Source organism: Talpa occidentalis, unplaced genomic scaffold (assembly GCF_014898055.3).
Source record: "Talpa occidentalis isolate TD23 unplaced genomic scaffold, MPIMG_talOcc4v2.1 talOcc4.6, whole genome shotgun sequence".
NCBI classification, from domain to species: Eukaryota; Metazoa; Chordata; class Mammalia; order Eulipotyphla; family Talpidae; genus Talpa; species Talpa occidentalis.
Genome location: NW_023604972.1, coordinates 43,122,935 through 43,195,023, shown reverse-complemented (window position 1 = coordinate 43,195,023; position 72,089 = coordinate 43,122,935). Strand labels below are relative to the sequence as shown.

The window sequence follows — 72,089 nt, the reverse complement described above, 5'->3', positions numbered from 1 at the left end:
TACTTAAATCACTACTTACTGTGCATAACCCCAGAATCCACACCCTGGGCACACTACTCTTCACCCCAAGAGGGCCATACATTTTCTTGTTTATGGAGAGGTGTTTTGGAGCATGAGTTAAGCCACCCCTATTCCTTGATCATCAAATAAAATTTCAGCTTGCTGTGTGGGTTACTGTAGGTGTGTGAAACCTTATTTAGCCTTAGAAAGTTTCCAGTGCAAGTTGTCCTTTTAGACTCTGTGGTTTTGATAGAAAAGCCAAGTGCAGGTCTCCTCACATAGTGTGGACTTCCCTAATGTTCTTTTCACTGGGCATAGACTAATGGGTAATTTACTCTTTTTCATTTTGGTTTTCCTGCTACATTGAATAATTGCAGGAGGAAAATATTCTCAACACTATTTTCTCTAAGAAAATAAGACTCATATGGGGATGTTAGATTTTAGCTATTTGAGCCCACTTATATATAGCAATGATTATATTTGTGAGAGACACAATGCAAACTAATATGCTTCTAGTATGTGCAATTATTATGTGGAAATGGAAATGAGTCACTTCTCTACATACAAAAACCTATAAAACTTATGGGTGATGAATAGGATCAAATCCACAACCCATTTTGCTGTAAGAAAATTATTCACTTGTTTTGAATGTGGTGGTAATTGCTTTTATCAGGTCTTGACTACTCATACTCAATTTTCAAGGAATTCTGGAGTGGGGCAGAGGTTTTTGTTAGCATATCTTTCAGCATTTTAAAAACTTCCATAAGGAAACATGTGGTGGCACCATTTATTATTTTAATAAAAATATAAAACTAGTCCCAGTATGGATTTGATTATCAGATGGATCAAATGTTCATATTACTTGGCCTCTGAGTGAAGCTACTCGTATTATCTCTGGAACAATTCTACAAGAGACTCAAAGTTGAAAAGAAGGAGAGGCAAGGCAGATCTTAGAGACTGAAGGCAGTCATTCTTCTGGGCATCAGGAAAAAATAGAATCCAGCACAATTATTACTTTCTTATTGAACTATGAACTGTTAGCTTGTGGTTCATCAGAACTGACATGTCCAGCAAATAGAAAATATATACCAGATTTCAAAGTGTCTATTTAAAAAGAAATTGTAAATTATCTCATTAATAAGTTTTATTTTGATTACATGTTTAATGACATCTATATGAAATTAAATAAATTTCATCATTTAAATTAATTTAACCTGCACCTTTTTACTTTTTATAATGTGGTTATTAGTAAATTAAAAATTACATATGTGACTTCCATGATTTTGATTAGACTCACTGTTTTAAAAGTGTGTCTCAAGTTAGTTAAATGATCATTCTCTTGAAGTCACCTAATTTCATGATTGTGCCCTTTCATAAGGTTTTTATCAACATTTTCATGAATTTCAATTAATTTTAATTGGCTTCTCATGAAGGCCAGGTTAACAACATGGCTGAAGAGAGTCCAATGCAATTGCTTGCCTACACACATGGCATGTGCTTTCTAAATTTCTTCTAAACCACAAATGATGAACAAGCCACAAAACACTCTGGCTTTTATGGATTACCAACTGAATGCTCTTCCTGTAGGTGTTTGTTACTCTGAGAAAAAAAAAAAGATCTCATAGAAATATTCCAGTTGTCTTTTTAGATGTCATCACTGTAAAATGTATATAAAATCCCAGAATGTATCATTTGAATTATACAGGAAGATATCATTGAAGTTAAAGAAATAAATTCAGAGAATAAAATATATAATGATTTATTTAATTGCACGCTGAAGAATACTGATAATCAGTCCTGGAAATATAAATGACATGATCTAACCTTAATTGAACTATCATTTCTCCCAAGCTTAAACTTAATCAGAACGACTGTGTATGACATCCCAGAGGAATGAAAATGTTGAAGGTTTTATAAGAGGTAGCATTCATGAAAAGTGACAGTTGGCCACTCAGTATTTGGAGCAAGAAACTGTGCATCTCTGAACCACCAAAAGACAGTGTTTGGGCCTGATGCTCAAGGGGACACAACACTGAATCTGATTCAGACCTTATAAGGAGTTAATAGTTTCAGGGAAGAGAAGACATTCATATATGGAAAAAATGCAAAGTACACTGTGTTAAATATATCAGGATAGTTTTGAACACAATATCTTGGAAGGAGATCCAGATAGAGGTGCCTGTCAGGAAATGTAGGGCTAATCCCAACAAGTGAGATATATGATGGATGTGGAGATTGAGTCACTACCCACATAGATAGGATCCTTAAAGCTACATTGAAGCAAGCAGTCGGATTAGACAGGTTTGCTACAAGTAATAGTCTAGAAGGGAAATACAGTGAGGAAAAGGGAAGGAAAGAAAGAAGAATGAATCCAAATGCTATCGAACACTTCTTTTTAGGAGAAAAAGGAGGAAGAAAATGAATGATGAGAACATATATACAGTTTTAGATAGAAAAAAGAAGACACCAACATTGAGTCCACATTTTTCGGGTCCAGCATTCAGCTCTGGTATTCTGACTCCCTGATTCCCAGTGCTGCGTCTCATAAAACGCCCCCTCGCTCCTTTTCCTCCCTCTAATCTTCAAGCAGTGCCAGGATCCTGTTCTCATGCTCTCCCAGACTTCCATACCAACACAGAACTTTGCAATGCCACTGGTATTACTCCTACGATTATGCAGCCAATGAACAGAATAAAAGAAACTTTAAGGAGAAAGTTGTTTATATCAATGTCATACAAAAATGAATGTCTCATTATTTCCTTATTTAGTGGAAAGATGCCTGGTAAGTGTTCAGGTGCACTTATCAAATAACTTGAATTTGGGGAAAAAACTATTTTAAGCCATTGTGCTTACTCAAATTTAGACAGATTTTTAGTTAGGTCTTTAGGGTAAACTATGCCTATGTATCTGTACTGGTTTTTGGATATTTGCCTATTAAGATATTAATATTGAAATGTTTTTAAAACATCATAGAGTAACAAGAAAATTTTTACATTCATGTGTAAGTTTGTAGAAGTGCAATGCACTCAAAATAAACAGAAAGTCATAAAAACATCTGAAAACAAATTCTTATATAATTACCAAATTCTGCTGTCCTCTCTTGGCTTTCCAATTTGGTTACCCATTTGTTTAAAAGGTTTCAAAAAAGCTGAAAGGGAAACCTCTGGCTGTGCTTCTGTTTATTTTTTAAAAGATTTGTTTCCTATGTGTTTTTTTTTTTTTTTCTGCTTTTAAGGAACAATTTCTGCACTTAGGTGCTATAGTGCATTTTCTCTCCTTGGGATTGCCTACAGTCATCATAGTTTCTGTTCGTTGCATAGAGCATAGAATTGATATTGGTGACTTGTGGTGATGATAACTTACAGAGAACCTAACTTAGATTTTTCCAACCTAACTTAGATTTCTCAAGGAAAAATTCTGTCTTAGTACAATTTTTGTTTTCATTGGTGTTAACCGTTTTTTGATTTTGTTCAGCTATTTTTGACACAATAGAATGAAAGAATTGACTCATAGAATGCCTGATTACTGTTGAGTTTTAAAGTCTGAATAAACTCAGTAATAGGGTTCTTTCTGGAATGTTAAACCACTAAAGTACAACAATAATGATGATCTCCTTTGCCTTGAAGCACTTCATTTTTCTAAACTTTACTGTAATTACAAACATGTTTTCACTTGTCAATTTACAAGTGATTAATGGAAAACACATTTGTGGTTCTGGGACAAACTTAGAATGAGGAAATAAGAGCTAAGCAATCAAAAATCAGAAGCAAATAAAATTTAAGCCTTGAGAGATAGATATGCTTTAAATAAATGGTTTAAAAAATATTTCATATGTCATTTACTCATTCTACTCAACAAAAATAAAAATGTATTCAATGCCTGTTATGTGCATATTTGCATTTACATTATGTTCTCCAGAGAATTTAACCACATTTCATAAATATATGTGTGTGTAATATGTATATTATGTATATACACATACATAAGTGTATATATATGTGATTTCTTGATGTATAATAATTTTTAATATCTATAACAGATATACATCTATAATATTATGTAACATATAAATACATCTTCTATATTTTAAATAAATATATATTGTATAAAAGGTGATTAATTTTGATGAGTTGACTCACAAGATTATGGAGGTTAAGGGGTCCAGTGGTCTGCTATCCACAAGCTGAAGGCCCAGGAAAGCCTGCAGTGTAGTTCATTCCAACTTCCAAGACCTGAGAATTGGAGGATTTAGTGATGTAAATCATAGTTTTAAGGCAGAAAAAAAGATGAGATAAGATTAAATAAGGGATCAGGAAAAAGAATATAAGAAAGTGAAAATCAAAATCAACAAAAAACTATGAACCAGAGACACTTTTTAGGGGGTGGGGGCCGGGAGGGGAGGGATTGGGGTCAGAATGGGGCATGTGCAGTTGTATGGGGGAATATAAAAATAAAATTTATTATTTAATAAAAAAAAAAAAAAAAGATGTCCCAGCTCAATTAGTGCAGCAGGAAAAAAAAGGGGGCAAGTTCCTTTTTCCACTTTTGTTCTGTTCAGACCCTCAATGGATTAAATGATACCGACCCAATTTGGGAAAGGCAATCTATGTTACTGAGTCCACCAATCGCAATGCTAATCTCTTCCAGAAACACTTTCATAGAGAAGTAATGTTTAATCTGGGCACTTGTGTCACGTTGACACATAGATATCATTGTACTGTCCCTATCTTCATGGACCATATAATCTAGAGGGAACAACAGATATTAAACAAGTATATTCTTAATTATATCTGTGACAGTACCTTGGAGAAACAGTATGCACCAAGAGCATGTACCAGGGATACCTAATTCTGGAGGGTTATGGTCAGGGAAGACTTCTCTGAAGAAGTGATATTTAAACTGAGGTTTTAAGAATGATAGGACCTGAACAGGAGAGGAAAGAAAGGAGAAGATGGGCCTATGTGAGGTAACTAAAGATGGAGAGACCCCAGTGCCTTTGAAGAATGGCAGTCAGGTCAGAGTGACTGAAGCACAATGAAAAGAGGTTTTATTGATTGATTATTTATTTTAATTTTCTTACATCTTTGTTCATTTTGGTATAATATCTGATTTCTCCCCTTTTGTGTAGTCCCCATAAATCTCCCACCACCACAGCATCCATGATCCATCATGATAGTATCCTGTGGGGGCGATGGATAACCAAATCCAGAAAATTTAGGAATCTGTGGAGCTTCCTCTCACTCATCCTGAATATTTTGAAGAGATGGGTATAAAGTCCCATCAGGGGCTCATTCTCTATGGTCAAGCTGGCACAGGTAAAACCTTATTAACTAAAGCAGTAGCAAACTAAACCTCTGCCACTTTCTTGAAGTGGTTGACTCAGTACTTATTCAGAAGTACCTACCTTATGGGTCCAAACTGATACAGGAAGTTTTTCAAGGAGCTGAAGAACATGCACCATCCATAATGTTTGTTGATGTAACTGATGTAATTGGGACAAAAACGGACTCTAATCCTGCTAGTGAGAGAGGATGTCAGTGAACAATCCTTTAATTATTAAACCAATTGGATACATTTGATTCAAGGGGAGACCTGAAAGTTGTAATAGCCACAAACCCAACAGGAACTTTGAATCTAGCACTTATCAGACCAGGCCACATTGACAAGAAGACGGAGTTCCCCCTGCCTGAGGAAAAAACAAAAAGCCATCTTTCAGATCCACACAAGCACAATGATGCTGACTGATGACGTCACACTTGCCCAGTCGTTCCTGGCTAAAGATGACCTCGCTTGTGCCGACATCTAGGTGCTCTATACAGATGCTGGTCTGATGACCTGGAGAGAATATAGAATGAAAGTAACAATGAAGGTTTAAAAAAATCTAAAAAAAAAAAGTCCTTTATTAAAAAACAAGAAGACACCCCTGAGGGACTCTATCTCTAGCAAATCAGAATTGCCTTTAAGGAAATGGTTGCACTTGTCCTGACCTTTTGAGAGATGAGGTTGGGGAATTCGCCAAAGGAATCCATGTTCCACTTGATCTTGATTAGTAAACATCCTGTTTACCCTTTTTTGCATGGTGTGTAGTGAGTTCACAGGGCTGCTTCTGTCTATTGGTCACATGCAATGCTCTCTTGCAATAATCCATTCTCCTCCAAAAAAAAAAAAAAAATCCAAAGTCTTATTTCCAACAATGTTTTATCTGTCTTTGAAAGCACAGCATTTATCATAATGCTTGGAAATACAAATATCTCAATAAAAATTCATGGAATGAATGGATGAGTAATGAACAAATGAATGAATGGATTCATTTGTGAGTATATCCATGAATGAGTGGCTGGATGGATGAATACAGTTTCTCATGATGAGCATGGCAAATGTAAATTCAGTGACTGTAAGATGCAAGTCTGATTCCAAATTGAATATAGCAAAGAGAAAGCAATGTGAAACTGCTTACTTAGCAGATGGTCAGAAAGCAAGGTAAAAACTAGAAATCCTATCAGGATCAGCAAGAAAAAAAGATATAGACTCCCCAATCCAATGCTTCCTAAATAGAGAGATGCTTTAAGAAAATCCTTGCTTAATTTCAGTTTAGAGGACAATAGTTATAACCCCAATGATCTTGCAGAAGGAGCAACTGTATTCATGTACACCTATGCCTACAATGCATACTTTCAGAAGTGATTTTAAAGTCTGTTCTCAGATATAAACATTTCCAAGAGATAGGATATTGGTTTATCCTTCGAGTCATATATGCCACTCAGCTGTATCCAGTTTTCCATTATGAACGCCTGCTGTTCAAGCCAGAACTTTAAAATACTGCCTTTTTCCCCTAGAAAAATGGCCGATATCATATTTTAGAGAGAAAATAAATAATATATAAATACTTGTCTATTTAGGGAATAGACAAGTGTTACAGAAAACTGAACTAATGTAAATAAAGATTGACAAATGTGGCAATTAGTATGCATATGATTTATGATGTAAGCAGAACTTGAATATCTAAGAAAATAGTCACACATTTAAGTTCACAATGCTATTTACATGCTTTTCTTCCCATGGATACATACATATATATATAAATATCCATACACACATATACACATATGTATCACATACTTACATATATCCACACATACATACACACATATATGTATACATATAGAATTGTATACTTAAGATACTAAAAATTTGTGTAAATTGAAGAATTTAGGCAACAATTTAATTTATTATATCAGCAAAGGGCTAGAGTCAAGGTTAGACTAAAGTTCAGAAGAGTTGTTTTTCCATGGCTCAATATTATTCCATTCTGTCTTTGTTAACAAAGTCATGAAAAGCAATCCACAAAATTGGCTTAATGCAATACAATAAGAATAAACAATAGAGAAACTTGGCTGCGTGAATTTACAATGAACACAACAGGGATTTTGGCCTTCTTCACACAATCCCTTGTCGGTTTAGGTACAGTAGTTGACATTATCAACAAAAATGTTAACAATGAAATTTTTTTTGTTTGTTTACATCAGTGAGGAATGTAAAGACCAAGGAAAGCAACTCAATCAGTGTGTTCATAAAGTACACACACACACACAAACACATACACACAGGAAGAGTAGAGATGATTAAGTTATATCAAAGAATGTTTATGACAATACAAACAATTTACTAGTGTACTCGTGGGCATTTATCTTTTGATGTTGTAATTCTGTGTTCATCACCTTGATACCTCTGTCCAACATGAGAAGTGTGAACTTTTAAGTAGCTCTTACTGCAAAGATAATATTACTATTAAACAACAATAAAAAAATCAATCTGTCAACATAACTTTTTTCTGTATTCCTTAAAAATTATGAGTATTTTCCCCCTCTTGCTTTATCTGTCTATATGTGATTATCTGTCTATATGTTTAAATAGACTCCATGTAATCATCCTGGGCAACAGTGTCTTCTATTCTTTTTGCACTAAATAATTTTCTTCTCTTTTAATCCTTTATATTTCAGCTGTTTCATAGTAGATAAACTTTAATTATTTTTGGATGGGAAAAATAAAAAATAAATAATCAAATCAGTGAATGTGCAAATATGTTTTAGACAGCTAGAATATACACCCCTAGAAAGTAGGACTCTTATTTCAACTTTGCTTATTATAGCATGACAATGGTGGTCCCCCAATAAAGAGGGAAAAAAAAAAACCTAAGACGCTTCCCCAAACAAAAAAACAATTTTAGAAAATACCCTGGTGTTACTCCCTCCAAAGCCCAAACTAATGAGTCTAAAATAAATGTCTCTGTCCTTCTCAGTCTCAAGCCACTAAAGACCTTTCCCTATATATTATAGATGGACCTATATTTGAGTCAATCCTGACACATAGTAGGTCCTAAGTGAGTGTTTGTCAAATTGTGGATGTCATCTAGCATCCATTTAAAAAGAGACCAAATCTCACTCATAGCAGGAATCTAGAAAACTTTAATAAGGGACCAGGAAAATGAATAACTATAAGAAAGTGAAAATCAAAATCAACAAAAAACTATGAACCAGAGACACTTTATGGGGGGTAGGGGGTGGGAGGGGAGGGATTGGGGTCAAAATAATGGGGTTGCAATTGTATGGGGAATATAAAAATAAAATTTATTATAAAAAAATAAAATAAATAAATAAATAAAAAGAGACCAAAGGCAGAGACAAAGCGAGAGAGATATAGGAATGTAATATTTGGTTTTAATTAAAAACTTTAAACCATTTAAAAAAAATTCTATTGCTTTAAGTGGAGATACTATAAGGGTCTTCACCTCATTTGTTATTTTGTTTCCAAAAGTGTTTAGGGTGATGTGCATGTATTTTATTTATTTTTTTAAAGATTTATTTATTTATACAAGTATGGGGGTACAGGCCAGAGGTATGGGAGGGTGACAGAATTCTCCAGAGACAGAGCCAGGAGCAGACGGACCAAAGACACTGCTGAGGGGAGTGCATATATTTTAATATGTATTCATGTTAACAACTACTGAACAGCTCTGTGGACGTATTTACCCAGATTGCCCTATAGCCAGCACTGCCACTGGAGAGCCAGGACAGAAGACATTTCCAGCTACAGTACTTGTCAAGGCTTTATATAAAAAGAAAGCAGAACTTCTGGTTGAAATAAGTACTACTATTAACGCAACTAACTCTTCCATAGGAGGAATAGAGTAGTGTTCTCTGGGACATGCACTGGAAATAACTTTTTGTTGCATATTTGTGGCTAATGCTGCCCAAATTCCAGTCAATCATGACACCCTGGTTGTTGACTTTGCCGAGGATTTCATTGGAAATGCGGTTATGTTTCAACCTTATGTCCTTGAATTTTATTATAATTAGTGTGTGTCTATAATGATCAGAATTTATTATGAAAATGATTTGATTTGAAAACAAGAAAGCAGTACATGCAAAAATGTTGTTCTGCTTGCATAAACCATGAATGCTAGGGTCTCTATTTTTAGAAAAGGGAAAGCAAGAACTTTTCCCAGTACACACTGGTTTTTATTTTTAATGTGGGCGTTCATAAACATTTGTATTAACTAACACTTATTTCTATTACACCTTACTCTGTAATTATTTAAATCTTTGTTTAGTCTGGTAGACCTTCTATAACAAGAAATGTATTTAAGCATTCAGGGTTATGCCTGAAACATCTCAGAGCTCATTGAATCTTCCCTGAGACTGTGAATATATTTACATTTTTCCAAGCTTTATTCTCCATGCATTAGAAATTCATTGTCCATGAGTGAGATATAGTTACGCATAAGTTGAGGAGTTCCTGGTGCAACAGGTTATAATTGCAGACAGGTATGGGTGGAGGATTAAGAATGTTTTGTTTTGATTTGATTTTCAGATACCTTTGCAAGATATAGAAATTAGTTGGATTCATTTGAATATTTCTTTCAGTTGCTTTTGAAAGTCAAAGAGTTCATAAGCCTATGAAACCCTGCCTAGAAGAAGATGGAACTTTACCATGCTTGGGAGAAAAGCAAGGTTCTTTCACTGGTGATGCTGACTTAGAATCATACATGTGCAAACTAGAATAGAGCTTAGTCTTCACTCTCTAGGTGCTTAGTGACTCCAAACCAGGGAAATGTAAGATACTACAAGAGAAACAATGTGTGTTTATCATTGCAGAATGCTTTAGGATTGGATGAAATCTCTGTTCGGGCTCCATTTCTTTTTTGGGCTGTCCCTATGTTTTTGTTGTTGACTTGCTAGATCTTAGCAAAGTTTCAGCTTTTTCTGGTTGTCTGACACCTGAGGCTGGGGCAGAACCTGCTATTCATCTCAATCAAGATGCTTATCCCAACTCTTTATTTCTTATTTGTGCTCGGCCACAGTTGACTTCAAAGGGGACTTTGGATGCAAAAGAGATACAAGCTGGTGGGAAAGGAGAGGATAATTGGATGCCTTGTGCTCTAAGGAAAAGTTCCTGAAACTTTTCCTAAAAACAGGAAATTCTCTTTGTGTTTTTATACAAATCTGGCCAAAGTCAGGTTGTAAAATATCAATATAATATTCTTTTATGTCATCTCTTAAAAAAATAAATTTAATTTCTCCAACCAGAATGAAAACATCCTTTACTTTTAAATGATATACTCTTATCTCTTATTATTATTGCCAGTGAACATAGAAGTAATAAATAGTGAACTTTCTTATATGCCTATGAATGTAAAGGTTTTTATTCTATTTTTTTAAAGATTTATTTTTATTAATTTATGCATACAAGAACTGGGCTGTAGGCCAGAGGTGCGTGGGGTGTGAGGATTCACCAGAGACAGAGTGGGGAGCAGAACAGGCAGATCTGCTGAAATACACTGCTGAGCGGAGCAGTAGGCAAGACAGGAGAGGTCTGCTGTGGCATGTGGGTTAGCTTCTGGTTGGATATTGAACTCATGCTGCAAGCTGGTAATAGCTTGATAGCACCGAGCCTTTAATCCTTGCACCGCCAAGGAGGCCTGTTAAGGGTTTTTAATAGACATTGAATCCAATTATTAATTTGAAGGAAATGTGGGAACAAAAGGATCAATCATCTCCTTTTTTGTTTTCTGGAAGGTGTAAAATGAAAAATTACTGGGCCTCCCCTGGTGGCGCAGCGGCTGAGTGCTGGGCTGCGAGGCTGCCCGCAGCCTCTGCAGGGCCGGTTCATTCCCCGGACGCAGGGGAGGGTCCCACAAAAAAAAAGAAAAAAAAAAAAAAGAAAAAAGAAAAATTACCCTGATTATATGTTCTCATGTCATCAGTCTCTTACATTGGCCATTGGTGTAAAAGCACAGCCTGGATTTGTTATCTAACTAGTTCTTCAAAATTACAGATAATCTAAGCCCAAAAGAAAATACAATATATTTTTGTCCAAAGCTATTTTGTGCTGATTGTCCACATTAATTTGGGACAATTACAAAATCTCCACTTCAATTACAGCTGGAATTAAGTTTCTTTGCATGTATACCTTTGTTCAGATCACTCCTATTCTATCCCAAACAGCATAAGTAACTAGGTGAACTGGTGATGCTTCCGGTAAAACATCTCACTTTATTTGACCAGTTGTCCAAAATTTTAATCTCTCCCTCTCTATTTTATGACTATTACAACTGATTCTTAGGTGTGTCATTCTGAATTTTAGTTTGGTGATTTCTGATTTATAAGTTAAATTTCTATGACATCCAGAATGGGATTACCACATTCGTACAGGAATGGAGTTCATACTGTTTGGCAAAGGATAACATATTGCAAACAATACCTTGATGTAAACAGAGCGTGGCTTCCATTCTTGGGTGATACTGATCTTGCAAAAAGCATTCAAATGCACCACTACCTCATGGGATTAAGTTTATACTGTTTGAGGCAGATGCTGGGAAATACAGTTCTTTTTCTCCTCCGGTACTTCAACTACCACTTGACACAACAGAATTGACACAACAGAATTGTGGGAGGAGTGATGAGTGACACTGATAACCTCGCCAACCTGCCTTGGCAAAGAGGCTGGGAGAATATTATCTGCTCTTTGGGAAGGGAGGCGATGCCGCCGTACTCCTGTCTGGCAGCGTGCTATGTTATGGCCCTGTCTGCATGTATCTGACACAGATGTGCTGGCAAAACCACCCCCCACTAGTGACTTTCATCTGCCTCTGGAAAAGCCACATAGATTCTCAACAAGTTATAGAATGGAGGAAAGAAGTTTTCTTTCCAGAAAATATCCCCTGGAGAAATAGTAAATGCAGGAACAGCAGTATTAAAGATCTGATCTCCGACCCCAGATGGGGTGGGGGAGAATGGGGGATGTCTTATATCCAGTTCCCCTGACTCTTTCTTCAACATTCTTTTCAGTACTCTTAGCTCCTGGAGAACTGTTCTTTGGAAGAATCAACTTCATTATATATATTATGACAAACTGGCAACATTTTTTGAAAAGATTTATTTATTTATGCATACAAGAACTTGGGTACAGGCCAGAGGTGCAGGGGGTGAGAGGATTCACCCGAGGCAAAGTGAGGAGCAGAACAGGCAGATCTACGGAAATACACTGCTGAGGAGAACAGTGGGTGAGACAGGAGAGGTCTGCTGCACCATATGAGTTAGCTCCCTGATCTCGATTGAACTCATGCTGTAGTGGCTGCCAATAGCTTCATAGTGCTGCACTTAACCCTTTGCACCCCCAAACTGGTAACATTGTGGGGGAGGGAGAGTGATCATAAGAGGGGAGGGAATCTGTTCTTACACAAGGGACTGTGGTGATAGTGCATGGGTGAATTGGTGATGGGAATTTTGGAGGGACTATACCTGAAAGGAGAAAGCATGCATTATACAGAAAGAAGAATGATGTAAAATATATATATGTATATATATATATACACACACACATATACATATGTGTGTGTGTATATATATATACATTATATACACACATATACTTGTGTGTGTGTATATATATATATATATATATATATAAAAGATTGATAATATCTAATGTTGGCAAGGGGCACACTTGACATAGTTGTTTTAATTCAAAATGGTACAACCAGAGGGTGGGGACAGTTTGACACTATTTATCAAAACATAAGTGTGTAGACTTTAGGTTGTGCCCCAGGAATGACCTCAGACAGTGGAGAGCTGAAGTTAGCCAGAAGCTTTCCAGAGCTGATTGTTTGCATTTTGACTAACTTCTAGGCATCTAGAAAAATGATAAACTATTCTGAGTCTACAAAGATACAATAATAGGAGCTAACATTTATTGAGTACCTTTTGTTTCCCAGGTATTCTTTTAAGCATGTATGTCAATGTATTAATCCTTACAACATTTGGTATTATTATCAATCTCAAATTGCAGATTATGAAATTTGTGTGCTTAAAATCACACAGCTAATAGGTTGCAGGCCAGGATTGGAACTGAAACTATGGGTCTCTAAATAAATCACCACGCTTACCCTCTTACCTCCTCCTGACTGAGTTATTAACTTCAGCATGTTTTTAAAAAGAGGGAAGAGGGAGGAGCCATCTAAACAACACAACTCCCAAAATACTACTTAGATTTTTAAGCATCCATTCAAATGAAATATAGCGAGCTTAATGTGCTAATTAAAATATGTCCATTATGTGTTTTATTGATTGAAAAAAGCAAGTTTTAAACTCTATAGGTATATATATATATATATATATATATATATATATATACAATTTTGTATACTAGAAAAACAAACACATTAAAAGAAGATATAAAAGCCCCATAACTGTGTTTGAATAAGAATAATGTGTGGAATGGTACATCCCAATTTGCTAAGAGAGGCTAATTCTGAGGTGTGTAATTAAAGGTGGGAAAGAAGGCCTGATGTTTTTACATTATAGTTATTATTATAGTAAATATAGTTCTTATATTCTTAAGTTTTATTTCCATGCACATTTATTATTTTATGCCTTGAAATTAAAAATGAAAACATGTGCAGAGATAATCAACACACATCATTGTCTAAACACTACACATCCTGATGGCAAATCTGTACAAGGACAAATGGGGTTTCTATCTCAAAACCACTTTGGAGTCCATCCTGAAGAACCTCTACTGTGTTGATGATTGCTCAAGAGTCCACTAAATGCTATTAACTTCACAATGCAGATTCAACATGCTGACAGCACCCTCTCCATCCAACCGCATGATGCAATTCAGTTCTCCTGAATAATTTGAAGAGGGATAAGAACAGCAATTTCTCACAACAGCTGTCACCAGAACCAAGAGAAATGAGATTTCTGAGGAAGAACTCTTGTGACTGGTGGCTGCACTGCCCTGTGATCTTTGACTTCAACCAAGTTGTGCTTCATTCACCGTAACAGATTCAGCATTGACAATGCCAGTATTTAAGAGGCTGGTGGGTACCTAGAGGTAATTCTGGCTTGTTCTTTCTCACAAACTCAACCTTTCAACTAAGTAGTCAATCTTGTTTTGTACAGCAAAAGAATTTAGAAGTATCTTCCAGCAGCCATCTGCTAGTGTTCACGGGACCAGCTTGCTTAAGCTGGTGTACGCATCTCTTCCCAGCTGTGAATGTGGTGACCTCATTTCACTGAAATCTGCCATGAAGGGAATATTTACACCAGGGAAATCAGTCAGTGCTACAAACCAAGGCTCCCCCGCCAGCTGTTAAACATTTATCTGCACACTTTTACCCTCAAGGCATTCTAAATCATAAATACAAAATCTCTTCAAGTTGTTCAAAGGCTTCAAGATTGCACTATCTACCCTTAGAAACTCAAAAAACTTGATTTCTACCCTCTCCTCTAATAAAGGAGCAGATACATGGGACTTGACAAAACACTCAGGTATTGCTTGTACAGAAAAACAACAGTGATACTCCACAAGACCAGAGGTGGCACTAGAAGAATCTGTTAGCCTAATGCTTATCTAACAAATTCTGCCACCATGGCCTACAATCTCCATTTCCAAAGGGACAAGAGGAAAAAAAGTATTTGTCACCATGATCTGAGTGGTGAATGACCTCGGGGAAAAACAAACTGCTGTGGTAACCCCCAAACTCATCTTGGCAAACGAGCTTTGTTCCCACTGAGGTCCACTTACATTCAGGACAAAGTCCCACTCAGGAAATTTCTTCCTCACCTCTTTATTCTTTGTACTTCAAATTAGTCAACTGACCTTTCTTGTGTGTGTATCTGCTATTTCTACAAGAACAAAACATGAGGCCACATTGTGGCTTTTTCCCTTACCATGAATATTTAACAAGAAAATAAACAACTTTAAACCAGCAGGGACGAACACTCCACAAGCCACACTTCTCCTTCCCACCAAACCTGTCTGGGAGCCCAGCCTAAGGGGTGCTGGCTACAGCAAACCTCCCACCTGGCACACAACTCTTATTGCCTACAACATTCCATATTTCATGGTCTTTATCCAGTCGGTCTGAAAATCCACAGTACATATTCCTAGATCATTGAGGCAGATAAAACCAGACTAATACAGCTTCTGAGTAAAAAGCTGGGAACCATCTTGTCGGTAACCTAATTTTACGAGTGGAAAACTAATATGTTCGGTGACTTGCCCAAGAAGACAGAGTGAGGTAGTAGAGCCACAACCAGGATCCAGGCCTTTCTTACTTCAAAATCTGCGACTCTGATCATTAGGCTGTAATTCTTTGAAGTCTTCATCATCACTTAAAAGCCAACTGGATAGGTTGCCCTGTTCATACCCAAATGAATAATATCAGACATGGTGACACTGAACTGTCACTATACTCTGCATATCATTATCATGCTCTGTCTTGTGTTAAAGTTATCTCTCTGCTTGTTGTCCTTTACACTCCTACTGGATTTCTTGAGCTAGAAACTGGGTCTTCTTTTTCCCTGTCTCTTTAGCAGCATCTGGTTCAGTGCCTTACACTTTATAAGTGCTTAATGAATATGTGCTGAATAGAACTGAGTTGACCTGAAATTTTTGTTGATTTTTCTGTAGTAGTTCTCAATTGCATGTTGGATAAGAAGCAACTAGAAAGTTTATTAACAGCTCTAGAGAGGGTTCCAGGTGACTATATTTTCATGTAAATCAAGCATTTCTGAAGCCTGGTGGCATCTGTGCTCTTTCCTCATCTCTCATGTCAGCATATGTTTGTGAAATGGTTGGCCAAGATTAGGGGTGCTGTTAATTTACATGCCAAAGAGTACTGGTCCACACAGGATGGATCTTATAGTCTTAGTTTCATTAACATAGATCTCTAACTCAAACTTCTGAAATTGGCTGTCAGGGATGGAACCTCGTGCTTCCAGTCATGTCATTATCATCAAATCTTCCCCTCCCCAGCCTGAGATAAAGTTCTCTAGGAGTGGAGAAGGAGGGACAAATAAAGACTTTCTCTCCATTGAAGTCAATGTGGAATTCATCCTTGCAAGAGTAGTCAGACATTTTAGAAAGAATAAAGAGCTTAAACAGGGACTCATTACAACTCTGACATTCTGCAACATGATATGCCCAATTAGTTAATGTTTGTAAAGTGCTTTGATCTCAAAAAGCAGTGAGATAATCCCAGACCTTGTTTACTGAGTGCTTCTCTTCCCAAGGGCTCAAAGTGATTTACAGGCAATGAGCCCAATTCTTTGCTTGCCAGTTCGGAAGAGCACTCAAATTAGCTAAGGAGTGTTGGTTACCTTGGACCCCTACTGAAGAAAGTACTGGGTTGTTGTGATGGTCCGTGTGGGGAAAGGTCACAGATCATGTCAAGTTCCACAAGGTATAGCTGATCTTTTTGCTCATTGATCACCTGTAGGTTGTTATTAGAGCATTTATCACACTGTCGTGTAAACATTTGTTTATGAGTCTACCTCCTGCACTAGACTGAGTTACTTGGGCAGAGAAATTGGGCCTTTTAGCTTTGCATGATCTGGCTGTCATCCAAATCTCCAAGCTTAATTCATATGGCTTTCTCTATCTCTCACCAACCTCCAGTTAAACTGGTCTTTATGTTTCTCAATCATACCAAGCTCATTCCATCCTTTGGTCTTTTTGCACCAAAGTTATTCACTATTAGGATCACCTTCTCATCACTCAAATTTCAGCTCAGCTGTCAACTCCTCAGGTGATCCTGGCCATTCTTCTCTCAATGTGTACTCCCTAGTCATGCTTAATGATATTACTCCATTCTGTTACTGATTTTCATGATAGCATCTATATTTTCTAATGTCATCTTCTTTATATTTTATATTACTTATTTTTTCTTACATTTTGACATTATCATTAATGGGGATTAGTGCCTATCTTCATTTTAATTCTGCTTAATTTTTTCTACCCTGTTCCATATATTTCTTTTTTTTTAAAGATTTATTTATTTATGCATACAAGAACTGGGGTACAGGCTAGAGGTGCAGGGGGGTAGAGGATTCACCAGAGAGGAGAGTGGAGCAGGCAGATCTACTGAAATACACCTCTGAGGGGTGAAGCAGGCGAGAGAGGAGAGGTCTGTTGCGCCATGTGGGTTGTTCCCTGGCCGGCCAGGGATCGAACTCATGCTACAGAGGCTGCAGATAGCTTCATTGTGCTGTGCTTAACCCCTTGTGCCACCAGGGAGGACCTGTTCCATATATTTCTGCAAAGTAGGGACATTAGCTATCTTATTCACCACTGTAACCCCAATATCTAGTCAATTTTAAATGGCCAATTAAGAAGACATAAAGCTGGCCAACAGAGACATGAAAAATGTTCATCATCACTTATCATTGGGGAATGCAAATCAAAACCACACTGAGGCACCACCTCACTGTAAGAATAGCCCATTATCAAAATCACCAGAAACAAGTGTTGGCAAGGATGTGGGGAAAAAAGGAAACCTCTTACACTATTGGGAATGTAAATAGTTCCAGTCCGTATGGGAAAAAACATGGAGATTTCTCAAAATACCAAAAATATATCGACCATATGAGCCAGTAATTCCATTAATAGATATCTGCACAAAAGCATGCAAAAACACTATTTCAAGGTGATGAATGCACTCCTATATTCATTGCAGCACTAATTATAATAGCTAAATGGTGGAAACAACTGAAGTGCCCAAGGACAGATAAGTAGATTATGAAGATGTGGTATATTCACGCAGTGGAATACTACGCAGTGGAAAACTACTCAGCTATTGCCATTTACAATAACATGACTGGAACTGGAAGGGATTACCATTAGTGAAATAAAACAAACACTGGATGGTTTTTTTCATATGTGAATACAGAGAAACAAAACAAAGGTCAGAAAAAACCACACCAGTAGAAAAAGACAAGACTAAAAATCAAAAAATAGAATCGAGCCTACCAGGAGAGGAGGGGTAAGGAAGTAAGCAAAGGGGTAAAGGACATGAGGGACTATGGTAGAGGACTATGTGTGCCTTGGTGGGTTGCATGGAGATGTTCATTTGAGGAAGTTTGCTTCTATGCCTCTGAATAACATACAGTCTTGTAAACCAATGTAACAATATAAAATTCTGAAGTTTTCTTTATTGAAGAACAATCAAAAAACACCATGATAGGTCAAAAGAAAGACAGCAGAAGAAATAAAAAAGTAAGCTTTAGGTTTCAGTGCCTCCAATAGGACTTTCTGCTGTGGCTTGGAACAAGCAGTCTTCATTTTATACTTTCTACTGGGCTCTGCAAATTTTGTAGCTGCTCCTGATAAGTATTAAAATTAATGCAGCTTCATTTGGGACTTGAGAATATTTGGAGTATACATGTACCTTGTAATCTTTCATATATATATTACATGTTTACATATTTTACTTATATATAATATATATTTATATATTATTGAAGTAACATTGAAGTATTAACATTATGTAATATTATATAAAGTTAACATTATGTAACTTTCAGTTGTAATCATTAAAAACCAATATGTTTAGGGCCTCCCCTGGTGGTGCAGGCAGTTGAGTGCAGCTCTGTGAAGCTGTCCGCAGCCTCTGCAGCATCAGTTCGATGATCCTGGCAGGCCGTCAAGGGTCCCACACGGTGCGGCAGACCTCTCCTGTCTTGCCCACTGCTCCCCTCAGCAGTGTATTTCGTCAGTCTGCCTGTTCTGTTCCCCGCTCTGTCTTTGGTGAATCCTCTCACTCTCCAGCGCATCTGGCCTGTACCACTGTTCTTGTATAAATAAATAAATAAATCTTAAAAAAAAATGTATATATACTACCTTAAATTCACCAGTATAAGTTCAATTCCACTTTTCACCATACAATTTTACTTTTATGAAATTACGTAATTTGGCTATATAAGGGTTTGGGGGAAATCTTTATAAAAGGTGTTTGTTTGCATGCTTTTGGTTTCAGCAGAAAATAAGCAATATAATCATTGCTTATTTTCCTCTACCTTGCTGCTGTGTTTATGTTCAAAAGATTATCACTTATTGCAGCAAGCCTATCCTTTCACCCACAAAGCTTATCAAGTCAGGATGATGTTCTCTGCACATGAAATGATGCTGTAGCACACTTGGATATCTCCTGGCCCAGAGTGTCCTTCACTATGCAAACATCAGTGAATGCCCCAAAATAAAGAAATGAAAGTTTTCAGAGCCTCTGCCCAGCTTTTTGTCCCTCTCCAGCACCCTTCTTTTGCAGCCTGTTCATAGGTGGCGCAAGCCGTGTGTAGCATGCCATGCACAGGGACACCACCCTTGAGATGTCCTGTATTCAGTGACTGCAAGACTGTGAACTTGGTGCACTCTCAAGACTATGAACTTGGTGCCAAGCACTCAAGGCCATAAGAGAAGATTTGAGCTAAGGCAGGTTAAATGAGGGCATGTTGCCCTGTTTTAATAATCTGTCAACAACTAAAGGAGAATCACAAAACATTTTTAGTTGGCAAGGTAAAGAGACCAGCCTAAGCTGTCAGCTTGCCCAGACTTAAGGGAGTCTTAATTGCGTGTAGGCAAATGTAAAGCTCATAGGATCTCTTTTCTCTCCCTTTCTCTGTTGTTTGCCTCCCTGCTTCACAAATGCATTTCCTCCTGAAGCTAATAATTTCCCATGTTGATATGTCTAAGTGTTAAAAATACATTAGTAGGCTTGGGTATATGGTCAAAGTCCCAGCTGGAGTATGGTCAAAAAAAAAAAAATGGTTCTTTTCATGATTCATTGCCTGTCAATGTGGGAACTCTCCATGGGGATGGTAAGTACCTACGATGACAGTACTTCCTGGAGGGGTAGGGAAGCTTGTAGTTGCTCAGAACATTTCTAGATCTCTTATTAAAATTGCAATCCTGGTAAGACACCTTGGAAAGTTGCTGAATAGACCATCTAAAGCTAATTTCTCACCTTGAATCACTACTACTGTTCCAGCCCACACTTGTCTAGGAAAACCATCATGGAAAAGAGGAACTTCCAGGCATGCCTGAGCACTGAGTAAGGAGCAGTGTTGTGATTCCAGGAGCCAGATGATCCTGACCACACAGAGGGAGCTGAGGATGGGAAAGTTGGCCTCCACTTTACAGTATAATAATCTCCTGCTGTGTGCAAGTTGCTGTGCTACATGGTGGTGGTGGAGGTGGGTGGATTGGGTAGGAATTCATGGAGACTTCACCTATTGGAAAATAAGAGGTCCCAGAGGTGATACTGAAATTACTCCTAGGGTTATATCTGTTTCTTCTTTAGGTTTCCCGGCACACATGGATCATAATTTAAGAAATATCAGAGAATAATGACATTAGAAATTTGAACAGAAAAATTATATGTTCAGTGATTTCTTCCTAACCATGTTATTTTGTGACTCATCTACTGAACTGATCTTTTGTGCAGTTACCAGCTTCCCCTACTCTATGAAAAGTGGTGCTCAGTTGGAACCCAAATCTCTGTTCTGATGCTCTCACTGTCATCTCAAACTGACACCTTCTGCATAATTGGAAAATTTCAACTAATACTGAGAACAATAAAATAACCCAAAGTTCCTAGGCTTGCCGGTCTTTTTCTACTAGAGCCATGAATAGGAATGACAAGGGTAATGAGTTCAGACCTTAAGTGAGATGATGAGCTGCTCCCAGAACCTGCTTCCCACTGTCAATATTTACCTTGTTCAGCCCCTCAGGGCAGCTTAGTTTCAGCTGATTCCCTTGTCCCTGTCTGAATTCCAGCTTGCCTCTGTCAGCATAGCTGTATGCAAGAAAGAGCTGAGAGATCTATGAGCAGAGCAACTTGGTCCAGGGAGCAGAGGGGTGCAACTGCGGAGAGCCTAGGAACATAAAAGACCCATGAACCAAAAAGAAGTGGTGCATCCCTGGTTAAACACAGCATTATCAAGCTATCGCCAGCCATTGCAGCAAGAGTTTGATCCCCAGCCAGGGAGGTGACCCACATGGTGCAGCAGACCTCTCCTGACTCGCCTGCTGCTCCCCCTCAGCAGTGTATTTCAGTGGATCTGCCTGTTCTGCTCCCACTCTCTCTGGTGAATCCCCTCACCCACCCCACCCTTGTACCTCTGGTCTACACCCCAGCTCTTGTATGCATGAAATAAATAAATCTTAAAAAAAAAAAACCAAAAAGTGTTCCAAACATGGGTGATATGGGAGGGGCTATGCTAGAAGGGGTGTTAAAAGTGTGCTTTGGAAAAGATGAATTTTAAATTTGTTCAACTAATTGTGTAACATGACATTATGTTGCATAAGAATTTTGTGCCCTGAGATCCCATCAGCATTGGGCATTAACCAGTGGGGTATGTTTGGACTGTTACACTATTATAACAACACATGAAAGGGGGACAACTGCTATTCCCAAAATACAAATGATGATATAAACCAGTGCTACTTGATTTAAAAAAAAATTAATTGAAAGAGGAAGAAAGAGATGGGGGAAGAGTTATAGGTTGAAATATACTTAAAACACATGTTTTTCATTCATAATACATGGCCTTTATTTGCAATCTGTTTAAAACAAACATGATACAAAAATAAGATGTTTGTGAGATAAACAGAAACTGAATAATACTTGGATATTTGATATGACTAAGGTGCTATCAAATTTCTAAATAATGAGAAATGGTAATGAGTTTATTTATATTAAAATGAAGAACTTTTCTATTTTAGAAAAAAAAAATTGAGAAAAAGCCACCAAACCTTGCCAGCAGCAGTCCTTTAAGGAGAAATGTCCCAGCCCAAACCATTAATTGCTCCAAAGCTGCCTTGTCAATACCACCAAGAAGAAGCTGTGATGAGAACTTCATGGGGGAGCCAAGGATGACCATTTCAACATATGCACCCATGTCCCCACATAATTTGGTAAGTTCAAAAATTTACACCTTTAAGAAAACCAACTAGAGGGCCTCCCTAGGTGAAACAGCGGTTGAACGCTGGGCTGCAAAGCTACCTGTAGCTTCTGCAGCGCCGGTTCAATCCCTGGCCGCCGGGCAAGGGTCCTATATGGCTCGCAGACCTCTCCTGTCAGGCCCACAGCTCCCCTCATCAGTGTATTTCGTCGGTCTGATTGTTCTGTTCCCCGCTCTGGCTCTGGTGAATTCTCTCACCCTCCTGTGCTTCTAACTGTACTCAGTGCTTATATAAATAAATAAATAAATCTTTTAAAAAAAAAAGAAAGAAAGAAAACTGACTAAAATATAGTTGCCACATTAACCAAATTCCTTTCCAACTAGGTGCCCAAACCTGACACTTGGATTTATTTCTCCCGTGTGGAAATATGTTGTTGCTAAAGGCAGTTCTGGAATTTGGTTGCCAGCTTAAATCATTTTAGCCTTTCATGGCTGAATGTTCCTCTTATGGGGAAGGGGAATAATAATACCTACTCACAGAATTGTGATGGTCATTAAATAATATTAAAAGCTCTTTAAGAAATGCCTCGCAAATACTTTATTCTCCATCAGAGTAGCTATTTTTATTATTCTAAGTTGTAGGCAAAAAAGAAAATTGACATACCTGACTTAGGAGCCATTTTATGAACGCAATTCGATTTCATAATTAGATATCATTGCTTATTTGCATCAGATCACTAATAATATCAATAATCCCTCATATTGTGATGTTTTTTCATGCTCTCTCCCAGAATTTTCAACAAGTCTTAATTGATATATTACTATGCAAATTCCAACATGGCAAAGTATAGTAGTAGGGTATATGTTCAGTGTGAGATAACACTTTGATCTGAATGCTCTCAAACATTTAAGATGCTCTCAGAAGCATTTTATTTTTCTTTCTTCTTGGCACTCTTTTCAGTTTAACTCAGAGTATAGATTCAAGTTTCAATTCTGAGTAATCTTGATGAACTTTCTAGGTCTTTCTGGATCTTATTTTCCTTAGCTTACTAAAATCACACTCTTTATTGCATAGCTTCACTATAGCTTATAGAAGGAGCTTAACACCCATTCGTATTATTCTTCTATTAAGTTAGAATTTGAGTGCACTAGCCTGTAACTCGGGTGTAGAGGAAAAAAAAAAATCACTGTTTTCCCTAAACTGACAAACTACTCTTACAACATCCCACACCTTACATGCAAGAGTGGGAAGGTATTTTTGTCTTGTGCATCAAAACATGTGAGAATTGCTATCACTAGATAGAGAATGCTAAGTGTTAGAATTATGCTATTTGAGTTAAGATATAGACAAATAGCATCATTACAGGTCACACAAAAAGTGGATTATATTTGAGGGAGGGTTGAGTCTGGAATCAACACCTGAGCTCTTTTATAAGTAACAGTATAGATTTTTATGTCTTGCCCATAATAGATCCATATATCTTTGGAGGTCTGGTTATGCTAAATCATGCAATAGCTAATACCTATACAGGAAAGAGAAAACTATGTTCCTTCCACTTTTTTCAATTTATGTATTATTTAAATCATTAGTTTCTAAAATATTGAGTTAAATGATAATCAGGAAATCCTGGACATCAAAGATACAGTTGCAGAAGTATTCTGTGAAAGTCTAAATTACACAGATGTTCATCAATATCAATAATTTCACAGAATAAAAATGAGCAATGAATACCAACAAGTTCATGGGCAAATTATCTCAAAATATATCTGATTGTCATTGCTTTCACTAATGAATGTGTGCAATTAAATAGACCTGTCAATTATGCACTTCTAAATAAAATACCTACTCACTCCTTATCAAGTGAAGTAACTACCTATTTGAAGAGGTAAACTGCTTGTCTTCTACAAGCTGCCTTATAGGCTCTGATGCAGCTTCCAGCAACTGTCTTCTTGAAGATGGCAGTTCCTTTCTAGGAGCTTCCTACCCCTTGGCTCACACATCTGTCACAGCAGGGCTTCTCAAAGGTAAAGTGAGGTAGGTACCACTCCCCTGTGATTCTTATTCAAATGCAGATTTGGAGTCTGTAGATCTGGATTGGGGCCCTTGCTTCCAAGTTCCCAACAAGCTGTCCCAACAGCTGACCAATAAGCATTTACTTAGTTTATAGTTAGTTGTATGAAGTTTTTCTCTCTTGTAGGCAAAATGTGTGACCCATAGCAGAGAACAAGAAATGTTTATTATTGCCTACTGTGACTCTAAGCTTGGAGCTTTCACCTTTCATTTTATTTATTTATTTATTCCTATATTGTGTGTGTGTGTATATATATATATATATATATATACACACACACACACATATATATATATATACACACACACACACACATATATATATATTCTACATCATGTTCATTTTTAAACAGAGTTGGCTTTTCTTCCCCACCTCAGGTGTAGTCCCCATAGAGTTTCCTTCATCAGTGCACCCATGCACCATCACCTCAGTCCCCTGTGCTCCTCCCTCTCACCCTCTGATCCCTCTCCCTCCTCCTCCCCTGCAGGATGTCTCTGGTTTATAATTGTCTGTTTGTTTTTGTTTTGTTTTGTTGTGCTTTGTATTGTTACTATTTTTTCCCCTGATGTGTTATTTGGCTCATTTATATTCCTCCTATAAGTGAAACCATCTGATATTTTTCTTTTTCCTTCTGACTTATTTCACTGAGCATAATTCCTTCTAGCTCCATCTATATTGCTGTGAATTTACCCTTCATTTTATTATTGAGAATTCATCATCATGAGGTTACTGTTTTTAAGTTTAATTTTGGTAGAAAAATACATAGCTTTTTAATACTTGGTGTGTATTTATCACTTTACCTCCTAAGGTTGGAACCTAAGGTTTGGCTATAATACTCTTAGTATAATAAAATGGCAGGGGAAGAGTGCCACACCCAGAGCTCAGAGCTCTTAAGTAAAGGCTAAACCCCTCTCCCTGACATATAGTATTCTTTCTATTCAAAGGTACTCATAACCCTACTCCCTATCCCTGCCCCCCAGCTATACAACATATACTTCCATTCTTAATGAAATGGAACACCATCCATAGTTTTTAATTATCAATTACTTACCATCCATAGTTTTTAATTATCAATTACAGTAATGATTGTAATCAGTAATGATTACAGTAATGATTTATAAGTCACAGTAATGATTCGAGTAGAGAAAAGTTCTTTTTAATAAATATTTAGAATTATTACCATTTTAATTAGAAAATGATTCTGAACACTTTCGGTTTTGCTAATATTGTAGCCACAGTCTCTTAGTTTTCATATTTCCTTTTACAATTAAGTACTTTATAAAGACGTGATCATATAATTTGTGTTTGATTTTTAAATAAGTGATCAGTTTTGGGGGGCAGTTTACAATTTGAACCATTTAACTTGATGCCAGCAAAGTAAGATTAAAAATGTGTCCATTCTTATTTTCATTTTGGTCTATGCCTAGGCAGTGAATATAATGAAACAGAATATTTTTGATTCACCGTCCCTCCTCAGTCCATTATCACCACTTAAGTGACATTTGATGCCAGACAGTGAGTAACATGCTACTTAGTTGACCCTATTATTTATACTTTTCAAAGAGTGTAGATGAGTTCTTAATAATAATACTCTATCAGTAGCCAATTAGATAGGAAATGGATAAGAGTTCTATCATTTACTGAATTATCATATGTCAGATGTAAGGATATATATTTTACAGTTTTTCTTCTCAATTCCATAACAACTTCAAGACATAGGCACTTTCCATTTTATATATTTCCCATTTCTAGCTACGGAAATTGAGGTTTTATAAGTAGTGTATCTTGTCCATAGCCATAGCTAGGAAGGACCATTCAAACCTGTCCAGCCAGATCATAAGGTGAGAATTTTAGTAAGTTCACTAATACTTACTGACTGTTCCTTTTGTGCAAGGATTTAGTCAAAACCATCTTGGATTGTAACCATCATTTCTCCTGTTCTCACATGAGAAAGGCTACTGGACTAAGCTAGGTCATGTAGCTGAAAAGGGTCAGAGTTGAGATTATAACTTAAATCTATCTGACAATAAAACTATTATTTGCCACCACCTTCTAGGAAAATAATCCCTCTAAAAAGATAGTGCGCACTTTCATTCTTCTCTCAAGGAAAATAGTAAGAAAAACTGGAGAAAACAGAAGACTTGAAAGTTAATGAATCTACAAAAGGGGAAGGAACAGAAATGTTTCTTTGGGCAAGCTTGGTTTCAAGTTGATCAGGTTTTTCTCTAATGGCACTCCTCCTTCCTAACTGATCTTTTTCCTTCTCCCTCTCCATTTTTTTAGAACTGGGGTACATGTCAGAGGTGTGTGTGGGGGGGGGTGGTGGGGGTGGTGAGATGATTCACCAGAGACAGAGTGGGGAACAGAACAGGCAGACTGACTGAAATACACTGCTGAGGGGAGCAGTGGACAAATCAGGAGAGGTCTGCTGTGCCATGTGGGTAGCTCCCTGGTCGGGGATTGAACTTGTGCTGCAGAGGCTGCAGATAGCTTGGATAGCTTCATAGGTTTCTTCTTAACCCCTTGTGCCACCAGGGAGGCCTTCCCTCTCCATTTTTTACCTCATTCTCTGCAAAACTCCTTTTCCACCTGTTCTGTTTTCTAGTTTCATAATTATGATCAAATTCCCTTGCCTCAATCCCATTTTTATGCTACATCCACAAGACTTGAAACCAACTGTCAGAGGACTTGGGTGTGCCCCAATGCCATAGGCAATCTCTGCTTTTAAATAGGAAGCTTCACCCAGGACTGCATTTCTACCCTGGAGAGTTTTTGTTGTGTTTGGAGAGGTAATCTAACTGATCAGCTGGGCCCTCCCAGGACAAGTTCAAACAGCACCTGTGTCTGAAATGTCTTCTAGATCTTGAGGCTTTTCCCTTCACCTCTCTCCTGCAGTGGAGGCAGACTGTCTTCAATGATTCTTAAAGAGATCACAGTCAAATGAATTCCAAAAGGAGTTCCCCTGAAGCATCATTCCTAGGAATAGAATATTTATTTTTTTCAACTGAGATAATAAATTTTCAGTAGGGTCGGTTTGATTCATTTTTTTATTACCTAGTACAAGTATTCCATAATTTTGCTTTAAAAGAAAATGTATAATGAGTTTGAAGATGCCAAATCAAACAGGTATTTACATGCTGTATGTGGAGTTTTGCTCTCAGAAAGTAGAAACTTAACTCAAAATCCATAATTATGTAATTTTTTCAAATAATTTTGATGGCAATTACTAATCTTGTATTTTCTCTTCTTAAATGCAGGCAGTATATTGGTTGATTACAATTAAATATCTGGGGGCCTCCCTGATGGCACAGCGGGTTGAGGGCCGCGCTGTGAAACTGTCTGCAGCCTCTGCAGCATTGGTTTCATTCCTGGCCGGCCAGGTTGAAACCCACATGTCATGGGAAACATCTCCTGCCTTGCCCGCTGCTCCCCTCAGCAGTGTCTTTGGTCTGTCTGCCTGTTTTGCTCCCCACTCTGTCTCTGGTGAATTCTCTCACTCTCCCATGCCTCTGACTGTATCCCAGCTCTTGCATAAATAAATAAATCTTTCAAAAAAAAAAAAAAACAAATATCTGACCAGGGTTAAGAATTTTGTCACTTCGGGTGCATTGGTGAAGGAAATTCTGTAGGGACTACACCTGAGGGGTTGGGGGGATGCAAACATTCTTTAAAAATGAACAATGATGTTAAAAATATATAAATAAAAATAAAGTTTAAAAAAATAAAAATGAAAATTTTGTCACTTTGGCAGTCATACAGTATGACAGTCATATATATATTGTTTTCTCTATGTGTATATACACAGAGACATATAATATATATATATATACACACACATAATATTATATTATGTATTGTAATTTATAATATGTAATAGTTGTTATTATCGACACTTTGATCTTTTTTATTTTATATTTATTTTATATTTTATATTTTATATTTATTTTATGAGGGAATGATAAAGATGTAAAATGTACCTTACTGTGAAGGCACCCGATAATACAGAAAAAACACTGGAATTACAATTTTCTTCCATATAAATGAACTGCTAACTATGATAAGACAGTGCAAGATCTAATTTTAGTTTAAAATAAAGGCTTATTCTAGAGAAAAGTTGGAATAATAGGGAAAGTTAATATATAAGTAATAAATTGAGAAAAAGGACATTGATTCTAATATTTTTCATTAGCACTTGCTTGAAATAATTGTTTTAGATGTCCAGAAACTTAATCATATATTACACTTTAATATTATATTGTTGAATTCTGGATTTTGTTACCATCCTTTTAAGATTTTTCCTTAGGGTGTGCATTTTCATTACTTCAATTAGTTTGATGCTTTTGTGACTTGTTTCCAAGCTTCATTTGAGATTTCTGGGAGTAACTTCTCTCTAGTGATTAAGACATACATCTACTGAAGTCTTCCTTGAATGTCTCAAGTATCAAGTATGGTCTCTCCATAATGAATGGCATGAAATTAAACATCTTCCAGCCCTGTTGGAGCCATGAGAATTGTCATATTCACAAATATCCAGAAATTGCTTTTTGCCTGTTCTGGTAGAATTTCATCTTAATTATGCAAAGCTTGAAACTTAACCCCGGTAAATTCTGCTATTTCAGGACACAGTCATCATGTCCAAGCAACAGTGTTCAGGTTTACTTTTCCTTAATCTTATTGCTTATGCAGAATTTTATTCTGTTCTTATTCAATAAGAACTTATAACCACCTATTCTTATAAAAATAGAAATTATAAACTCTCAGAGAGATTGTGAGTTGTGAAAAGACTTAAATACAGCCTATTTGACTTCCACATTCACTTTTTCTTTACCCAGATAATTTCTTTTTTACAAGATGACAGTATATTTTGCAGTTTGACCATTCTATTTATTAGATTTATTCTTCCTTCATTTACTTATTTATTAAAAATAAATAGACTGGATGTGTACTATGAATTCTGGGCATGCTTCTAAACACTATAGGGAAAAGTCACAGCCCTGGGTCAATGAAAATAAAGTATTGTAACTTAGGTAGCTTTCAGAAATGGCCTTTTGGATAAGAATAGAGGAATTCCATCCTTACTAATTGAGACGTCTACTATTGAGACCAAAGACAGGCTGTCCCAGGAAGTGCCTAGGGGCGTGCTGATTTTCTTGATTTGAAATTGAGAAACATCAAATCAAGGAATGATGCTTTATCCTATTGCTATTTTCCTAAATGTAGGAAATAAATCTTCCGTCTTTCTACCTACAGGTGGAAAATAGCTTATCATCCAAGACTAGGGTTTCCAAGTTCTGTTTGCACTTGTAAAAACCTTCAAATTCCTTTCTAAATTTTATCTAAATCTACATGTTTATTTGTTCTGTCTTTTCCTCCAAATTCATTGTTCCTTTTTAAAAGGTAAGTAGCCTCATTATACTTACCCTGCCACAGTTTCCGTAGTCTCTGGGTTCCCATGCATATGAAATGAAATTATTTTTTTCTCTTGCTAATCTCTCTTGTATCAGTTCATTATTAGGACAGTTAAAGGATCCAAAGGGCATAAGGTGGTGACTCCCCTAATTTTCCCCTTCACATTTCTAAATTTTATAAGGCTAATTTCTGAGTGATAATAATCAAACTCATTTCAGTATTTGAAGAAGAGTTCATGGTCACCTCATTCTATGCATCTTATATTTAGATGAGATTGAGGTGAAGTGTTCAGGGATCTACCAGAGGCCCAACAACTCACATGAGGTCAAAGAGTCTATTTACCAGGCTCAAGTTCTCTGACATGGGGTACCATGTTGTTTCCACATTCTTTTCTGTGAAATTTACAATATTTTAAAAATAGTGTTATTTCTCTCTGTGGAAGGATCTGAATCTTTTATAAATAAGGAGAAATGGCATGCACAAAGGAGAAATACAAAGCTACACTGCAATTCCATGCCTGGTCAGGAAGGCATACAAGTACCTAAAGTGCCTTCTGCCACACTGGCCTGTTCAGTGAACACACTTATGGCAATGAGCAGACAGAGCATATTAGCACTAGGCCTGTGATGGCCCAGCTCAGTCAGATACCTGGTCTTCATGGGGATAGAGTGACAGAGTCAGCAGATTGACATTGAACTAGGTACATTGTTCTTTGTTCACGATTTGTCTCCAATTAAATCCTGGCTGATTAAGATTATTTTGCTCACTTTTCATTGTAGATCTACATCTCCAGCCCTTGCCTCTAGCATGGAGGTCTTTGTCTCTAAAAACATCCGTGAAATGAACAAAGTGCTTGATATGATCCTTGGAAGAAACTCAACATGTAAATTATCCAGTCACTTTCTTGTGACCTTGACCTGATTTGGCCACTGATTTCAGGCCATACTTGGAACCCCAGAATAATTTTAATTAATTAACTAATAAATTAATTAAACATTTAATAACTAAGCACTAGGGATATTTAGGGATCTATGTTTACATAGATGAAGTGGTAGAGTCATTAGTAGCTATTGTCCTGGAGTGAGATTGTTAACCTCAGACAAAAACAGTTATTTCACCAATAAAATGGGTTTATTTGGAAATGAAAAGGTACTTTGATAAGTGCAGCATCATGGCCAGACTTATGTACTGTGTTGTGTCAAAGGCTAGTATCCTCTTCTATAGTCTTTTGAAAGGTTGCTGGGTAAAGATGCTTCCTTCATTCTGCTGGGGCAGGGAAACATCACTTCCCATCAGAGATGCAAGGCATAATGAGTCTTATAGTTTGCTGATTATGCATTATGCATTATGCATTCATGGAAACTGCTTCTAGCCTCTTGGCCTCATTTAACAGCATTTCTGTATATTAATTTTCACAAGGCCCTTGCAATTCCATATGTTTTCTTTATGACTAGTACACTCATCAATAATTCAGAAGTGAAATGAATATATATTTTCATTAATTGAGATGTATATGAATCTACATGGTACATACATGGTATATTTATCTATGAATGCTAAATTCAAATAATATACCACAGTTTTCAAGAAATGCAATATCTATATATGCAACATGACACTTAAGTTCACTCTGGGTCTGGTGATTCTTAAGTTCATTCTTAAGTTCACATAAACTCTAGTATATGTCCAATTATTTTCTTAAGATTAAAGCATGATTTTCATCTAATCTTTAGCTTACACAGTAAGAATTTTACAAGAAAAAAATAAGAGTTCAGAATTCTCTTCACCTAGAGGACATGCATACAGTGAATTGGGAAAGAGAATCAAGGATTTAGAAAGCTCTCACAATTTATGCGAACCTAAAAAGGCCTTTGTTTTAGGCCTCAGCAAGGGTTCCAGGCGGCTCTCCTGATCTTTGGATTGTTTGCCCAGAGGTGCTTTGCACAATTTCACTAATACAAGGAAAAGCTTCCAGAGCCCAGGACCATTCTTATCCTGACAATCTTTCTGTACTTATTTCCTCCTCTAACTTGCTTATTTGCCAAACTTGTTTATTTTTCCATCTGCCATCCCTAGTCTTAGGAACTCGCTTCTTGTGTGTTGTGTGTTCCACCAAACATCCCTATGTTTAGCAAAGGGGTAGGGCTAGAATTAAAGAATTTTACATTGGATACAAAATCCAAGAATTAGAGCTGAGACTGAGAATATGAAACATTTTTTGAGTGCATTGGAGAGTTAAAAACACATAAACAAACACGGAATCTTTTAAAATATTTTTAATCCTAAATTTATTCATGGTTCATGGTCTCTTGGGTGGTTGTTGAATGGACTTCAGGTAGTTTGTGTGTCCCCTGTAATTGGGAATAACAGAAAGTACAAATGGGTGGGGAAAGCTTTCATTCATTTTTTCAAAGAATTTTGTGATCCTAAAGGAACCCACAATTAGCTCCTGATTAAAAAAATTCAGCAGGATAGAACTGCTGGAGTGTTGGGATTTTAATTGCCAGCTCCTCCTTTCTTAAGGCCTTAACCAACTAAATATAGAAAAATGCAGCCAAACTGTATCCAAAGAGTTAATGGTAAAGAGAGGTAAACTTATACTGAACAATAGTGATGGAATCTGAGCTTCAATGGGACTTTGGACTTCCTCTTCTCCTGATTAAAGAAATGCAGGATTAAGTCGGTGAACCCACCTAACCTACCCACCCAGTTACAGGCAGAGAAACAGAAGTTCAACTGGTTTACTCACTTACCCAAGGAGGCGAACAGGGCAGACACAGATAGATAGGGCAGATCTGGCATCTTGTCTTTGCAAGCCACTGACTTCACTTTCTGATAACCATCGTTCAATGGATTTTATCTCTTACTAATATTGCAAGTAGGTAAGTCATTCATCTTACTTGAGGGAGAAGCAAGTAAGAGGAGGAAAGAAAAAAATGGAAATATTCCGATTGGAAGTACAAGTCATTTTGCCTCAGTGCAAATGTGAATAGGAGCAAGGGTTCTTGGCGAATCGGAAATGTGATACTTTCCACTGTGCCTGTGAAAGTAAATTCAGTAAGTTCGGAAATGAATCTTTCAGAAGCCAGAGGTAAAGTCTGCTTATGTCTGTCCCTTACCCCTTCTTACTTGCCTAAGATAGCATAGCCTGAGCTAGGGGGTAGGACTGACACCTCACTCCTGCAGTGCACTCCTAGATCCACACTTGCGTGGCCTTGAGTAAGTTACTAACTTTGTGCCTTCGTATCTTTGTGCGTGACATGGGCAGTTAGTATTTAATAGGGTTGTTGTAAGGAATAAAAGAAATTCTACATGTAAAGTGCCTAAAGTTTATTTGGTAGACAGAAAGCACTCAACTAAATTTAGCTGTTACTTGCTATAAAGCCTTGGAGTTTGTGCAGTAAGAAAATCCTTCCAACTTTGGTCTCCTATCGAGGCAATTTTATAGTACTAGTCATATTTTGTTTTGAAATTCTTACCCATAATGTGGCCCCACTCCTTTTCAAAATTATCCTCAAAATTTCCAAGGTTTGGCTAAACAAATGATAAGACTTAATGATATGAGAAAGATTTTTATATAGATTGTTAAATAAAATTTAACTGAATTTTTAAAGCAGCATGAAAAGTGAATTTTTCTCAGATAACAGAGATGTTGATAAAGCATTTAGAAGACTACACAAAAGAATATTAAAAATAATTTCTGATTGGTAGAATGTGGGGTGATTTTTTTCTTTCTTCTTTAATTTCAATGATGATTGTGCTCTATGAAACTAACTGAAGTTACTTTTTAAGAAAACAATTACAGCTCAGTTTTTTCAAGAAGTTATTGGAGACCTGATTCCATTTATTCCAAGTATAAGTCCACTACCACAATCACATTCATGCTTTCATTCCCATCAGACTTGATATCACTGTGTCTATTTTATAGTTTAGCTGGTTGTGTAGGTTTCTGCTCTTCTGGTAAAATGAATGTTACTTCATCTTGGAAGGGACCATAACAGTCATTTAGCCCAACCTCTCCAGATTGCACAGATTTTGCTCTTTGTAAGTATTCTTCCTACCACAGATTCAGACATATTCTGAGCTTAAAGATTTCAGTGACTGAGAAACCAGAAATTCAAGTCAGCAATATTTATCATTAGACAATTCTCAGATATTTCTTACTCTCATTAAACAAAATCAATCCTTAAGGCAATGAAATAATAGAAAATTTTAATTTCTCTTAAGAAGAGTATAATTTATATTTCTTGTGGATAAGTTTTCAGTACTTGGCTGAAGTTAGTTGTTATTTCCCCCCACTTCTCTGTTCTACAGGCTTTCATGTTCTATAGGAACCATCTTTCCAACAGTTCCTGATTTTTCTCCACTGTCACCATCACCACCCTAGTTGAAGTTATCCTTAGCTGCCTCACCTCCTGATCCTCTGAAAGAATAAGCTCATCAACTGATCTGTTTCCCTCTCTCTCCTTCTCCGGCCCATTCTCCACATAGCAGCATATGTTCATCAGATTGTGGTCTTTTCACTTTTAATTAATTGAGAGCTCCCCATTGCACTCATGTAAGAACCTCAGTGCCCAGTGGAAGGTTTGACCTGCTTGCCTCCCTTCCCCTGTCATCATCACATCTCCTTGAAGGGTTAAATGCCTCCCCAAATCATTGTGTTACCATGACCCCTAATTTCTCCTCTCATCCTTGTCTCATCTCGCCTTCAAGTAACCACTCAATGGTTTTTCCTAAGTGAGGCCTTTCTTCCGACCTATACTTGTGTCTCCTGCCCACTCATAATTTAATCAACAATTTAAGCCTCATGTTTATTAACTTCATTTATTTGCCATCATTTATCATTTTATTCATTTTTTTCTATTCTTTATTTTGTTTTTTTACCTTGGGTATGGAGAGGTAAATGAAATTTTTCCCAGACCTACCATTGTTTCATTTAGTCAATTCTTACTACCTTCCCCTTCACTTTCCTGCACTTAGCACCTTTTCCTCACCAGTAGGAAACCATTCTGATGTGTTTTATGTAACACATAAAACATAAAGCACATATTTAATTAACATGTGTTACTTAAATAACAAAAGTAATCTGTCACCTTTGTAACATGGGATTTAATTAACATACATAAATCTGAATTGGATTGGTTAATTTCTTGCTTCAGAAACACTTTTTAAAATTTTGATGTTAAAAAAAATGTATTGAGTACATATACCTCCTTTGTTTCTAATGACTACATGGTCTTTCCTAGTGAGCACCTACCATAAATAAAATCAACTATTTTATCCAGAGATAGACACCTAGATTACCTTTAATCCCCCACTATCATAAACAACACTTCAACAAACATCCTTCTGGAAGTTCCTTTTTAGTCTGTGTCTTAGGAATATATTCCCACTGGGTAATAAGGTTATTTTTAGTCTGATAAAGCACTATCCTAATGGCATTTCTAGACTAAAACCTCCCATTGGTAATGTTTAAGTTTCCTGTGGTACTGCGACCCATAAGAAATATATATATGGGGCCTCCCTAGTGGCACAAGGGGTTAAGACACAACCTATGAAGCCATCCGCAGTCACTGAAGCACGAGTTCCATCTCTGGCCAGGGAGCTACCCACATGGTACAGCAGACCTCTCCTGACTCGCCAGCTGCTCCCCTCAGCAGTGTATTTCATTCAATCTGCCTGTTCTGTTCCCACGCTGTCTCTGGTGAATCCTCTCACCCCCCCCACACCTCTGGCCTGTACCCCAGTTTTTGTATGCATAAATAAATAAATCTTTAAAACAAACAAACAAATAAACAAACAAACAAAAATATATATATGGTCATTCAGAGACCCAAAATCAATTTCTCATATATGTTGGGTCTTCACTCACAGTTCCTGATTCTCAGCTCCCAAAAGTCTTGGAATTTCCCAATTGTTGAGAAGACAGAGGTATCTTTTGTTATGTGAATGAAGTGACTTTTAGAAGCACCTAGGGATAGGGACTGGTTGCCTGGAGAACCAACCATGTAATTAGAGAGGGCTGGAACATCCAGTTCCACCCCGTATCTGTGGAGGAGAAAGGGGATAGAGATTGAATCAATTGCCAATGGCCAGTGATTTAATCAGTCATGCCTATGTAATAAAGCCTCCATAAAAACCCAAGAGAACGAGTTTGGAGAGCTTGTGTTGGTGAACATGTGGAGGTGCTGGGAGAGCGTCACCTGGAAAGGAACTGGAAGCTCCACACCCTTTCCCTGTACTTTGCCCTATGCACCTCTTCCATCTGCCTTCTTCTGTTATATTCTTTTTTTTTTTTTTTAAATAAACTAGTGACCTAGTAGGTAAAATGTTTCTCTGAGTTCTGTGAACTGCTGTAGCAAAAAAGTCAAACCTGAAAAGGAACTCTGGTCTAAAAGCACAAGTAATAGCCTGGGCTTGCAACTGGCATCTGAAGTGGAGACAGTATCAGAACTGAGTGCAGCTGGGGTGATTTGGCAGACCCCCTGCTGAGCATTGCTTCTTTGCTGGTGTAGGGAAGCCCCTTATGCCACAGCAGAAATTGGGTCCAGGAACCCTATTAGGTCCCCATGTTCACAATAAGCATCTGCCAGAATGTTCATCTTTCTATTTTTGTAAACCTGGCAGACGTCATAGTTATGTCATGTTGTTGTGATTTATATTTTTGTAATTTCTAATGAAATTAAGTATGTCTTATTTTTATTTGTTTTTATTTATTTGTGCATACAAGAACTGGGGTGTAGGCCCGAGGTGCGGGGGTGAGAGGATTCACCAGAGACAGAGTGGGGAGCAGAACAGGCAGATCCACTGAAATATACTGCTGAGGGGAGCAGTGGGCGAGACAGGAGAGGTCTTCTGTGCCATGTGAGTAGCTCCCTGGCCAGGGAATGGAATTCATGGCGCAGTGGCTGCAGATAGCTTCATAGTGCTGAGACTTTAAACCCTGTACCACCAGGCTAAGACTTACCCTGAGTAAGAGTTATTATATGATATTTGTTTGTGTGCTTTGTACTTTTGAAAGCGTGCCAACCAAGAAGGTGTGGGGGAGCTCAGATCCAGCCCATACTCAGCATGCCCTGGCTTGGGATAATAATTATTTGGAGGAATGGATGACTTTTGCTAATTCTCACTAAAACAACATGTGCCAGTGCTAGTCTGCATCACATGGTCACTTAAGTTTCCAAAATTCTGGTAATTCTTTGCTCATTTCCTTTTCCCCTTTAAATTGAAGATCTTGTATTTTCTTGTTGATTTTTAGTCATTCCTTGAATAATATGGTCCCCTTTTGCTTTCAGGCATTACATCTTTCTTTTCCCATTCTGTCAACTGACAAATTTGTCCATGAAATTCCTTTACCAGAACATTTTAGTTTTAACATTAACAATAAATTTTTCTTTATGCTTGTTGGGGCTATGTTTCCTTATGGGTCTTTGCTTATATCCTTTACCACTCCTTCTTAATTCACAAGTATGTTCTCCAGTATTAAATTTATAATGTTACATTTCACATTTATAAATCAATCTTTGTAAGATCTACCTTTGACTATGATATAAAGCAGCTATCTGATTTTATTTTTCTACACATTCTAAAGATGCTTTACTCTGCAAAATTTCCTAAGTTGTCTATTTTTTCCCCTATAAAGTTATAGTGCTATTTTATCATGTAACACATTGTCTCTGAGCTCTCTGTGTTATTCCATTGGTGTAGCTGATAGAATTAGTTTATGCGGTCTAGCATGAACATTTTACTATTTCACTTTGTCATTATACAAGTTTTCTTTATGCTTTTCTTTACAAAATGGCATGATTTCATGCACTGTAATTTTCCTCTACAAATTTTATAATCTGATATATGAAGTTTCTCAAAGTACCCAGTTGGAATTTTAATCAGCATTTTGTTGAAGTTAAAAATCATTTGGGGGCCTCCCCGGTGGTGCAGCAGTTGAGCGCTGGGTTGCGAAGCTGCCCGCAGCCTCTGCAGCACCGGTTCGATCCCCGGCTGCTTCCCGGCCACCAGAGGAGGGTTCCACATGGCGCGACAGACCTCTCCTGCAGCCCGCTGCTCCCCTCGGCAGTGTACTTCAGTCCTTCTGCCTGCTCTGCTCCCCGCTCTGGCTCTGGTGAATTCTCTCACCCTCCCGCGCTTCTGACTGTACCCAGTGCTTGTATAAATAAACAAACAAACAAACAAACAAACAAATAAATAAATAAATCATTTGGGAAGAAAATTAACTTCTTTACATGGTAAAGTCTAAAAGAAGTGAATGCCCTTCTGTGACAGATTTCTTTTCTTTTTTTTTTTTTATAGAGGCACTTTTATTTATTTATTTGTTTGTTTGTTTGTTTGTTTATCAAACCGGCGCCACAGAGGCCGCGGGCAGCCTCACAACCCAGCGCTCAACCACTGCGCCAATGGAATCTTATGTATTCACTATTCACACATATGTATCCTACAGTTTGCTAACCACTGTGAATGTTGTTCTTTGTTTTGTTTTAAGATTCAACTAATTTGTGATTGAAAAAAAAACTGTTATTAATTTTGGAATTTTGTAACTGGCAATCTTGTTAATTCTGTTATAAATTCTAATAGCATATTGATTTTTTAAAAAGATTTTATTTATTTATGTATACAAAACTGGCAAGAGATCTTGGGCGGGGAGAGGATTCACCAGAGACAGAGTGGGGAGCAGAACAGCAGACTTACTGAAATACACTGCTGAGGGGAGCAGCGGGCAAGACAGAAGCGGTCTGCTGCACCAATTGGGTAGCTCCCTGGCCAGGGATCAAACTCATGCTGCAGTGGCTGCGGATAGCTTCATAATGCTGCATCTGAACCCCTTGTGCCACCAGGTAGACTATTGATTATTCTAGGTAGAGTATCAAACTATCTTCAAATAAGAATAGACTATTTCTTTCCTATAAAATTCCAGTATCTCTATATTTCTTTCCTTACAATTTAAATCAAGATGCTTGTACTTTGTTAAACAGTAGGTGTGATAATGAGTATTTCACTTCACTCCTAATCTTAGGAATGCCCATGGTTGTTTTGGTTGTTGGCCTTTTATAGATTGGCACTAGTGTTATACAATAAACTGGGTAGATTTTATACTTTCATTTAGAATAACAGTAGAGCCATATTGGCTAAGTTCCTTTGAGTAGAGGGGAGCGTGAATTCTAATATTGTCTTAATGCTTTTAATTTTATTTAAATTTTAAATTTATTCCCCTTAGACTTTTTTTAATGCTTTTTGTATTTTTGTAGTAATTTATCCATTAAATCTGGAATTTATTATGCCAGGATAGAACATCAGCAAGTGGGAAAGGACAAAGATCTTTGAATCTTTTATTAGACCATTGAATTAAGCAAATTTATTTCTTTTATTAGATATAATAACTTGTCTATTTTAGTCACTGAAATATATGTATGTGGATAATAGTACTCTCTTCTTTTAAAATTTGCTGTTCCTATAATTATTTCTTCTTTTTCTTTCTTTCAATTTTTGTATTCTCTTTATATTTTGATCAATATTTTTATATATTATTACTATATATTATTATTTCTAAAGAAATACATATTATTATATGTTATTAGTATTATTCTAAAGAATTGCCTATTGGCTTTGTTTTTCAATTATGTTTATTATTATCTCTGCCCTTATTTTATTTATTTATTTATTTATTTGAAGATTTATTTACTTATTTATACAAGCACTTGGTACAGTCAGAAGCGCGGGAGGGTGAGAGAATTCACCAGAGCCAGAGCAGGGAGCAGAGCAGGCAGAAGGACCGAAGTACACTGCTGAGGGGAGCAGTGGGCAACAGGAGAGGTCTGTCGCGCCATGTGAGACCCTCCTCTGGTGGCCGGGGAGCAGCCTGAGATGGAACCGGCACTGCAGAGGCTGTGGGCAGCTTCGCAACCCAGCGCTCAAACGCTGCACCACCGGGGAGGCCCTCTGCCCTTATTTTAAATACTTACTTTCTTTGGATTTATTTTCTAAAATTTGAGCAAAATGCTCAATAAATATATTTAATCTACAAATTGTAGATCATGTATAATTTTAGCTGTGCCTTACAAATTTGGACAATGAAACATTTTTAAGTATTATATAATTTTCCTTAAGATAAATTTTAACTCGAGATTTTGTTAGCATCAAGACATAAAACAATGTCATACTTTTTAAAATTTATTTACTATTTAATGGGGGCCTCCCTGGTGGCACAAGGATTTAAGTCTCAGCAGTATAAACTATAGGCAGCCACTGCAGGACAAGTTCAATCCCCGGCCAGGGAGCTGACCCACAAGATGCAGCAGACCTCTCCTGTCTCACCTGCTGCTCCCCTCAGCAGTGTATTTCAGTCAGTCTGCCTGTTCTGTTCCCCATGCTGTCTCTGATGAATCCTCTCATCACCCCCACACCTCTGACCTACACACCAGCTCTTGTATGCATAAATAAAATCAATATTTAAAACATTTATTTTCTATTTGCATACAGTATGACTTTATGACCCAAACTGCCAACCATCTCGTCACAGCACACTCACATATACACGCCCAAAACAGTTTATGATGCACTTGGTCCCCCAGAGCGACTTAGATGAAACTTGGATATATTGTCCAAAGCATCACTCTCCTTATAGATGCCCAACAAGTATTTATTAAATTAATGATTAAATAAACATAGCATATGTGTGTAATTGGAGATATCAAAGGTTAATGTGAATGTATGTGCATGAGGTATTACTAAGTAATTATGTTTATTTCTAAACCACAGAAGAAAATCAGTATCATTCCTTTTGTCATACCTTAAAAAAGTCAGATCCTTCCAACAAAGTGATTAATTATTGAGAGGATGACTATCTGATTTGGCACTACTAAATCTTCTACTCTGCCATTTCTTTCTTCTTACTAATTTTGTGGCTACTTCTCAGCACTTATGAGATGCTGCTTTTCTAACTATATGCTTGCCAGCTATGTAGTTAAAGTCTAATAATTATAAACAATTGCAAAAGCAGCCCTGAGGAAAAACAGGGAGAAAAATGGAGGTATCTCATTACTTGACCTCAAAATTTATTAGAAAGCATCAGTATTAAAAACAATATTGGCAAAAAAATACATATATTGATCAATAGAAGACAATCAAAAGCCCAGGAATAAATCCATCTATATACCAGCACCTAATCTATGATAAAGCAGCCATAACCATAAAATGGGGAAAAGTCAGACTCTAATAAATGATGCAGGGAAATTGGAAGATCACATATAAAAGAATAATGCAAAAATAAAATGCATGGATGAATACATTGGCAGTAAATTCCATGATATCAACAATAAAGATATTTTGGGTGATTCAGCCCCTGTGGTAAGGAAATTGAAAACAAAAATTGGGATTACCTTAAGTTAAAATGCTCTATTTAAAAAATAAAATAAAAGACCATTAAATAAACACTTTGGTGAATGGGAGAAAAAAGTCACACAATGTATAATTGATAAGGGATTAATATCCAAAACACACAAAATACTCATAAAATTCAATAATGAAAAAACCAAATACCCCAATTAATAAATAGGTGGCAGATCTGAACAGTCAATTCACCAAAGAAGATATCCAGAAGACCAAAAGACATGAAAAAATATTCATTGTCTCTTCAAATAAGATAACTGCAGATTAAAACTAGAATGAGATACTATGTCACATCTGTGAGAATAGCACATATTAAAAAACAAAAATACCCAACAACAAATGTTGGAGAGGATGGAGGAAAAACAAAAAGAACACTTTTGCACTGTTGGTGGGAATGTAGGCTGGGAAATCAATCTACATTTACCTTAAAAATCTAAACCTGGGGTTCCCCTGGTGCGGCAAGGGATTAAGATTTAACCTATGAAGCTGTACACAGCCACTGCAGCAAGAGTTCGATCCCCGGCCAGGGAGCAACCCACATGGCACAGCAGACCTCTCCTGACTCGCCCGCTGCTCCCCTCAGCAGTGTATTTCAGTCAGTCTGCCTGTTCTGTTCCCCACTCTGTCTCTGGTGAATCCTCTCACCCCCCTCACCTCTGTCCTGTACCCCAGTTCTTGTATGCATAAATAAATAAATCTTAAAAAAAAATCTAAACCTAGAAATATCCTCCAACCTGGCAATCCCATTCTTTTGCATATATCCACAGAATATGAAACCATCAATTAAAAAACTGTATGTTCCTCAGTGTTCACAACAGCATTGTTTACAATCATTATTACATGGAAACAGCCTAAGTGTCCACCAACAGATGAAGATGTTTAGATCAAGAAGATGTTGTGTATATATAATGCATCTTTGAGTAATATATAACTATAAAAGATGATGAAATCCAGCCAAATAAAAATAGAATTTGAGAGAATTTTGTGCTGCAAAGTACGTCAGAACACTGATCATTTATATAACAAACAGTTCAATAATGTAAAACGCTTTCAAAAACTAGTAGACATCAATAAACATCCTGAGGGCTCTGAGGCTAAGAGAGTAGGAGGAAGAGAAAGAGACAGAAGGTGGTGAGAAAAAAAATTTTTAATTGAGGAAAAATAAAGAAATATGACTTTGGTTCATATAAAAACTGAATTTAGTGGGAAAAGAGTGGAGACAGAGAAAAACAAGGCTGGAAAATACTAAAAAAATAAAAGGAATTGTTACTTGTCCTTTTCATGGACTATGAAATGAAAAAAACAAAAACCTACTGGTTGAATGAATGGAGAAAAAAACAGAAAGAGGATATCATACCAGATAAAATTTTAGATCTAAGAAACTTTTGTAAGGGGCAATAAAGCAATAGCCATGAAAACTAAAAATTATGTATAATTTATAAACATTCACAAATAAATGGGTATTAGGTCCATTTGAGAAATTATTCTTATCACTCTATGATCCATAAAAGGTTTTTTGCTAGTGAGATAGGTATTTCAAACTCAAATTTTTTTCAGTTGTGAAATACCTTGTGTGAATATGGTAATTAAAAGAAGAAATTATATTAGATGAATTTTAATGATTTAGTCTTCAATGGACATATATTTATTGAGTTGTGGAAAAGACTCATTCCTTGCCCTTGGGAATTATCACCCACTAGGAAGAGAAATCAAATAAGTAATTACACAATTAAGTATTTAATTGAAACCTTAGGAAGTGTTGTGAGAGTATGGAATAGGGAAAAACTTAGATAGTTCCTTTTAGGAGTAGTGAAAGATGTCATGGAGGAAAAGATAGTTAAGTTTAAAGCAACTGGATAGAATGTCAGGATTCTTTTTTTTTAAAGATTTATTTATTATGCATACAAGAATTGGGATACAGGCCAGAGGTGTGGAGGGTGATAGGATTCACCAGAGACAGAGTGGGGAACAGAACAGGCGGATTGACTGAAATCACTGCTGAGGAGAGCAGAGGGCGAGACAGAAGAGGTCTGCTGTATCATGTGGGTAGCTCCCTGGCCGGGGATTGAACTCATGCTGCAGTGGCTGTGGATAGCTTCAGAGGTGAATCTTAACCCCTTGTGCCACCATGGAGACCCGAATTTCAGGATTCTTGAGTTACAAAAACGATTCTCTGCATGAAGATAGGCACCAAAGCATGATATACAATGTGGCAAATGGGGAAATTACTCAGTTCTCTGAGATAAAGTCACACGATAGGAAACTGGCTGTGATATCACACTCCTAAAATGTCACAGTGCTGAAGATACTAGGAAGTAAATAACAAGTGTTGACACACATTTCTTATTTAACCTGCCCATTGGCAATCAGAATAAAATCTCACTGTATACTGTTAGCTTCTGAGACCATGAATGGAAGGAAATGAACACCTAGACACCTAGATATCATTTATCCAATCCTAACATTAGTGGGACTTCCCTCCAGGAAGGAATGCTGATATTCAAACCTAATCCAACCAGCACTTCATAAATCACGTTTCTCCTAAAGAAAGTACACATGTGTAGATGCTATCTAATTAATTAAACAACAACCATTTCAGAAAGTGGAGTCACTATTTTGGTTTAAGAGCTGCATCCAGCTGTAATTGTGTATCTCCAAGATCTAGTTGGCTGATATGTCTTCATCTCTGTTTATCATTTAGTGTGTGTGCATCGTAAATAAGAGATCAGTCATATTTTAAGAGATAGGGAGGGAGGGTATAGAGTGGCAATTTTGTGATGACAGCACAGGTGGATAAAAACTGCCATCTGATCCTCAAAAATACAAACCACATATTTCAGTATCTTGTGAGTGGCAGTGTAAAACCATACTAAATTTTAGCAGATAGCATCTTCTAAATCCAAAATAAACAGGTGGACTATAGAAGTAGTAGAAACAGGAGCTAAAGTGAATCAGCTCTGGAGTCAGAGGGCCTGCCTTTTACCAGCTGTGTGATCATTCACAAGTTGCTTAATCTCTATGTTCTGACTTATCTTCTAAAGAAGTAAAGAGGATTAGACACATCACTGTGTGTGAAGTACTTAGAGCAGTCTCTGGATATCTAAAAACTCAATGAACAAGATTATTATTATAAAGGTAGTAGGTATTTTTTCCTTCTATTCCACTGTAAGACTTAAATATTTGTTTTGTCTTAAAGGCTCAAAAAGTACAGCAAGCAAGTGCCTAGAAACTTCATAGCGGCTATTTTACACTGATTTCTCCTTTTAAGTGTTTGGTGACCATTGGGAAGATTTGTAATGCATATTTGTTTTCTTCAGACTCATGATAACCTCCTTTGGTAATTTTGGACATTTTTATGACTTCAGTTACAACATGTTTTTAAAAATCTCAATCTATACTTCTTCCTTTCACCAAACTTCAGATTTGTATAACTGCTTATTACATATCTCCTGACATTTCAGACTCAACAGGTCCAAAGCTGAACTCATTCTCACACTTGTAAACTCTATCCCCTCCCTTACCATCTCTTAAAATATGACTGATCTCTTATTTATGACACACACACACACACTAAATGATAAACAGAAATGAAGACATATCAGCCAACTAGATCTTGGAGATACACAATTACAGCTGGATGCAGCTTTTCAACCAAACCTGGTCTTTTTCCTCTCATATGCTCAATCTCAATGTGAAGTGAGGACCAGGATTGACTCAGTTGACATATAGACTGGATTAATATGTATTTCTTCACAAACACACCACAAGTTAGAAAGAATGACTTTAAAAATTAGAAGAGAGTCATTCTTCAAACAAGTATAAGTGAAAAGCTATACTTCCTTTCAAGAATATTCAACAAGCTACTTCAAGCAATTACCTACTGAAAATAGTTCACCTAGTAACCAGGAACCTGAGGGCCATCTTGGTGTTCTTTTACTATCTCAGTACTCACAGTCTTGCTTTCATAATAAATTACCTGGCTTTTTTTTTTAAAGATTTGAGTATTTTTATACAAGAATTGGGGTACAGGCCAGAGATGCAGGGGGTGAGAGGATTCACCAGAGACAGAGCGGGGAACAGAACAGGCAGACAGACCGAAGTACGCTGCTGAGGGGAGCAGTGGGCGAGACAGGAGAGGTCTGTCCTGCCATGTGGGCTTCTCCCTGGCCGGCTGGGAATCTAACTCCTGCTGCAGTGGCTGCAGATTGCTTCATAGGCTGCGACTTAACCCCTGCGCCACCAAGATGGCCCTGGGGTTTGTTTTTAATCTATAAAAAATTCTTCAGGTACATGTTAAATTTCTTTTCCCCTATATTATTCAGGTTCAGGTATTCATCTCTTGCTGGGAATATTTCAACTGATTCCAAAACATCTTCTGGTCTTTTTTCTTTGCCTCAAGTCACTTTTTTACTTGGTTGCCTGATGACTTCTCTGGAATGCAAATTTGATCAAGTTTCTGCCCTTCATTACTGGCTTGAAACATTCCTTATAAGGTAATTTACAGGCCTTTATATAACAACCCTGCCCTCACCACTCCAGCTTCTTTTATAGCTTCTGTTGACTTCACAATTTGTTTCATAAGACTGAACTATGTTATTCATTTTTCATCCAGATCATACTGTTTGATGACTATAATTTTGTTTACACCTATATTGATCTCCTATTTATAACTCCTATTCATCCTTTGAGGATAATCTCAGTAGCATCTCTCTAAGAAGTTCTCCCTGACTCATTCAGGCTGGCCTAGATGAAAGCTCCCTGGGTTCCCATGGATCCCTGGTCCACACCTCACCCAGTTATTTACTGTGCTGTATTGCTAAGACAAGCTCTCTCACATTAAGTAGTAAATGCCTCAAAATCAGAGTTTCTATGTTTTGTATCCCTACCACACTACATCTGATTCATTGGCAATTAACAGTAAATGAGGTTAAGGAAAAACGTGCTGTAAATGTTCAAGCAGAAGTGAATAAGAGATTCTCAACACTGCCTGCATGTAAGAAACATCTCAAAATTTTGAAAATATGGATACGAACTACCTGCCCCAGACAACTTAAGTCAGAAGTCCTGCTTGGGGAGCCTGGACATTTAGGCATTGAAAACTCAAGGGATAATGTATAGGTGACTGGAAACCAATTGATTTGATGATTATTGGGCAAAGATTTGGTGGCTGATGCTGCTGGTGTTCAAGATACCATGCATCATATGATTGTTGGAATTATGCTTATAACTGATTTTCTCAAAATGTTCCCTACACTTTGAAAGGTTATTTTGCTCTGCATACAGGTAACTTAATTGACCAGACGTCTGTTACTCCATATCATTTAAGTTCTGGAAGGAGTGCCCACCACAAAGATACATTGCTTAAAGTAACTTGAAAACATACTAGCAATGGGAAGAAAGGCATTAGTTTTAAATACTTTATAAATTTGTGTCATGATAGTCAGGGGAAAAGATTCAAATATAAATGGTTCCTGGTTCTCTTAAAATGCCACTTCTATCATTTTCAAATCTATTATCTCCTTGTCTATGGTGATGATGGTAACAGGCAGAGGATTTGATTTTCTTTTATATCTGTGTCTATCATAATAGAGGCAGTGCCACATATCAATTTTAGAAGCTTTTATAATTAACAGTATATGATGTAAGTACTACATGGAAATAGGCAGACTGATTTGGGATAGTGTAAAACTTGATGGCAGTGTGAAAATAATGCACATGCAGTAGAAATCCAATGTGCTTTCAGCTGTGTACGTTAATGATGGAAACCATGTAACCATTGTTTTCCACTTCTAATACAGTAGTCAGTAAATTACATATCATATCCAACATTTTATTGCCCACCTTGAGGCTAATGTGTCTTGAGAACATGTACAAGATAGGCTAGGTTAAACTATGGTGTTTCATAGATTAGGAGTATTAAATGTGTTTTCAACCTGATATTTTCAGTTTATGGTGGTGTTTATGTAGATATAGCCCCACAGTAAGTGGAAGAAGATCTATATTAGTATTTGTGGTGTAAAAAGTAACTATAGTTTTCCAATAAAGACTGCTTTTTAAGAACAGAAATACACTCAAATATGGAACATGTTTTTATGTTTAAAAACATGATCATGTTGAAAACTAACATAAAAGCATAAATGATCATCTAAGTATTAGAAGAGAAATACCTAGACTCTTGCAATCCCAAAACTAATATGCAAACTCTCAATGATTTTGATTAAAAAAGTTTAATGAGCTGTAAAATAAATACACTTCCATTAAATATTAAATAAATTATTTACAACTTGAAAAAATACTTTTTATCTCCATGCATCTTTATGTACAGAAATAAGACTCAGCATAAAAAGTGACAATTGAAAATTTAAAACCATCAGAACAAAAAGGTTCTGTTTTCTTATACAGAGGAATCAACTCATCACTCATGGTTGTGACTTGGCAGTGATTCTGATCTGATATCCTGTAAGAAAACAAAATAAAATAAAGTATTAGAGATAAAATCAATTCCTACATAGCTTTAATAAAATGTCAAAGAATAATCAAGGATCAAAAATGTTGTCATATTAAAAAAGATTTCTTATGAAAAATGCTAAAAGGTTTTCAGAGACAAAATATTACTTTGATTTGATTCTTTCTTGCTAGCTTTGGTTATATACCTACTGAGGGAGAAGACTACATATGCTCACACCTACTTCATAAAATTCTACTTAATAAAAAAGCAACAGTCATGAGAAATAATTTTCCTAACCAAATCTATGCAGTGGACATAATTAAAAACAAAGATTAAGTGGCTCACTGTATTTATGATATACAGTTAATTTAGGATAATTAGTACCGAGGACATAATAATAGTAGCTACCAGTTAATAGGCAGCCACTATATGCCAGCATAGCATATTCCTTTTCCTAAAATCATTCTGGGACCTACTTTGAGAACTCTCAATTGCACTAAACAATAAAAACTTCACCCTCATTCATGTTGGTGATCTTAGCTTCAGCATATTATATCAATACATTAATGAACTTTGATGTACTGAGTATACCATTGACATGAATCATTATCCATTTTTGAGTTATTGAGCTCATTCTGTAATAGGCTCAGAATACATCTGCATTTAACCATGCTCGATGTAGTGGTTCCAATAGAGTGTTAATTAAAAATGAGATAGTGACTTCATAGTTTTAGGGCTTGGTTTAGAGATAGGCATGTTTTTTATTAATTTATTTTTTATTTTTTTATATCATTGTTCGTTTTTGTACCATATTTGATTTCTCCCCTCAGATGTAGCCTTCATAATTCTCCCACCACCAGGGCACCCATAATCCATAACCATAGTTCCTTGTGCTCTTCTCTCCCTTGTTGTGACCCCTCCACCTCCCCCCACCCTTGTTGTATGCCACGGATCTATCATTTGCCTGCATGTTTTGTTTTTTTCTTATCCTTTTTTTTAGTTTCCCTTAGAAATAAGCATTTTTAAAAGCATCTCAAGTACTTCTGAAACCCATTAAAGGCAGAAAATCAATGACTTAATGATAGCCAAAGAAATGCAGTTCCTCTGATCTACGTTAAGAGTACTTCTGATCTCCTTGCCTCCCTCTTGCTCTGGAAGTTTGTTTTATTGGCTGTTCACATTAGTGATCAATGAAATACCCTCTTTTCTATACCTCCTACCTTCTTCCCAAAATGCTGTTTTCCATCTTACCAAAAAATCAAAAATAAAAACTATATACCCTGACAAGCTGTTAAATTTGTACCCTTTCTCCCATTTCTACTTCACTTTTCAGAAGAATATTCAACTTGCTGCCTCCACCACCTCCCCTCTGCAGTACCAAGCACTAGATTCTGGCTCTCCACAATATGAGCTCAACTCAGCATTTCTGCTTTCTCTCCCACCACGTGGTGCTCATTTGAACTAGGACCTTTTCCACAAGTTTCTAAAATTACCTCATCTATCTTGCTGTGAAAATCTTCCTTCCTAGCAATCTTACCAGTCCTCTGAATTCACTTCCAACATTACATGGTAAATAGAGACTTTCATCCAACAAGCACCCCACTGGGTTCTTTCTATCCTTCATTGAAAACTCACCCATATCCCATAGGGTTCTTTAATGATGACATCTATTTTACTTTCTCTAATATTCTGGTTCCTTACACATTTTTCTTTATCATTAAACACTGAATTCTTTGAGAACAGGATCTATGTCTCGCTCAACTTTATATCTGTATGATTATAATGACTATGTGCATAGTACGTTCTCAATATTGAATTTATCTCATACTAAAGAATAACACTTTAATGCAGCCCTGTACACAGTGGTTCCACAATTAAGAACATTTTACTCATTTTTCTTGATAACCATCTATTTCTCAAAGTTATGGTCTATGACCTAAAGATATTTTTTTTAAATGCAAACCTGTAGTAATAATGTCTTCAGTTATGCTATGACATGTGCATTTCCATTTTCTTGTCGAAGTTTCTTTCGTTCTTCAGCTTCTCCTTCATATTCCCTGAAGTATTGTTTTCGAAGCCTTCAAAGAACAAAACATTCAACGGTCATAAAAGTTTTGTTTATCTGTATGTTGACAGAGGTTTTCAGCAGTACAGGGAATTCCTTTCCATGAGTCCTTACAAGCCATTAAGCACTATACATTAACCAAAACCTAAAATCAGCTATAACATATTCCCAATATTTTTGTAAATGGGATGTTCTTGTTTGACTTTATATACTGACATTAAATAGATGTGCTTTGAGATGCAAATCTTCAGAAATAAGGAACACATCACATGTATATTTTTGCCCTAATACTTAGCATAGTTGCCATGCACAATTAAAGGAAGATGATAACATAGGCTAACCAAAGGTTTGGTTAGATTTATGCTCAGACAAACCAATTTAAAAGATTGAAGTTCTAAACAAGCTTACAAAACTAGTTGAGTCTTATTTATTTCTAAATATAATAAATGGTTCCTTGTTCTATTTACTGCTACTTTCTATTAAAAAACTCAACGGTATAAACATTTCTTGGTGCTGTAAAATCAGTTCTATTTTAGCAGGTCTTTAATCCATCCTAAACATTATTAAAATCAAAAAATGTTGTGGTGTTTGGGAAAAATTCGATATAAAAAACAGCACAGCGGTGGCTTAGTCTAGCCATTTGTAATGTGTTTAAAAATGCAAGGTGAATATGGGAGAAATGTTGCTACTTTGTTTATAAGAGTACGAACAGTTTTTCCATACATTTACAAAGAAATTCTAAATGTTTCAACTTAAATCATTACAATTGAAGCAATTATTTCAAAACATCTTCCCTAACTGGCATTTTTTTTCTTTTATCTTTCTATGTCAAAATAATAATAGTTTATCTGAGAGTCTCTTTCCTAAATACTTTTGCCTACCTGGCTTGAAGTATGAGCAGACCAAAATAATTTCCATGATGTGCAAAACAAATTTAAATCACACATCAAACTTTATTGTATTATAAAACAGATTTTTATGTGTCATTTTATCTGATCTGCATTTAAAATAATAGTAAACAATGGCAGTAGATAACCCCTTGTTTCCTAAATGGCAGGAGTGGTAGATCATATATTCAATCCAGTTGTTAAAGTCATTTACCAAGACCTAAAATTAGAATAATGAGTCTATTGCTTTTCCCAAGCTCTAGTAGCTCATGAGTCATTACAGAGCCATTCATGTCCTCCCCCAACTTCCTTCACTCACTGACTTCTGTTTGACAGACAATGACATTTTAACATACCCACAGTGTCTACTACCTGGAACAGTCTAGTTCTAACATTCATTGGTCATGCAATGAATTATGTGATCACACTGACATGTGTTATTGTGAACACAGGTAAGATACTGCTGAAGTCAAACAGTAACAGAATTGTCCCTGCTTCCTACACCAAGCCATATAGAGGAAATGTGTGTATTTTGTCTTTTAATAATTGAGTTCCCATATTGTACTTGATATAACAAAATTGGTATTAGCTCTAAGTCAATCAACATAGTGCTATGAAATTCATCACTCAGAATTTTGCATTCTAATAGGATCTTTTCTTGACTACTTATTTGAAGCTCTTTTTGATTTTTAGCAACAAAATGTATCTTTGGCAACCTCCTATGAATCAGGCTTAATTAGCTTCTGGGAAACTTGCATAACATTAGTACCAGCGTTCTAAGATTTGGAAGTAACCATGAATATCGTATGGTTTCATTTAACATGAAAAAACTTCAATTTTTAAGTTTAAAAAATTTCTAGATTTTTTGAAAAAGGGCTTTAAGTATTGTTTAAATGTAGACAAAGTCTTCTACATTTTGATCATAGTTTATGTTCTTTGTCAGTAAAGTATAAAGATCACATCCCACCAATAGAATAATTTATCTGAAATATGACAGAGTACATTGTGATACACATATTGATAAATGAAGCCTAGCATAATTTCATTAGGAATTTCTAAGTTATGCCATACTTACAGGATTGTAATAACAACAGCAATAGCTGTGAAGCTCACAGCTGACACAAAGGCAGCTATGGCTGCCAAAGCAATTTTTGACAAATCACTGTCAATCATGCTGTGAGTTTTCATGGACTTTTCCCCACACCGTTCTCCAAAGTAATCCTGATGACATCTGTAAGCAACCCACATTTTAAAATTACAATCATTGAAAACAGTCCATATGGTTCTTACTTTCCAGGTCAAAAATAGCCATTAATTGTAACACTAAATAAATAGTCATGCACATAATCTTATTTCAAAATCATGAGACACAGAATGATTTGAGCCAAAAATCTATTAGCATATAAGAACAGTCGAGGTTAGTTCAGGTGTGATATTCCAAGAAGACACACCTTTTCATTTTGTGTTCTCCTTTTATGACCAACTGCTGAGTTCAGTGACTTACAATGTAGTGGCTACAGTCCACTATTACTGAATATGCTACAGAATTGAAAGGAAGGAGACTGAAATAACAGTATGTGGAATTTAGATTTTTTAAAAGAGGTTTTATTTAGTATATATTATAAAATAGTTTGTGCTAGGAATTAGCAAACTATGGCCTATGGGTCCAATCTGACCATTTGCCAAGTTTTTGGAGGCTAAGAACTTTTGATATTATTACGTGGCTAAATTGAACTATTTACAAATACATACATAATCTTAACCTACAAAGCCTAAAATATTTATTACCTGGTCCTTTGAGAAAAAGTTTGCCAATCATTTGTTTAGACCTTGAAAAAATTAATGGTTCTCTAAGGCTAGGACTTTCAGGTATGCTGTTCACAAGCCAGAATTCTATATAATGTAAAAGAACTTACATGCATGTTACTGCTTCCAGGTGCTGTATATATTTACATTCTCCATGAATGCAGAAATTTTGAAATTCTGCATCACATGGATTTTTCTTCTTTCTGTTTCTTTTATTTTTTCCATCTTTGCCTCCCTTTTTCTTTCTTTTGGTTTTATCTGAAGTCTTTTTACTTTCTGCTTTGTTTTTCTTGGGCTTAATTACCTGTTCAACTGAAGAAAACAAACTTAGATTTATTTATACCAGCGATGTGAGAGAAAAAAGTTCAGACAGTGAAATCACAGCCATATTGTCTCATTTCATATATAATTTCATCCATAGTAACTGGGCAAAACAAATATCTGTATTTTGGACACTTAAAATTCTGAATCCCTGTGTTATTAGTTTATTTGTGTTTTGAACTTCCTGGTATCACTGTTTGTATTATTGATAGTAACTATGTGGCTATGGAAATCCATGAACTATTTTAAATATTTCTTGAATTTCTAACATATACCAAGGACCTGATGTTGAATATATTGCTACTCACAAGATAGATGAAGAATTTGAAATTGATTGAAGATAAGTTAATTACAACAGACAGATAGGAAATGGTAGGGGTAGTACATTAAAGCCTATTGTTTTCCCACTGCAATATTCTCTTGGAAAAGTTAATGCCACTGATTTATGTGAAAATCTGGCATATTTGTTGATTTTATTTACTCAAATTGACTTTAGCCTCACTATCATAATTGGTAATTAGTGGGTATTATACTTGAGGGTATAGAAAACTGTGCATTACACCAATTTTCTTCAACTTCCAGATTCAACAGGCTATAAATTACTGACACATTCTAGGGTGCTCATTTCTGTGGTCAATTAAAAAAAAATAGGAATCCAGAAATATTCATACTTGATTCACCTTAATGCTTCATATCCACAGGAATATTTGTTAGGTGTTTTAGTTATGCAAGATTTAGTTTACTCACATGCTAAAGGTTGAAAGAAGGATTTTCCATGTTTAGAGCTGTGTTTTTTATTATATGACTCCCTGAATAGGTTTATTTGCACAAGAATTTAGCAAACAGAGTCCAGTGAAAAGGGGAAAATACCATAATGCCATAATAACATTAGTCATAATGGTCCAAGCAGCCATTTAAGAGAAACCATTAGAAACAGAGTGAGGATATCAAAGACAGGACACTCTGATAAAGAAAAAAAATAAATATTATGAAAATTGTAGCAGATTATTAAAACAGCATCAACAATAGTTAAATTGGGAGCAATGTTTAATAGGTAGCTATGCAATTTTTATAGTGAAAATTTCCTCTGATGATAAGAAAACAGCATAATTTAGAGTAAGTCTCTAACAGAAACATTTAAAATGATTATTATGGCACTTTATCAGATTGGTCAAAAATTTTAGACAAATGTAAATAATAGTACCATGCTGACATGCTATAACAGAATTAACATTTCATTATTTTATAATACACTGAAATTTTGAGTACTGACATTTTGAAATGTTATTAACTTAAAACATCTTCCAAAAATGAGAATTATAAATAGATGCTTTCTTAAACTTACAGAAAAGTACAAATGTGCAAGAAAGGGAAACTATGTTCACTAAAGTTCTTCCCACCTGCCACTCAGGCCAGTGACACTGTCTCTGGAATCACCTGCTCTCCCTTCACCATCTCCGGGAGCCACACTGACAGGGAAACTGGGGTCAAAAGAGGGTGGCTGTGTGCTGGGTCCTCTTCCATGTGGATGCTTCTGGATTAAAGCTGATTAACTGAAGGCTCTTCTGACTTCGAATTCCAAAGTTTTATAAGAGTGGGGAACAATACTTTGGTTCCTTCATTTTAAGCAAATGCTCTTTGTTTTTTTTAAAGATCAGATTAACAGTAGAAAGTATGATCACTAATATTTAACTGACAAATGGGATTTGGGGCTAAGTAATAACTTTAGTAATATAAAATTCTTACATATTTATTCTTTATTCTTTCCAGAGGGTGGTATTAATTATTATTGTTAGTATAGTAGTAGTAGTAGTAGTAGTAGTAGTAGTAGTAGTAGCAGCTTTTCAACACCTAGTACTTAAAGGCTAAAGCTCAGATGCCCCTTTCCTATTACTTTCCTCCATCCCTTTATTTATGTTAAAATGCAGCTAGTCTATTCCAAGAATGGGGTCATGTGGCATAGCTGGTAAAGGAATAGTGGCTAGAATCAATCAGATTAGAATTTTCATTCTGGTTCAAGTGCTAGCTGACTGTAGAACCTAGGGTAGGACATTTAAACTTTTGAGATTCAGTTATCACGCCTACAAAATGACATTTCCTACTTAATAAAGCTGTTATGGAGATAAGGCTTAAAAGACATAATTTTTTTTTTTAAGATTTATTTATTTATTTATACAAGCACCCGGTACAGTCAGAAGCACGGGAGGGTGAGAGGATTCACCAGAGCCAGAGCGGGGAGCAGAACAGGCAGACCGACGGAAATACACTGCTGAGGGGAGCAGCGGGCAGCAGGAGAGGTCTGCACGCCATGTGGGACCCTCACCGGTAGCTGGGGATTGAACCAGTGCTGCAGAGGCTATGGGCAGCTTCACAACCCAGCGCTCAACCGCTGCACCACTGGGGAGGCCCACAGACATAAAATTTTTATTAGAGGGGCCTCCCTGGTGGTGCAAGGGGTTAAGACTCAGCACTATGAAGCTATCAGCAACTACTCCAGCTCGATCCCAGGCCAGAGAGGTGACCCACATGGCACAGCGGACCTCTCCTCTCTCGCCCTCTACTCTCCTCAACAGCGTGTTTCAGTCAATCCTCCTGTTCTGCTCCCCACTCTGTCTCTGGTGAATCCTCTCACTCCCCACACCTCTGGTCTGTACCCCAGTTCTTGTATGCATACATAAATAAATCTTTAAAATAAAAACCTTTTATTAGAGCTCCAGACATATAAGATGTGCTCACATATAGTCAGTTTGTAGCTTACTTTGCAGGTATACAACAGAAATACACACAGAAAGCCACTAGAAGGCCTGGGAGAGGCTTTCTTTTGAAGCAACTCTGCTCATACAAACACATCTCATAGGCTACGTGTTCACCTTATCCTCTACTCACCTCTGATTGAATCATCTACAATATAGCCAGATATTTGTGGTTCGTTATCATACTCTTCTGAATAGTCATAGTCGATGCCTGAGGACAGTTCGCTACCAGAAGGCATTTCACTCACAGTGGAAATTTTGCCTCCCGAGGACATCTCACTTCTTGATGTAACCTCAAATCCATCAGCACTGTGATCTCCAGAAAATGGTTCCCCTTTCTCAGAAGAGGTGTCATTGACCTCCAATCCAGCAGCATAATGGGCTATGGGAGAAAGAAAAGACAAGAAAAGAGAAGGTAATACAGAGTGCCTGTCTCAATAGTCAGCTGTATTCAGGAGAAATGTTTGTCTTCTGATACCAAAGCAGTTATTGCACATGTGCTATTGTTTGTGATTGAGTCACTTATGAAAGCAACTTCACATTTTGCCAACAAGCAAACTCAGCTGTTCTAATTACAGAGTTTCTTTCATCAAGGATTTCTTTTCCACAGATAGTCTACATTCATTTCCACACCAAAAAATACTGCTCAACAAGCAAATTAATCTAAGAGAATTACATAACAGGTAAAGCCTAAATATTCCCATCATCCAAATATTCTCATGCAAAATGACTTGTGTCTGCTGGAATGCTACCTGTCCGATTTAATACAGATTCTAAACATAAACATCACTTCCTTTACACCTGCTCACATTTTAAAAAGAGTATGTATATAAAATGTGAAAAGCAATTTAATGGTAGTGGGTAATCATTCTTATTGTAATATTGACACATTTTCACTGTTTTATAGTTTCATCATTATTGTTAGGTAGAGGAGAAGTTGGGTACTAGGTGGGATTAGGGATCCAGAGTCTCAAGTCTCAGCTTTATCTTTCAGGTCTCAGTTAAACGGTGTTAACGTCCCTGTGGGACCGATTGAGTCCCTCTAGGACAGAGGAGGTGAAGAATTTAGGCAGGGGCTGCACTCCTGGCTCCAGCTCCAGCACTTAACTCCTCTACTCTGCAGAAATCACTTTACTTCTCTGGAACGCTTTCGTCTTCTTTTAAAACAAAGAGTTTAAAGCTCACAAGATCTTTAAAGTCTCCTTCAGCTACAGTTGGTCAAAGTACATTATTTTCTCCAGCACCTGCACTTTCAGACCAGCCCGCTTTTTTCTACTTCCAAGGGAGTAACCTAAGGGAGGGAGCATCGCGAGGATCTCAAAAGGGACAAAGCTGGAGGTGCCATAGGGCGCTTGCTTTCTTTTCTTTCCCTTTTTTTTTTTTTTGAGAAACAACAGCAAAATTCAAGAAGCGGCAGCTTCTGGCCGCCGGGCCGCCCAGAGCTGCGAGGTCCTCACCTGAGCCGATGATCAAGAGCGACAGCACCACGGGCGCCGGCGGCAGCAGCGGGGCTCTCATTGGTCCCTCGGAGCGGCGGCGTCGCGGTCTCTGGGGCAACTCGGCCGGGAGCTGCTTGCTGGAGGAGGTGATGGAAGAGGGGGGACCAGAGCGAGTATGTGGCTGCGCTCTCAGGCCCGGCCGGGCTCCGGCGCTGAAGGCAGCGCGGGGAGCTCGCCTCGGGATCTCCGGGCTCCTACTGGGGCGCAGGCACAAGGTGTGAGAACATTCCCGAGGCGCGGCGCGCACCTGCCGCTTTATAGGCCGGGCGGAGACCCAGGCATGGCCCGTGACGTCACGGCCGCGGCCGTGGGTGGGGCGCCCCAGGGTTACTACCCCAAAACCGCACGGGGAAGGCAGGCGCCCCACCTCCCTTGAGCGGAGAGAGCCGAGGGAGGAAATGGAAATCCAAGCCCTAGTTGCAAGCAGAAAAGATACTCAGCGGCATTAGAGAGCAGAAGTGGACTTTGTTGGATTTGATAGTGATAGTGTTTCAATCTATGTGAAAAATCTCTGTAGTCTTTGGTTGACCGTAATGCAACAGGCAGGGGTTAATTATATAAGTTCCCTATTAAGATGTAAAAGTACTTTAGGATTAAGAGTGACTGATATCATTGACAAGGATAAATGAAGTTCATAGAATGACTGGAGGCGTTGTTTTATTTATGATAGGCTCATATCTCAACAAGGGCCCTTTACCAGGACTTCTGTGCAGTGATCAGAATTGCAAACCACCTTACTCCCTAATTCTTTATGTGACCCAAGGCCCTCATCAAAATTAGTATTTATAGGTCTTTTATTACTGCTGAGCTACACACTTAAAATATTACCGACTTCATCTCTCTCAATAACCGTGCTGGGTCAGTATCATTTTCCCTATTTTACAAAGAGGACAAAGGCATTTTCAGAAAGCAAGAACTTTTCACAGCTGGTCAAGGCAGAAGCCAAAGGGATTTTCGTTCATCTGGCCCTAAATCTCTCTTTTCACCCTGATTAAGGAATTTAAGCTAAAGGGTTCTTTGAAAAGAGACTTGCTGGATAGAACAATACATAGCCTAAGGGAATAATCTCTATTGATAGTTTATAGGCATTTGGATGAGGGGTGGTGCTCACACCTGTTTTTCTCAAATCCCTAGATAAAAGGGACACCTATGAGGACCCATTTAGAATCTAGCAGTTAATCTTGACAAGTACGGGAATTGAAGAGGGAGGGAGGAACTGCTTAATTTGACTTTGATGTAGAGACAACTCCAGAACCAGCTTTCCCTTGACTTGAGGAAGAAAAAAAAAAGCATTGTTCTCTCTCTTTAAATGTTACCTCGTCCCTAAAGATAAATATCTCTTCCCTGATTGTTCCAGTAAAACTGCCTTTTTTGGGAATGTGGATCACAGTGCTTCTCTCCTAATACTGAGAAACTTTAAAAACTACTTACTACTCAATGGTATAAAGTGGCTAGTAGACTAAATAGCATACACTCGGTAGATGGAATAAAGTCATGAATCATGCCTTCTCTCCTATTCAGCATTTGTTGAGAGCATATTTACTGTAATCCTCTATTATTTTTATATAGGGGTAGTAGATGGGAGATTAAATGATGAAAAACTCCATGCTCTCCAAAATCTCAGTATGATATGGGCCAGACAGGTAGAGAAGTAACTGTTACATTAGAGAATAAAAAAGTTCAGAATGTCCTGGAAAATGAGGATGCAGTTTAATTTTTCCCATGTGTATTATGAAATATTTTGTGAAAAGATGGAGAGACCAGTGGCCTGCCCAGCAGAAAGTTTAAATAGAAAGAAGATCTGATGACAAGGTATGACTGAAGGTGGCAAACAAGGGTAGAAAGATGGCACTGCCCATTCCGGAGGGTGGCAGGGGCCTGCAGAGTCATCATTTTGTTGGATGAGGTGATTGTGATTCAGACATTCAGAGCCTTGCCCTTAGATTTCAAAAGATGGTGGATTTTGTTTAGAGTTCAGACTGTCAACCCTATCTTGTTGCATCTTTCTGATCTTTTTGTTTTAGGCCTGTTCTTACCATTTTTTTTTTTACTTTTTCTTCTTATTGAGGTGAGTGCAAATTGTGCATATCTGTCATCAGAAATGTTTCACTTTCTGTCTGAAGTGGAAGTGTCCTCTTTACACTGGAAATTGCTCAGTCTTTTCCAAGTGAAAATTTAGAAGGTGATAATTTGCATTGTTCTGGAATATAACATTGCATCAGGCATGATGAAGGATAGCTAATGGTTAGTGTGAACTTTAGATTCAGCCAGTTGGGTTTTTACATATACATTCTACCACATACTATGTTCTAACTATTTGAAGTTTTATTTTTTTATTTATTTATTGTTGCATGGAAGTACTGGGGTATAGGTCAGAGGTGTGGGGGGTGAGAGAATTTACCGAAGGCAGAGTGGGGAGCAGAACAGCTGGATTTACTGAAACACACTGCTAAGGAGAGCAGTGAGAGGTGAGACAGGAGAGGTCTGCTGTGCTATAGGTGGGTTAGCTACCTGGCCAGCGATCTAATGCACTCTGTAGCAAGTGATAGTGCTGAGACTAAATCCCTATGCCACCAGGGATGCCTCTGTTCTGACTATTTGAAAGACTCAAATACCCCATTGAAAATAGGGATAAAGACGCCTGCTGTTCTCAAGTGAGGTAAAATATATAAACAAGTAACACAAATCCTAGTATATGGCAAATGTTCAATAAATAGTAATTATATTAATCCTGACATTATGATAATTACATTAATCACATTGAAGAACTAGTAACTTAAAAAAGGAGCTACTTACAAAGTAGTCTTCCAAATCTCAAGCCATGAACTTTGTACCTACTTCACATTAAGACTAACAATTTTGAACATTTTATGATGCATCATAAGGTAAAAAGGAGCATCATCATAATTGCATCATAATGAAGCATCCCTGATGATTCATGGCATTCTAGAATATATGCCTGAAAAGGAGACAAACCTCATTTAAGTGCAGGATTCTTTACATTCTGAATGCTAAACTGAGACAAAGAGGAAAGTTTTCAAGAAATTCAAGTATAGTTGCAACTGTTTATCTTGATAAATTGATGGTTCTCTTACCTCCTATGAGATTCAGGGTAGCTCTAAGGGCAAATGCTCTTGCTAACCACATAGTTTGATGTCTAATATCTGAATCCCAATAATATTTTATATAGAGTGGGAAAAATTTAACTAGACTCTGCTAAAATGTGTGCTATAGAACCAAAAGTGTGATTATGTGTTTGTTCATATAATTTATCTTGCATTTTTATAGATAGTACCAGAGTCTAAATATTATATCATGGTTATTTTTATGAGTCAACATGAATCTCAAACTACAATTAAGAAAATCTCCAATGCATAAGTAATATTGCCTGTATTATTAACAAATACATTTGTGCCACACTTTCCACCTTGGAATTTATCCATACTAAAGAACATATTATTTCTATTTCTTTCAAAAATAGGCCTTAACTGAACTTGATTGCTGAATACCTTAACATACTAGTAAAATCAAAGTACTTGCTTTGTGTTCTTGACATGATGACTTTTGCAGAGTCAGGATAGCAGATGGAACTGAAGGCAAATAGATAGCACCAAAAAATGAATCCTTTAGGTAGTTCATTTATTCACCATATTTTGAGAAGTAGGTACTCTTTGAGGCACTGGGAATAGAACTTCGAATAAGTCATTGTACAACAGGGTGGTCCCCAGGAAAGGGGGAGGTTCCAGGTTCCCTGCCCCACCCAGGGAAGGGTGGGGCTGAGTGGGGGAGGGGAAAGAAGAAACTGGAGAGGAGCCTGGAGAAGGAGGAAACAGGATGGAGAACAAGGAGACCTGGAGGAGGCACATGGAGCAGAGAGACACGTGAAGAAGGTATGTTTATTTCTTGGTCCTGGACTGGTGGAAACAGATGTGGGTGAGAGACTCCTGGGGAAGTTATCAATGGCAGTGTTCATCTTGATTTTGCAGCTTTTGTCCCAGATGTGCTGGACCCCTTCTGCCCCTTTTCCATGGGTCCCCACCAGGAGTTGCCTTAGACTTGTGGCAGACTTTCGGGCCTCAGTGGCTCTTCTTTGGGCCAACCCTGTTTGGGTGGACATTTACCAACGAGGGGATGGGTAACTTTGGGTGCTTGATTTGGTCAGAAGAAAAATGATTTGTTATATAATATGAAAAACTAGAAACATAAGTAGAACTTGCAGAAAAAGGAATTGGAAATGTAGTTATAAATTTTGTAAACATTGTGTGTCCCTCAGTATTCTTCCTGATATCAGTTATTTTGTCTTAAATCTGAATTTTTGTACTCTGAAATGATTTTACCATTTAAAGAAGATGTAATTTCACTCTAAGTTTTCTTCCCTTTAATAAGAATTTACCAAATCATTTGTTTTGGTTGTTTCTCAAGTTACTATTCCAAGATATCTTTAATGACTAATTGATAGATAATTATGGAATCCTCAAACATTACTTTGTGTGACTAAAAGGAAATTCTTGAAATTTCAATGGGACAATTTATTTGAGGTTATCCTGATACTGTATTTTTTATCTATTCCATGATAGAAAAAAAGGTTTAAAGGATTTTTTTAAATATAAAATTGTTGAAATGGTTCCATCTCAAAAATAGTATTTACTAAAATTCTTGTGTTTATTGAGATAGAAAAAAATAGAAACTTTGAAGATATGTTTTGCCTGGGATGACATCTATCAAGAAAGTCATACAGTTATTTTACTGTAAGATAGATTAGCATATGAAAACCTTAAAAAAAAATCTGTTAAATTTTATGGTTCTAAATTTTCCCAATTTGAAAAGCTGAAGATAAACCTACACTAGTTTATAAAATACACTTCATTTTATTTCCCTTACAACAAAATTGCAATCTTTATAGAATGATTAGTTTCAATGGTGTTTTCCAGGGACATAACTAAAACTTTATTTCTGCATTCTTATCCTGTAGAGGACTACAAAGACATACTCATACATGCACACATGCGTACATACATACATACACACAAGAAAATAGAATAATGTAAATGCAAGTTAACAATTTTAGAGAATCCATTATTTTTAAGAGTAAAACAAAGAAAATTATATAGGTAAATACATATTGACATTTAAAAATGTAAATAAATTAACAAAATGGTGTATGCCAATGACATTTTTAAATAATATATAAATAATATAAATTTCCCAAATAATTATGGGATGTTTATATATGTGCTAACAATGTTTATCTTTGAAAAAAATAAGCCAGTTAAAAAAAAACCAGTTGGGCCTTCCCTGGTGGCGTAGTGGTTGAGCGCTGGGCTGCGAAGCTGCCGGCAGCTTCTGCAGTGCCTGATGGATTCTGGCCACCAGCGAGGGTCCCATATGGCGTGACAGTCCTCTCCTGCCGCACCCTCTGCTCCCCTCAGCAGTGTATTTCTTCGTCAGTCCGTCAGTTCTGTTTCCCACTCTGGCTCTGGTGAATTCTCTCACCCTCCCACGCTTCTGACTGTACCCAGTGCTTGTATAAATAAATAAATAAATCTTTAAAAAAATAACTAAAATTTAAAAATTTAAAAAAAACAGTCTATACAAGAAGATGATATTCCAAGTAAACTGATTTGACATGATTGCTGCAATCATGTATGTCATCTTTTCCAATATGGATGTCAGCTTTGAAAAAATAGTGATCACTTAAGTCATCTGTTTTTCCGTACCATCTCTTATCCTTGTACAGTTTTTTTGCTCCCACATTTATGCTTTGTGGTGCAGTGATAGAATGGAGTGGAGTGGTTAAGTCTACCACCAGAGGTTGAGACTAGTAGATTTTGGTACAGCTCTTTCTCTTACCACCTGGGGTAAATTAATTAAATGTTTTGGGCTTCTCGGTTTCTCATCTCTAAAAGAGAAGATGATGGTAGCAATGGTATTAAGTCATTGGTTCTTGTGAGGCTTAAATACTATCAATAATACCTGTAAAACACTTGGGACACATATATCCTTTTATAAGTATTAAAAATATCTCAATTATTATTCTTAAATCAATAAAGTACTAGGAAATCAAATGAAAACATTTCCATACACATCTGTGGATAAATAGGTAAATTTTTTATAACTGTTTTTGTAACTGAAGAGCCTCTGCTGACTGTCACAGATAAACCTGTAGGAATTCAACACTTTTTTAGAACGATAAAGGCAACAAGAGTGAGCTCTCTTATTAAGATATTTTTTCAAATAGTTTGCATTGCTGACTCCAAAGACATGACATTTCTGGAGGATTTTATAATCTCTAAATTCTATATAAAAGATGTTTTTCTCAGGTTTTTTTTTAAGCTGTGCAATATTTTTCTACTGCTTGATGTTACCTACTATAATTTCCTAAAGCCATTTCTGCTATTGATGCATTGTTTATTACTGAAGTTTCTTCTTTTACCATAAACTAAACCAGCTGACACCAAAGCAAGTGGATAAGCTAATTTTCATTTCTAAGTACCATATCAAAAATATTATCACAATCTTTGCTCAATTTCCAATCTCACGATTAACAGAGCCCTAATATTATTCAGAATGGCAATATACCCAGCTAATGTATGACATTTCCCAAGTGTCTTGAACATGACGTCGATCATGTGACTAAGTTCTGCCATGAGAATGGGAAGCAGAAGTGACTAACCTGTAGGACTTGCACGCAACCTCTTGAGGGGTGTTGTTGAAGTGAGAACTGCATTCCTGTCCTCCTTCTCCCTTTATTTCTTTGCATTTGTCTGTAATAGGGACATTTGACTGCATCTCCCAGAATCAGACTGGACCATGAGTCTGGATCTTGGAAACAGGTGCTAAAATGATGAAAGAAAAAGACAGAAGGATCCAAATCCTTGATTTGGAGCTGCCACACCAGCGCTGTACTCTTTACATTTAGACTTCTTTTATTTATTTAGGAGAAAGAAACTTTTATCTTTTAAGCCAGTGTTATGTTTTCTAATATGCAGTTGATCCCAATACTAAATGTTTTGGTAATCCATAAACACTGCCTTATTCATTATGATCTTCAACATCCTCCAGCCAGGCCCACCACAAACACAGCTAAATAGTTGTAGGGAGGGAGAATGTACACCAAGGAAAACCACAGTTATCTCTGTGAGTGTCAGAAAGGACATATAGATTTGGGCTTGTGTTGGGTGACTTGGGGAAAGTTGAAGGACAAAGATTTTCTCTGAAGTAGATGCTGTCAGGCAATGGAATAAATCTGTAATGGGTATCTTTTTAAATGTTCCATAGAAGAAAAGAGAGTAAAGCTGTAATTTAAAAGAATCAGCAGTCACTGATATTAGTTAGAATAGGAGGATATTTGTTCACTGTTTTGTGACTGCATAATGTTCATATTTTGTCTGTGTTTAAATATCATTACAGAGTGGTCTTGCGTTAGCCATAATCCACCATGGTCCACAGTGGAATTGTTTGATGTTGATGATCTGTGAAATTATTTACATTCAAAAAGAGAACATCAAGGCCAAGGTGATAGTACAAGTCCAGATCCTGATGTAATGGGCTCCTTTTTTCTTTTTCATTTGTAATAGTATTTGGTGCAGGGAAGGGACCCAATTATGTTGGGACTCAGTAAACAGTTATGTTGGTTGGATGAATTATCAAGTGTCTAATAAACAAATGAAGGAAATCTATTTATTGTCTTCATTTCACAGTTGCTAAGTTATCATTTGAATGAACATCATTTTTTTAAATAAAATTTTCCACTTAAGAAAATTGGGTGGTGATTAGGTTAATGATTTCCAAAGCTAAAATTACCTAGAATGATAATTAATCATTTTCAACATGAATACTTTGTGAAAATAGGGTTAAGAACATATTCTTTTCATCTAACCATCACCCTTACTTCCTAGCACAATTTTATATTGGATATTCTCAGTAAATAATATTATTTATTTTGCATACAAGTCCTGAAATAAGAACAGAATCCATTGAATATTTTCTACACTAAAAAAATAATTGGTAATAACTTATTGCTAATTCTGAAACTATTAGTTTAGGTTTCTATTTCTTTTACAGTAAGAGTTATCTCTGACTGGAAAGAGTACCATTAAGTTGTAAATACTATCATGCAATTTAGATAAGGTTTATTTAGTTATGCTCTAAGCACTGTATAGATTCACCTCATTGGATCTTCATAAAACATTATGAATAAATATTGTCATTTCTATGTAATAGATGAGGAAATCTGGGTTCAAATAACTTGCTATAAGTCTTGCATTTATTTAGTAGAGGTGGGAGCCAAGCCCAGATTTCTCTGACCCAAACCCATGCATTTCCTCACTACTACAAATAATAGTTGCATAGCACTAGGCATGCTACAGTAAGTGCTCCACAAATATATTAATGGAAATTAATTGTTTGATAAACTGAAATGTTGATTATACCATAGTGTAAAAGACCTAGGAATAAGTTGACCTGTTAGTGTATAACAACAAATAGACCATCCATATAAAATGTTCTAAAAGATCAAAATGGCTCTTAGGCCTACAAGACATTGACTGCTTTAATAAAACTGAAGAACCAATGTGCCAATCAGAAGGGAGATTTAAGAAGGCTAAAACTGATTCTGTCCATCTGAACATATTTTCAGAAAAGGTCTTCTTTGATCCAAAGAGTTCATCTCATCTCTTCTGCTATCTTTATTAAAAAAAAAATATATATATATATATATATATATATATATATATATCCATCCCTCTCAACCTAATACCATTGCAACTTAGTGATTAGAATTTCACTTCTCTAGTTGCCCAAGGTCAGTATAGACTAGTAGAATTCTTGTAATCAGGTACAATAGCAGTTATAATTCTCATGTATATTGCTAAATTGACAACTGTATTTCTATCTCATTCTGTGCCGTTTGGTTAGAAAACCTTTGAAAGTCAGCTTGACAGCAAGAATGGCCCCAGTGGTATTCTGAGCCTACAAGTTATTCATAACTTATATGTACTATTAGTATTACTATGTATATCCCAGGCATTGTGATAGGCCCTTTGATACAAAAGTAGCAAGCCAATACTTTAGACAGTTTACAGTGCAGAAATAGACACAAATGAGAAGCAGACTATTGCAATGCATTGTGGTAACTACCAAGTACTAAGACAATGACAAGGTTCTATATTGTATGAGAATGTAACCTAGATTTGGGAGGTTAACCAAGGCTTCCTGGGAGAACTAATATCTGGGAAGGATGAGTTGGAATAGTTGTATGAAGAGTAGGTGATTATATGCATATACATAAACTTATTTTAGGAGTAAAGTGAGAAAGAATAGAATGTGAGTGTTCCTGGCAAAGGGAATAGCATTTGCAAAGTCTTCTGTCTTATCAGGAGTGCGGGACTAGCTGCTGATAGAGCTCTAGTAACTGACTAGGCTGCTGCCAGCGGCCTTACAAAGTAACAGTGGAATAGAGTTAACTCAAGGCAGATAGGCTGTGTCATCTTTAGAACAACAGATACTCTTCTGTGACCTCTTTTCTTTGTCATAAACCACATGAACAGACAGGAAGGCAAAGCCCAGCAGTCAGTAGTTCCCTGATTCTCTATGATATCACCGTGCTTTGTTTCCTCATGTTTGGAGAAGACTGTTACCTAACAAGAACTGTTGCTTTGGAGTTCTAGTAAACATGAGTCATTCTGGAGACCTTAGCAGTACTCTCCATGCATTCAAGAGTTCTCAGTATATGTACTGTTCACAGTGCCATAATTCAGAGATTGGAGTCTGCTCTTGGAAACCTCTAATATCATTCTGTAGAATTTTATAGAAAGAATAAAAAATGACCTTGCAATTTAAGTTGAAGAGAATAGTCTTTGGATTTCAACATGAAAAAGGCATATTTTAGTACAGAATAATATTGGGAAAATATAGAAAAGTAGAGAATATTGATTTATCCTATATACAAAAACTTAGATTTATCCTATATACAAAAACTTGTGAGTCATCTAACATTGATCTGCTTTCTGCTCAACACAAGGGACATTACTGGTAGAGAAGGGTAATGAGGATGTGATTCTCTGATTAATCCTAAGTCATGAACATGTTCCCTTGTAGCAGCCATGTACTTGTGTTAAACACATTTCTCTTTCAAATGCGTATTCACCCAAGATGCTCATGTCTTGGAAAAAAAAACAAACAACAAAAAAATAAAATGCTTTGTACTATCAGAGAAAAAAAAATTAGTAAATGTAAACCCAAATTCACATAGGACACCATGTTCTTAAATTCTTTTTGGATTGTCAGTGTATAACAATAACTGACTAAATCATGAATTTAAAACAAGTTGTTTCATTAATTTCCTTGTTAAATTTTCAAAATAGTTACCAAACACAATTAAATCAAATTCATAGTGAAAAGTACATAAAGAAATTTGCAAAGGCCTTTGACTTCCTCTACCACTTCCCCCAACATCATAATTCAGATGTAATCACTTGTTTTTGCTTTTTCTGCTTTTTTTTTTTGTCCTAACTGTATATAATATAGTGGTAACTTAAATCTTGGCATACCAATCCTCTCAACCCCCGCATAACATAAATCCCTCAAAGTCCATATTTATGTTGTCATAAATGCAAAATTTCATCATTTTTATACCTGAGTGCTAGTCCATTGTGTGTGTGTGTGTGTGTGTGTGTGTATACATCAATCACATCTTTATACACTCATTTGTCCATAGGTACTTATTTTACCATCCCTTGGCTATTGTGATTTGTACTACAATGAACTTAGGAGTGTAAATATGTTTCCAAATCAATGTTCTTGTATTCTTTGGCTAACTACTCAGAAGTGGACTTGCTGACTCACATGGTAGTTCTATTTGTAAGTTTTTGAAGAATTTCCATAGAATTTTCAATAGTAGCTGCATCAGTTTCCACCTTCAGTGTATAAGGATTCCCTCTTTCCACATCCTTGTCAACATTTGTTTCTTGTCTTTTTGGTAATAGTCACTCTGACAAGTGTGAAGTGATTTTTATTGTGGTTTTGATTTGTGTTTCCCTAATGAAAAATGATGAAGAATAAATACCTTTTTATGTGTCTGATGGCCATCCTATGCCTTCTTTGGTGAAATGTCTGTTTAGATCCCCTCTCTTCCAACCCCCATTTTTTTTTTTTTATCAGATTGTATGTTTCTTTGTGGTTGAGTTGTATAAGTTGTTTATATGTTTTGGATGCTAACCTCTTGACTTACTGATTTCAGATAGTATTTATCACCCCTAATGCAGGGGAAAATATAATATCTAACACTCCCAATTCCATTTGTTTCTCCATTTTTACAAGTTATTATAATTAATTTTTCTTTATTCAGTTGACTATGTAAGCAACATACTGAATGCTGTTTTGGATTTATTGACTTTACAATAGTGACTCCCTCCAAATGAAATATAGAAATGAGTTCATTTTTACTCTTTTCACTTCTTCACTTTTCATTTTTTTTAAGTTCTTATTCTCTAATAGTTTCCTATTACATTAACCTTATCTTTTTTTATAACTGACATCTTTTTCCATTATTATAATTAATGTCATTTTGTTTGTTATATAGATGACTAAAAATTGAAAACTGATAAATAGCATTTGCAACATATAAAACTAAGCAATATATTGCATCTATGGTGAAAAGATGCCAAGATAACATAAATATTACTGCTAAGAGAGTCTTCCAAGCATCTCCATCTGCCAGTCTCACTTATCCATCTATCTCAGAGTATCTTTCTGTTTGGTTTCCTTCACTTTGGGGATATTATTCAGCTGCTACTTTTTTTTTGTACCAAATATCATTTCTCTTCATTTCCCTCAATTAATTTTTTCTTTCCCTGCAGCATCTCCTCAAATAAACTTTTTGACATGGGGTATGTAAACTATTAGCTGTCCAAAGTTCTATACATCTTAAAATGTGTTTTTGTTTACATTTGACTGATAGTTGACTGAGTGTCAAATTCTAGCTTCCAAATAATTCTGCTCAGGGGCTTCCCTCGTGGCCTTGGGGTTAAGTCTCAGTGCTATCACTGCTATGGCCTGAATTTTGTCCCCGGCCAGGGAGCTAACCCACATGGCACAGTAAACCTCTCATGTTTTGACCACTATTCCTCCATGTAGTTCATGCACCTCCATGTATTTCAGTAGATCGTCCTGTTCTGCTCCCCACCACTCTGTCTCTGGTGAATCCTCTCAATCCCTGCACCTCTGGCTTGTACCCCAGTTCTTCTACACAAAAATAAATAAAAATCTTCAAAAATAATTCTGCTCAGAACACTGGTGTCACTGTTTCATTGCCTTCTAATATCAGTGTTGCTGCTGAGAAGTTCACCGTTGTTAGTTAATACTCTCATTCCTGTTTGTTACCTTACCTTTCATTTATCTCTGTGAACATATTCAGAATCTTCTCTTAAGTCACATATTTGTGAATTTAAATTTGTTTTTCATTCTGTCTTGTCATAAATTATTAACACTTTCAAGTATAAGTACATTGCAACTTTTTCCAGCTATAAATAATTTTTTAAAATATTTATTTATTTATGCATACAAGAACTGGGGTACAAGCCAGAGGTGTGGGGGGTGAGAGGATTCACCAGAGACAGAGTGGGAAACAGAACAGGCAATTTGACTGAAATACACTGCTGAGGGGAGCAGCGAACGAGTCAGGAGAGGTCTGTTGCACCATGTATGTTGCTCCCTGGCCGGGGATCGAACTTCATAGGTTGTGTCTTAACCCCTGTGCCACCAGGGAGGCCCCAGCTGGAAATAATTTTAATGATATTTTAATGCAATAAATAAAAAAAGTTTAGTAAGCAGAAAATGAAGTGCAGAAGGACAAATAAAAATTTCTTGATATACTTTTAAAATGAGAATGTGTTATGATGATTATTTTCATTTTATAATAAAATATTTATACCAAAAGAAGTATATGTATAATGTAGTATAGTTTTACAGAGGAATTGTTAAAATACTTGGGTATCTATTTTCTGCCTTTACTGTAATTTATTGTCACCTACATGATGTTAGAAAATCATTTAGATAGATTTTGTTAGTCAGCTTAACGATTTCTCCCCTAAAATGATTGTTATTTAAACAATGGACAATCCCATTTATTGTTTCTTCTACATGTTTCTTAATGCATTTCTATCACAGAACCTTAATTGACTTCAAAAGAATTCAGCATAAGGAGGAACTATGTGGGATACAAAGAAAGAACCAGACTTGGCTTTCTATAAACATACCATGCACTATGACTGAGTCATAACTATTTTGTTGACTGTTTACTCTCCCTGTTGTCAGCACTATAGAGCTAACACCAACGACTTGGAAGTGAATTACAAGCTATTCTTAGTTTATTATGACCAACTCTTGATAACTTAAGGACTCATTATGTGCTTTGTGAACTGTTTTCTTTTCCCTACTGTGATCTGGAACATGGCCTTGTGCTAGAGCATCAGACCCTTTAAAACTAAGACTTTTATCATAAGTCTAAGTGTGAATTAGAGAAATGAGGAAAAACAAAATGATACTGCAAATGTGATTTTTACCTCAAGTTAAAAGATTTAACCCATCTTCAGTAGGGAAAGAATTCTGAGATTGCTGTGGTACTTTCAAATTCTTAAATGTCTTTGATATTACTAGACAGAATGCTTAAATTTTTAACTAAAATTTTGATAGAAATGATAATTGTCAAAGATAAAAAAACCTTGATTATTGATGGAGAGAATCTTATAATTCAAAGGGCTTATATACTGTTTTTCCTTAACATATATGTTTATCTAAATAATACAAAATATCACTAATCACTGGGGAAATGCAAATCAAAATCTCCCCTCACATCTATTAGAATGGTTATTACCAAAAAGAGATAACAAGAGTTGGTGAGAATGTGAAGAAAAGAGAATCTCTTTGCACTGTTGGTGGGAATGCAATACAGTATGGAGATTTCTCAATAATCAAAAATAGATCTACCATATGATTCAGCAATCTCACTTCTGGGTACATATTCATATGAGATGAAATAACTGTCCTGAGAAATCTGAATCCCCATGTTCACTAAAACCTTATTCATAGTAGCCAAAACATGGAAATAAATCAAATGCCAATTGATGGATAAATAAAGGATAGGTCACAGACCAGTGCATGCGCACACACACAATGTAATATTTGTCAGCTACAAAAAAGAAGTCAGTTACACTATTTGTGACATGAATGGAATTTGAGAGCACTAAGCTAAGTGGAATAAGTCAGAGAATGTCAAACACTATATGATTTCAGTTATATATGGAATTTAAAGAGAAAAAAAACCCTCAGAAACAGAGAGTAGAATGATTATTGCTAGGCATTGGGATGGGGGAAAAGGAGAAATGTTGTCTAACGGTTACAAACTCCCAGTCACAAGATGAATAATTTCTAGGAAGCTAATGTACAGCTTGGTAATGATAAAACATTAAATAAAACAAGCAGAAGAACAATATCAAAGAATATGAGCATTATTGAGCAGTGGGTGGGGACTGGTTTTTGGAGCCACAGCCTGGTTTCAATCATATTTTTGTTATTGTATCAAATATATAGGACTTGAAACATTATTTTAATCTTTGACAGTCTCAATTTTCTTATCTGCGAAATGGTGATATTATTGTGCCTCACTATAATGTTGTGAAGGACAACTAAAATAGCCCATGTTAAGTACTATGTTTGGATAATTGCTAATCCCTATTTCATAGATATTTTTCTTCCTCTACTTTTTCTTTCCTCTACTTTCTTCCTTTACTTTTTGCCAAGACTATTTTGTATTAACTCTTCTAAGGAAGACTTCCATGATATTTTCTTCCAAATACAGACTTTATGTGCTGTCTGCATATGCCTAAGGCATCTAGAATTTCCTCTACCACATTGTACTGTAGTGCAATTCCCTGTGAACTGCCAAGTGTTCCTAATTTCACTAGATTTTAAGGAAAACAGCAATGATTGTATCTTCATTGGGTCTTAAATGCAAGATTCTTTGTTTCCCTAGGCCTTATCACACTGGCATATAAAAAATGCCAAATAATGTCATATAAATGCCAAATGTCAAATATAATGTCAAATATCGAATATAATGTCAAATAATGTCATATAAATGCCAATATTTATATGTTTTATTAAAAATCTTTTTTCAATCACACATACAC

At 36.5% G+C, this 72,089-nt stretch overlaps 1 protein-coding gene and 1 pseudogene across 1 annotated transcript; one reads left to right on the top strand and one right to left on the bottom strand.

Annotated features, from left to right (window-relative positions):
• Window positions 1-4,951: 4,951 nt before the first annotated feature.
• Window positions 4,952-5,943, top strand: LOC119260332 (26S proteasome regulatory subunit 4-like; annotated as a pseudogene).
• Window positions 5,944-47,379: 41,436 nt separating this feature from the next.
• Window positions 47,380-59,729, bottom strand: AREG (amphiregulin). Its single transcript, XM_037529970.2, has 7 exons — window positions 59,698-59,729; window positions 56,860-56,978; window positions 55,536-55,784; window positions 52,439-52,640; window positions 51,598-51,753; window positions 49,534-49,648; window positions 47,380-47,579 (listed from the first exon to the last, which is right to left on the bottom strand). Exons 2-6 carry the CDS (start codon window positions 56,918-56,920, stop codon window positions 49,555-49,557), a joined length of 762 nt encoding a protein of 253 aa, XP_037385867.1. The 5' UTR covers window positions 56,921-56,978; window positions 59,698-59,729; the 3' UTR covers window positions 47,380-47,579; window positions 49,534-49,554.
• Window positions 59,730-72,089: the final 12,360 nt, after the last annotated feature.

What these genes read in the sequence shown, in the direction of transcription:
- AREG (XM_037529970.2), bottom strand. Translation starts at nt 56,920, where the DNA reads ATGAGAGCCCCGCTGCTGCCGCCGGCGCCCGTGGTGCTGTCGCTCTTG. An exon ending in GCTCTTGATCATCGGCTCAG is followed by an intron (nt 55,785 to 56,859) that starts GTGAGGACCTCG and finishes TTTCTCCCATAG; the next exon opens with CCCATTATGCTGCTGGATTG. An exon ending in CTGGAAGCAGTAACATGCAT is followed by an intron (nt 51,754 to 52,438) that starts GTAAGTTCTTTT and finishes GGTTGCTTACAG; the next exon opens with ATGTCATCAGGATTACTTTG.